We start from the raw sequence: 72,089 nt of genomic DNA on the forward strand, positions 1-72,089 counted from the left end.
GTTATTTATTGATTTGTCTTTTGTGAGCACATTGTAGAGTATGCGTCCTAAGCGTAAGGCGTCAGAGGGTGAGGATAGTTCTTCCTCGAGAGTTGTCGACGAGTTCGGCAAGTTGCTTAAAGAGCAGGACAAAGTCCATAGCGAGCAGATTCAGCAGCTGCTTCGATTGCAAGGAACAGGACAGGGGAGAGGCCAAGTGAGAGGCCAAGTAGCTCAGGCAGTTGGCACTGATGCCGTCTTTTTTGCTTTTAAGAGAATGGATCCACCGGAATTCGTAGGTAGCACTGATCCGTTAGTGGCTGTCGAGTGGGTCAAGGCGCTTGAAGCAATCTTCGACCATCTTCAGTATGAGGATAAAGACAGGATTAGCTGTGCAGTATTCATGTTGATAAAGGCTGCACGTATCTGGTGGAATGCCACTAAGGTTGGTGTCGATGTTTCAGCTTTGAAGTGGCAAGAGTTCACAGACCTGTTCTATGACAAGTACTTTCCCGACGCACTTCGAGCTAGGAAGGTGACTGAGTTTCTAGAGCTTCGACAGGGAGGCATGAACGTTGATGAGTACATTCTCAAGTTCGAGGAGGGTTGTTTATTTGCTCCGTATATTGCTTCAAATGACAAAGATAAAGGTGCTCATTTCATTCGAGGCCTTAGTGCTGAGATCAGGAGAGATATCAACATGTCCAAGGCTGTGACTTTCAAAGAGATTGTGTCTAAGGCGTTATTGGCCGAACAAGACGAGAAGGATATCGCCAGAGAGAGGCAGGAGAGGCATCAAGCTGTTGCTCAGAGAGGCCAGGGCTCGAATCAGAAAGGCAAGGATCGTTTCAAAGGGAAGGGCAAGATGGAATCGAGTCCTAGACCACCGCCAGTTCCAGTTGATCCCGAGAAGCCGATGTGTCCTAAATGCAGCAGACATCATCGAGGAGAGTGCAGATTTGGCACTCATATGTGTTATCGTTGTGGCACGGCTGGCCACATTGCTAAAGATTGTCCAAGGGGAGCGAGCAAGGATAAGGTGCAGGGTCGCATCTTTACGATGACCAAGGAAGGTATAAACCATGATTATTCTGTGATCTCTAGTACTATTTTAATTTCAGGCAGAGTAGCTACCACTTTGATTGATACAGGTGCTACTCATTCTTTTATGTCTGAATTGTTTTTGAGATCTTTGGGTATAGTTCCTTCTGTTCTTCCCCTCCAGTTCAATGTTGTTTTGCCTTCGGGGGATGTGTTGTGCCCGACATCGATTGTGTATGCGTGCTCTGTTCAAATTGATGGGCATTTGGTTTTTGCTGATTTGGTTGTCATCCCGATGGTTGCATTTGATGTTATACTTGGCATGGATTGGCTATCAACCTATCGTGCAGTGATGGATTGCGTTGCTAAGACAGTGACTTTTGCAGATGATGGCAATAGGGAAGGTATGCTCGCCAGTGCAGGTACTTCGCTGGTCCTTCCTTTTATTTCTTGTCTTGAGGCTGAGAAGTTGCTGTGTAGAGGTTGTGATGTGTTTCTGGCTTCGATTGTGGATGTGGATAGAATGATTAAGTTGAATATTGATGATATCGATGTTGTGAGGGAGTTGCTGATGTGTTTGAGGATGATGTGCCGGGTTTGCCGCCGGATAGAGATGTGGAGTTTGTGATTGATCTGGTTCCAGGTACGGTTCCTATTTCTAAGGCTCCGTACAGAATGGCCCCTACCGAGATGAAGGAGTTGAAGACGCAGTTGCAGGATCTTTTAGACAAGGGTTTTATTCGACCGAGTTCTTCGCCTTGGGGAGCTCCGGTCCTTTTTGTCAAGAAGAAAGATGGGTCGTTGCGGCTGTGTATCGACTATAGGGAGCTCAACAAAGTGACTATCAAGAACAAGTATCCGTTGCCACGGATAGATGATTTGTTTGATCAGCTGCAAGGTGCTACTGTATTTTCGAAGATTGATCTTCGGTCTGGCTACAATCAGTTGAAGGTTAGGGAGTCTGATATCCCTAAGACAGCGTTCCGGACCAGGTATGGTCACTATGAGTTTCTTGTGATGTCTTTTGGTCTGACCAATGCTCCTTCAGTTTTCATGGATCTGATGAACCGTGTGTTCAAGCCTTATTTGGATAGCTTCGTCATTGTTTTCATCGATGACATTCTAATCTATTCCAAGACCAGAGAGCTTCATGCAGAACATCTCAGAGTTGTTCTTCAGTTGTTGAGAGAGAAGAGGTTGTTTGCTAAGTTGAAGAAGTGTGAGTTTTGGTTGGAGCAGATTTCTTTTCTAGGCCATGTTGTTTCGAAGGATGGCATAGCTGTTGATCCAGCAAAGATTGAGGCGATTCAGAAGTGGCCTATTCCTACCACTGTCTCAGAGGTACGCAGTTTTCTTGGGTTGGCAGGTTATTATCGTCGTTTCATCTCAGATTTTTCTAAGATTGCCCTGCCGTTAACCAATCTGACGAGGAAGACTGTGAAGTTCGAGTGGTCCAATGATTGCCAGAGTGCATTCCAAGAGTTGAAGGACAAGTTGACGACAGCTCCTGTTCTTGCTTTGCCCAGTGGTTCAGAGGATTTTGTTGTGTATACCGACGCGTCGAAGAAAGGTCTTGGTGCAGTGCTGATGCAACGTGGAAAGGTTATAGCTTATGCTTCTCGCCAGTTGAAGGATTACGAGAAGAATTATCCTACGCACAATTCGGAGCTGGCAGCTGTGGTTTTCGCCTTGAAGATTTGGAGACATTATTTGTATGGCGAAAAATGTGAAATTTTCACGGACCACAAGAGTTTGAAGTATTTGTTCTCTCAGAAAGAGCTCAATATGCGGCAGAGGAGGTGGTTAGAGCTTGTCAAAGATTATGATGTGACGATTAGTTACCACCCAGGGAAAGCGAATGTTGTAGCAGATGCTTTGAGCCGTAAATCGAGTTCTTCTTTGAGTTCGATGATTCAGCAGTCGTTGTTGTTAGACTTGCAGCGAGAGGAGATAGCTTTGGTGGTTCCGGGGACCATTGCTCGCTTTTCAGCGTTGGTCATTCGGGCTACTTTGACGGACAGGATCCGTAGAGAGCAGGCTGTAGATGTTCAGTTGTCAGAGTTGAGAGCCAGGGCTGAGGAGAGAGGTAATTCAGAGTTTGGAGTGAATGGAGACGGTTTGATGACATTCAGAGGTCGTATTTGTGTTCCTACTGGTGATGATATTCGGCGAGACGTCTTGACAGAGGCACATACCGCACCATATTCGATACATCCAGGCAGCACCAAGATGTATCAGGATCTTCGTAGACTCTACTGGTGGCCAGGTATGAAGAAAGACATTGACATGTTTATTTCTCAGTGTGTAACTTGTCAGCAGGTGAAGATTGAGCACCAGAGACCTGCTGGGACATTGCTATCTTTGCCGATTCCTCAGTGGAAATGGGAGCATATTACGATGGATTTCGTGACTGGTCTTCCCAGAACGCAGAAAGGTTTTAACTCTATTTGGGTTATTGTCGATCGATTGACCAAGTCAGCGCATTTTCTCCCAGTCAAGACGACGTATTCCATGAACCAGTATGCCGAGGATTATATAGCAGAGATTGTTAGACTTCACGGTGTCCCTGTGTCGATTGTGTCTGATCGTGACCCTAGATTTACCTCAGAGTTTTGGAAGAGTTTGCACAGAGCTATGGGTTCATGGTTAGCTTTCAGTACAGCATATCACCCTCAGAGCGACGGTCAATCAGAGAGAGTTATTCAGATTCTAGAGGATATGCTCAGAGCTTGCACTATTGATTATTCTGGTAGCTGGGATTCTAAATTGCCTCTTGTGGAGTTCACGTACAATAACAGTTACCAGGCGATGATTGGGATGGCACCGTACGAAGCACTTTATGGAAGGAAGTGTAGATCTCCCTTGTATTGGGATGAGATTGGTGAGAGGAAGATGTTGGGTCCAGAGTTGGTCCAACAGACTGCTGATGTAGTTGCTGTTATTAGAGAGAGGATGAAGACAGCGCAGTCGAGACAGAAGAGCTATGCGGATGTACGTCGTAGACCTTTGCAGTTTGAGGTTGGCGATCACGTGTTTTTGAAGATAGCACCTCTCAAGGGTGTGATGCGGTTTGGCAAGAAGGGCAAGTTGAGTCCGAGATTTATTGGCCCCTGTGAGATTTTGGACAGAGTTGGTGATCGAGCCTACAGGTTAGCCCTACCTCCAGATCTTGACAGAGTCCATAATGTTTTTCACGTATCGATGCCCAGGAAGTATATTGCGAATCCTTCCCATGTTCTTCGCCACGAGCCATTGGATTTGACGCCGAATTTGACGTACCAAGAGATTCCGGTTCAGATACTGGACCGCAAAGTTAAAGTTTTGAGGAACAAAGATATCGGCATCGTTAAAGTTCTTTGGAGGAACCATTTGATCGAAGAGGCCACGTGGGAACCAGAGGATGAGATGAGAGAGAAGTATCCTGAGTTGTTCGTGCAGTGACGTCAATTTCGAGGACGAAATTCCTCTAAGGAGGGGAGATTGTAATAGCCAAGCCTGGTGTATGGTACGGTTTAAGTTTTCATAAGTTTATTGACTACTTGGTCAAGTTTAGGTATAGTTTGGATGTTAAGAGTTTCGATTTATGATTTATAGTATGGTTGGTTATAGATGATGTGTAGTGCTTTTGTAGCGGCGTTACGATTAAATTCATGATAAATTGTATATTGATCCAAATGAGGTGAGGCCTTATCCATTAGAAAGATAAGACATAGAGGTGTAATTTCTTATTTTGAGTTTTGTTCAAATCATTGTGGAAGGTAAGCCAATAGTGCCCCGAAGTGTTTCGTGTGTTTCGACGTTCCTCCAGTGACACATGTTGGGAGAATGGGCATAACGTTTTACTCAGACGTCCAATTGATCTGAAATTTTGAGGGATTCAAGATACGACATAGAGCTACAACTTTGTAGTTTACCAATTTTCCCAATTATGAAGGGAAGAGGCGTTTCAGAAGCAATATTTGGAGTGGCAGTGCGCAGAGTGCGCGCCCGAGCGGGAATAAATGTCCGCCCGGGCGGGCCTTGTTCGAAAATATTGTGTTTTGGCCGTGAGTTCCGCGCCCGAGCGGAAAAATATGTTCGCCCGAGCGGCCAACAATTTTTAAAAAGCGTGTTTTTGGAGTTTTAAGTGCTTATATACAAGAGTTGCTCTATTTTCTCTCATTTCTTCCCTCATTCTCGATTCTTCTCTCAAGGGGTGAGCTAGGGTTCCATTTTCTTTCTTTTGTTCTCTTGATTCTAGCCTCTTGTTGGATTATTGGAGTGAGAGCAAGATTATTTTGGGATCAAGGAAGCTAAGGTAAGCATTTGGTTTGGTTATTTCTTAGTTTTTGGTGTTGGAGATGTTATGGGTTTGTGATGGTGTTGATTCTTTGGCTTTTATGGTATTCTTGTTGGGTTATTGGGTTATTGATGGTGCAAATTATGGTTTATTGTTGTAGGATTGCTACCAAGAGTATAGAATCAAGGTTTCAAGTGGTTGTAAGTGGAATTTCATTCTTGTGCTCACATGATTATATATGTATTGTGTTTCAAAGGTTTTATTGTGTTATTCCCTTCATTTGATTCACTATTATGTATTGATACCTTTGTTGTATATTGTGGAGGCAATTGATGTCTCAACTTTGAGAAGGGAATACAAAAGAGAAAAAATATCAAAGTGTTTGATGAAATGTCCCAAAGAAAGAGTTTAAATGTTTTATGGATTGATAGATACATAGTCAGAGATTGCATGCAATTAGTTGATCAACGACCATAGGCTTATATCCCTCAGAGTTGTCGATTTATATCGATGGGATAAGAGCACCACAGACAGAGTTACTATTGATATCAATCCACCATAGTAAAGAGAAATAACATCTCATTGTTATGCTATTGCTACAATATACATGTTTCAGAGTTGATGGTATTTATGTTTTCAAAGCCATGTTTTACAGATTATTCTATGTATCATTGCTATGTAAGAGTTCCACTTGCTGAGTTGTATACTCATTTCAGTTATTTCATGTGATGCAGATAAGAGCGACGGACCAGGACGTTGATTGTGGCCCGGAGTCATATGCATACGAAGTTGGAAGGAAGATGTTATTTTGCAAGTATTTTTGGATCATAATCATATGAATGATATTTTGTATTTTGTTATATCATTTGAATGATCATTTATTTACTTTTAAACATTTCATGGTGATGTATTTTGAAACCTTCCTTCATTTTATAAGAAAATTTTAAATTCCGCTGCTATTTTTATTGTAAACGGGTCGAGGTGTCACAGCTATTCATTTAGCGAAAAATCCTGTTTATCATGCTAGGACAAAGCATATACAGGTTAGGTACCATTTCATCAGATCAGTGCTAGAAGATGGAGTCTTGATGCTGGAGAAGATTCCTGGAGGTAAAAATCCAGCTGATATGCTCACGAAGACGGTAACCATTGACAAACTGAAGTTGTGTTCAACTTCAGTTGGACTGCAAGTATAAATGGAGATATATAAGCTGCTACAATGATGGTGTGAAGACATGATCGAAATTAAGTCTTCAAGTGGGAGAATTTTTAGGAAAGTTGATATAAATTGGGGCCCACGCTGAATAAACAATTCAGGAAATTGGAATCCCACATCGGGAATTTTTTCAATGTTGGGAAATTTGTTATAAATTGAGCCTTCCTTTTTTGCTTTTAGTATCCCAAAATCAAAAGCTTTTCAGCTTTGATAAAAAGAGAGTGCATAAAAAAAAGAGTGTATTTTTTTCTTGAGTGCGAGAATTCTCTTGTGAATTAGAGAAATTATTTTCTCGGCATACTCGGGTTGAGAGTGAGAAATATTGAGTGTATTAGTGTATACACTTGTTGTAATATTTCGTCCAGTTATAAAAATTGCAGTGCTCCGTGGACGTAGCCTATTTTGGGTGAACCACGTAAATCTTTGTGTTCTTGTTGATTATTTTATTCCATATGTTTGGGTACTATTACCATCGTGATCGGCATCGTTTCGATTTAATTTCCCAACAACATGGGTCAATTGGAGTTTTCATTAATAATATGGTGGATTTGTTTGATATTTGGTCTTGTGAACACGAGCCATTTTTGTAATAACAATGCTAAATTGTCTAGGTTTCTATTGTCTACACTCGATTTTGCATGCTTCACTTTTGAAAATATATCTATATATATGTGTGTGTGTGTGATAAATGAGATTTGCCCCCAAAAAGATTGATAGAATGAATCCCACGTGACATTTGCCCCCAAAAAGATTGATAGAATCAATCCCACGTGAGACCCTACACACACACACATATATATATGTTATGTTAACTAAAGAACTTTTACAATACTGTTATTTTAAAATCAAACGCATTTACCTCATTTTCAGGGTGGTTTTAATCATTTTTAAAATACAATTTTAAACGATCTTATTGAGTATTTATAAATTTTGGTGATGTGTCTCAAATCATAAAATTAGAGTACTTGACTCAGGAGTGCATTCATTGCTACTAAAGCCAATATCAGTCATGTCTCCTGATGATTTTTGCAGCTATTGCATCTCCTCTAGAGTGACTGATGAATTGTCCCAGATTCTGATCACTTCAATCCATTTCTTATTATCAGAAATTAACTTGCTGATGCCCAACCTGTACTCGCTCATTCTTAGTCTAAAGCTTTGCAATCTCTACTTAACATAGAATACTCCATTTGACTGTTCACAGTTATGCTTTGTATCACTGTAATTTGGGCTTGTTTACTTTGCTTGGACTTCCTTAAATGATTGAGAAAGTTTCTTATACTCATTTACTATATCATGAAGTGTAGTGAGGAGATAATTTCATATAAAATTAGTTGAACTAAAATAAAATACCTCTCCACTGGTGGATTCCTGCTCAACATATGCTATGAGTCACTTCACATCTTCTTCATCACTACTGCTGCTGGAACACTCTGGGATGAGTCAGAATCAGAATCAGCCCACTTGAGCTTACTTTCGTCGGCCATTAGAACTTTCTGATCTCTCATCTTCCTAAATGACTTATTGTTATCCTTGAACCTCTTCTTATTGTCATGAGATCGACATTCTTTGTCAATTGGCCTGCTTATCCTTCTTTGGTTTAGTGCAAGCAACTATGAAATGCTCGATTTCCCATAATTGAAACATGCATTGTCCTCATCAGTGGTCTCTTTCTTGTAATGATTGAGTTTACTTAGGCTTTGAAAATTGCCCTGGTTCTTGCTTAGAAACTTGTCAAATTTCTACACATACAAGATATCACATCATTGCATTACTGCTCGACTGACTTTGCTTTGGAGAAATAATGATCATGATGTACCAGCCGGAGCCTTCTTCACTTTGGCAATCGTTTCGTCATCAGCTCTCGATTTAAGTTCAAATTTATATGCCTTAAGGTATGCAAACAGATCATGTAGTTCCAGCTTGTTAGACTTAATTTAATTGTGGTTATGAGAGTCAAAACCAGTAGACCGTAATAGCTAAATCAGAAGACATTATAATAAGCAGAAGCTCTCGTATCGCTTTAACAGAAGCAGTACTTTTCGAGTACTTAACGGCTTAGAAAAACAGAATCAGAACTTAAGAAAGCAGAAGCAGAACTTAGATTAAACAAAAAGAACTTAACGTCTTTTGTTTGATAGTTACAAGTCTTAAATGTTATCGTTACTTTAACTAGTACTAGTATTAATTGCACCATTAATGTTGTACGAAGAAATTTAACGCTCCTTACTAGTTTTGGTATGAAACAAAGACTGATTATTTTGAAGCTTTCTGCAGGACCTTTTTTAGGTATTAAAGCTGATTCTACTCAGAAATCATAGAAGCCGTTTTGTTTATAGACGTTGGATTCAAAATTTTCTATAAATAGGGATCAATCCTATATAGAAAAAGACGATCAATATTATTAAGCAACACATTATCTATCCAACATTATTTTGAGCAAATCAAAGAACTACTCGTTATCTTCAAAGCTCAAAATACAGAAAAGCGGCACATTCGTATAACATTTATCTGATCTTCAGAGATCATATTGTGCTGCTGTTTCGTTATCTCTTCACAAGCTATACACTTTACTACATCTTGTTGAGAAGAGTATCTAATCTGGGAAAGAGTCTTTTCCAGAACTTTGTTGTATTCGTTATACTGTGTTGTGAAGCTAATCATTTCAGTAGGCTAAGAGTAAGTCCTACTGAAGTGGGTGTGTACAAAAGTTGTACTATAATAGCCAAAATCTTTTAGTGATATCTTCTAGAAACAGAAGAATGGGAGACGTAGAAGATTTGACCTTCGAACTTCCAGAATCAACAATTGTCTATTGCCTACTGTTTTATTGTTTTCACCCTCATACCATCAGATCGTTTCCGCACTTATTATTGTGATCTGTTGGATATTTATTCGAACAAGATAAGCTATAATCTCTAACAGAATTCTAGCACCCTTTGCAAAAACGTCTAACAAAGGAACACATTTATTCACCCCCTCTAAACTCTATATCGATCCCCAACAAGTGGTATCAGAGCAGATTTTTCTTGTTTTGAAAATTTACAACAGGAATGGCACACTTCAGCAAAGTCCCTATGTTCTCAAAAGAAGATTTTGATGATTGGAAGATCAGGATGAAAGCCCATCTTGCAGCCCAAGATAATGACATGTGGTTTGTCATCACAGATGGTCCATTAAAAATTCTAAAGCATAATACAGCTATTGTTGTTACTGATGGTGCACCACAAATGCTTGAAAAGCCAAGAAGTGAATGGACAGGCGAGGACAAGAAGAAAGAAAACTTAGACAATGTTGCGCAGGATATTCTCTACAAACACTTGGCAAAAACACCTTCAGTAAAATCAAAATGTGTCCTACAGCCAAAGAGATCTGGGAGAAACTTATCCAGATTTGTGAAGAAAATGAACAGATAAAAGAAAACAAGCTGTCTGTGGCAATGCAAAAGTTTGAAAATATGAAGATGAAAGCTGGAGAAACTCTGAGCGAGTTTGATGAACGTTTCAGCAGCTTAGTAAATGAGCTAGCAGCTTTGGGAAAGAAATATGACAATAGAGAAGTAGCACTCAAAGTGATGAGAGCTTTACCCATAGAATGAGACGTCAAGACAATGGCGATGAGAGTCTCAAAAGATCTGAACAAGTTGGAACTACATGACTTGTTTTCAGACCTGAAAACTTATGAGTTTGAACTGGAAGTAAGAAGCGGAGAAGAGCCCTTGTTGAATCCACCTACCAAGGCTCTTGCAGCTACTGCTACTGCTACTGATGCTGATGCAGTTGTTTCAAATGTTTCACCTGCTGCTGCTATTAAAAGCACATTTGACAAGACTGTTGAACAAATTAGCAATGATGCTATGTCCCTCTTTGTAAAGAAATTTTCCAGATTCATGAAGAAAAATCACCGAGCATACCAAAGCCCTAACCGGAACTTCAAGAAGGAATCACCACCTGGTGATATGGCTTGCTTCAACTGTGGAAAAATCGGACATTTTATTGCTGATTTGCCCGAAACATAAGAAGGATAGCCAGAAGAAAAAGGAGTACAAGCGAAATGATAAGAAGTCCAGAAGAGACCGCAAATCAATGATTGCTGAGGAAATAAATCAAAGTGGGCGGATTCTAGCTCTGAGTCTTCTGACTCAGATAGCCACTCCAGTGGTAGTGATGAAGAAGAAGTCAAATGTCTCATGGCAAACACTGAATCAGCCTCGACATCCGGAGAGGTATTTGATTTCGATTATGATTAATTTACACGAAATGATTTGGTTAAAGCACTGCATGATATGGTAGAAGAGTACGCAAGACTTTCTCAGTCATTCGAGGACGTTAATATTGAAAATCAAAACTTGAATGATCAAATCAGTAAGTTTTCTTGCTTACAGAAAACAGCTGCAGAGATCTAGAAGTTGAGATAAGTAAATTAAGAATCGAAAATGACAGAGTAAATGCAGATTACCATACGATAATGTCTGAAAATCAGAAGCTGTCGATTTTGGTAAATGCATGGAACAAGTTTTCTGTTTCACTAGAGAAGATGCAAGAATTACAGAAGCAATCTGGAGACAGGAGTGGTCTCGGATTCAGTAATGATGAAAGCACTTCTGAAACAAGTACAAAGACAAAATTGGATATGAGAAAAGGCAAATACATTAACTTTGTTAAATCCAGTGTGGTACATGAACCAGTAGTACCAACTGTTCAAGTTGAAAGGTTTGTAGATCAGATGAACAGAAGTAAACATCATGGTCTGGGTTATGTTGAATATAAGAGAAGAGTCCATCAGAGTGCTAGACCCAGTAGAGGATTCAACTCAGGAGGGCAACCCTCTATGAAGGTTAAAAACTACCAGTACTATAACTGCAGATCAGTTCAGAAGAGATACAGATCAGACGATAGAAACAGAAGGAAATACAACATCCTAAAATGCATTCTGTTAGAAATAACAGACCCTCTGTTGCACACACTTCTGGAGATACTCGAAGTATAAGGTCACCTAGAATTGTACAAATGTGGGTTTCTAAAGTACTGATAAGGCTTGGACCCAAATAGATTGGGTACCAGTTACTAAAACTTGTGCTTGCAGAAACATGAGAAGAAAGCCAAGATAAGCAGCTCTACATGGTATCTGGATAGTGGATGTTCCAGACATATGACTGGACAAAAGAGTCTACTTTAAGAAATAATGAGTTGTATTGGACCAAAGATAACTTTTGGGGACAACTCAAAAGGTAAAATCGTGGGTAAGGGTAAGATTATCCATGGTAATATCACTATAAATGATGTGCTCTTGGTTGAAAATCTCTGTTATAATTTAATCAGAGTTAGTCAACTGTGTGATAATGGTTACTCAGTAGCTTTTCAGAAGCACACTTGCACAGTTAAAGATGCCAATGAATCTATAGTCTTAACCGGAAAAAGAGAAGGCAATGCCTACAAAGTATCATGGAACAAAGATCATGTTAATGTTCCTACATGTTTAGTTGCCTCCCTTAGTGATAAACATTGGCTATGGCACAAGAGATTGAATCACCTTAACTTCAAGTCTATCAATAATCTCAAGAAGCATAACATAGTTGATGGTTTACTTGATATTAATTCATTAAGAATCATGTATGTTCTGCATGTCAACTTGGCAAACAAGTAAAATCTAGCTTCAAGGATAAATGTGGTAAATCAACATCAAGATGTTTGGAATTATTGCATATGGACTTGTTTGGTCCAATCCTATCATGAGCTTAAGAGTGATGAAATATACTCTTGTTGTTGTTGATGACTTCTCTAGATTTACTTGGGTTATATTTCTTGCTGGAAAAGATCAAACCAGTAGCCTCCTGATCAAGCTTCTGAAAAAGATTCAAAATGAAAAATCAATTTCTGTCATTAAAATCAGAAGTGATCGGGACATTGAATTTACTAACAAAATTATTGAGTTATATTTGGATGAACATGGTATTCATCATGAATATTCAGCTGCCAGAACGCCTCAACAAAATGGAGTAGCTGAGAGGAGAAACAGAACTCTTAAGGAAGCTGCTAGAACAACGTTAACAGATGCAGACATCTCTCAGCTCTTCTTGGTAGAAGAAATCAACACAGCATGTCATACACAAAACAGAACCATGATCAACAAGAGGCATAATCAGACTCCATATGAGATATGGAAAAAGCGGGAAGCCTAATGTATCATACTTTCATGTGTTTGGTTGCAGATGTTTTGTGCATAATAACGGTAAAAATTATTTGTCTGCATTTGATTCAAAATCAGATGCTGGACTATTTCTTGGATATTCAGCAGTAAGCAAAGCATATAGAATTTTCAATAATAAAACTCTTAATGTTGAAGAATCTATTCATGTTGTCTTTGATTAAGATAACAGTGCTCCTGGAATTTCTAACATTTCAAATATAAGTAACACATTAGGCAGAATTCATCTGGAACTGGATAGTGAAAATAATGCAGAACCAAGTGTCAAAGATGCTCAAAATCCAGAACCAAAATTCCTCTGGTAGAACCAGTTGTTCAGACACAGGATGTACCAGAACCAGCAGCTAACATTCCAGAACCTGCTACTGTTTTAGCTGCACATGATCCAAATCCATTAAATCAGGAAAAAATCCCTCTAAACCCTTTTGTTTGGAGAGAATCTCACCCTCCATCTTTGGTTATTGGAAATCCAGCATCTCCATTAATAACCAGAAGGCAAATGATAAATGAATATATGCATGCTGCTTTTATTTCTCAGGATGAACTAAAGAAGATTGAAGAAGCTCTTCTGGATCCCAGTTGGTCTATGGATTCAAAACTTGAACTTATTGATACCAAGATTGAGTCTCAATCTCAGTCTATTCAAGCTCTTAATGAACGAGTTTTGAGTCAAGCACCTTATCTGGAGATGCTGAATCATGGAATTATCACCCTTACTGGGCGAGTGGATGACTTACTCAATCGAATTCAGGAAAATGATGCCAAAAAAATGGAAGCAGAAGGCAGGACAGAAGAAGGCAGAACTGGAGGACATCACGTAGAATCCTCCTTCAGAAATCAAGATTCTCAGGATGAGGAAACAATATTCATGGATATTGAAACTGATGATTAAACTCTTTTGTTTATTTACTTATTATAATTGCTATCTGCTTTATTTCATAACTGTTTTTCTTCATCGTTACTAACATCTAGGTTTTGGCATCACCACAAAGGGAGAAATTGTTAGACTTAATTTAATTGTGGTAATGAGAGTCAAAACCAGTAGACCGTGATAGCTAAATCAGAAGATAGTACAATAAGCAGAAGCTTGCGTATCGCTTTAACAGAAGCAGTACTTTTCTAGTACTTAACGGCTTAGAAAAGCAGAATCAGAACTTAAAAAAGCAGAAGCAGAACTTAGCTTAAATAAGAAGAACTTAACGTCTTTTGTTTAATAGTTACATGTAATGCCCGAGATTCTTGTTGATATGTCTGAATTGATATATATAGTATGAATCAGAAATGCAAGAACAGACGGGGAGAAACGATGTGCAAACCTTGAGTTTATTTGCAAAGTGCCACCGCCCCCGCACTCCATTTTCTACCGCACCCGCGGTGTATGGACAGTAGGGTATGAGATTTGCTACTGGAGGGTGAGCGCACCCGCGGTGATAGACAGACTGCTCCCGCGGTGTTGTTACAGTGAGGTCAGCGCACCCGCGTTAGAGGACTGAGCGCACCCGCGGTCGAAGCTTTCGGAAAAGTTTATGTATATCATTACACTGAGCGCACCCGCGCTTATGGAATGAGCGCACCAGCGGTGCGACGTGCAGCATGAAAAATAAGCCACGTTTCCTGGTGTTGCATGCAGTATATATATAAGAATTGCACGCCTTTCCCTCACAAAATTCAGAAAAGGGTCGAATCTTTTGAGAGAAAAATCCTTACACCTTTTTAGATTTGTGATTGTGAAAGATCAGCCCGTTAGAATTTTAATCCGATTTCAGTACTGTGTTCCTATCGACACAGGCTACAACTGGACGTAAGTTTTGTTACATTTAGACATGATTTGAATTTATGATATTGTCAGAATTGAATACGAATCAGATATGATGTTTATGCTACAGTAGACATTGTATAATTGAAGTCAGATTAAAGAATAGATTGGTTATGCGCAATTGTTATGATTTTCGAAAGATATTGATTGAGATTTGATATCAGAGTAGTGTTGTTACTGATTTTGAATATACCGATATTGAAATTATGAGTTGTACTGGTATGGATTATGAATTCCGGTACTATATCTGTGATGTTGGGATTGACGGGATTATCGAGATTTCATTGTTATGCCGTTGAAACATCAGTTGATTTAGATTGATCAGATTCAGTAATGATCTCGAGTGTATCGTGATATCGTTTATATGAATTAGATTGTACCTTGTTCAGATATGGATCAGATTATATACTGAATTGAGTATTGATCAGAACAGGTTTTGAATTGAATTATATACTGATATTGTATTTATGCAATTGTCATTGCCAGACTGGTTATGGATAGATTGGAATACAAGACTTCGTCTTCGTCAGACCGGGAAGACAAAGGTATAATTCATGTTTTGTTTTGAGAAGACACAACTCAAATGAGATTCAATTTGAGTTTCCCAACAAAATCACATACTAGAATTGTTGTTTATCTTTTGATATGATTTGATTTGTTTATAGAATTATATTCAAATCTCTTGATATGACGATGCCTTGTTTATAGATTTATATTCAAGCATTTGACATAGGAGAGTCATTGGCAGACTTGCCAAACTAGACGTTCGGTGGTATCGACGCTTCGGATCAGATTCAATCCGATTGTAGACATTCGATACAGACAGGACCGAAGTCTAGGAATAAGACGTACAGTTACCCCGATTGGGAGGGTAGGTGACAGACAGTGACGTCTTATTCACACCAGGATCTCTAGAGTTAGAGTCGAGTCGAGTCAAGATATGAATGGAATTGAGTTAAATGCTTATTTTATTTTGATTTCAGAGATTATGGGATCCATTGTTACTGCATGCTTATTTTGAGTTGGTTTCCTAGACTATGAAACCTATTGTTATTGATTCTATGCATGATAGTATGCTTTATGATTTATATTGTGTACATGCATGTCTACCATGTTTTATACTGGGATTTGTTCTCACCGGAGTATCCAGCTGTTTTCTTGTTTTGTATGTGTGCATGACAACAGGTGGGGCAGGATCGGGGTCAAGAAGATGATGAGAGAAGATGAGTTAGAGTGGTGATTCCGGACTTATTGTAGACTTGGTTTAATACTTGAAATTTAGTAGTTGAACCATAGACTAGTTTGAATAAGTGTTGTACATTATTGTACTTTTATACTGAGATGTATATTAGTTAAATTCCATTACGTTCCGCACTTACATTTTTAAAAAGAAAAATTTTTAGACCCTGTTTATCTTAATTGATAATTAAATCCCAAAGATGATTAAGAAGATGATTAGCGTCCGGGTCCCCACATTACAAGTCTTAAATGTTACCGTTACTTTACCTAGTACTATTATTAATTGCACCATTAATGTTGTACGAAGACATTTAACGCTCCTTGCTAGTTTTGGTATGAAACAAAGACTAATTTTTTTGAAACTTTCTGCAGGACCCTTTTTAGGTATTAAAGCTGATTCTACTTAGAAGTCATAGAAGCTGTTTTGTTTATAGACGTTGGATTCAAAGCTTTCTCTATATAGAGATCAATCCTATATAGAAAAAGATGATAAATTTTATCAAGCAACGAATTATCTATCCAACATTATTTTGAGAAAATCAAAGAACTACTCGTAATCTTCAAAGCTCAACATAAGAAAAAGCAGCACACTCGTTATAGCATTTATCTGATCTTCGAAGATCATATTGTGTTGCTATTTCGTTATCTCTTCACAATCTATACACTTTACTACATCTTGTTGAGAAGAGTCTGTAATCTGGAAAAGAGTCTTTTCCAGAACTTTGTTGTATTCGTTATACTGTGTTCTGAAGCTAAGAGTTTCAGTAGGCTAAGGATAAGTCCTACTGAAGTGGGTGTGTCAAAAGTTGTACTGTAATAGCCAAAGTCTTTTAGTGATACCTTCTGGAAACAGAAGAAGGGGAGACGTAGAAGATTTGATCTTCGAACTTCCAGAAACAACCACTGTCTACTGCCTACTATTTTATTGTTTTTACCCTCATACCATTAGATCAGTTTCCATACTTATTATTGTGATCTGCTGGATATTTATTCGAACAAGATAAGCTATAATCTTTAACAGGATTCTGGCACCCTTTGCAAAAACGTCCAACAAATGAACGAGTTTACTCACCCCTCTAAACTCTATATTGATCCCCAACGCAGCTTGTTAAGGTCTTTAAATTCACACATAACTATAGTTCTGACATCCCAAACTCATGGATTTCCCTCATCACTTTCAAGACTATTTCACGATTATCATACTTTTGTCAAGAGCAGCCAATTTGATTGTGATGTTATGATGTTGCTCACTCTCTCATAAAAGTCCAACGTGGACTCACCAGCTTTCATTTTAATGATGTCAAATTTCTGTTTTGCAACATAAAGTTTGTTTTCATTCCTTTGGTCCTTGCCCTCGCACGAATATGTTTCACGCAGATGTCTTTAGTAGTAGAACACATATTGATTTTGCTGAATATATTTTTTGTTCAATGTATTATATAGAATATCTTTAGTCGCATTGTCTAAGTTGACTTTCTTTTTATCTTCACGTGCCACTCAATTCTCAACTTTTCAATCATTTATGGAGCACCGTTAGTGATGACAATGGCAGTATATGCTTTCATGATTTTTATTGGTCCTTCTGTGATAACATACTACACATCATCGTGTTGTGCAGTTAAATGAGCCCGCATCCTGATTTTCAAATCATCGAAACCAACTTTGGAGAACATGAAATTCTTAAGGAGGTCATTTTGAACTTAGTGTGCAGAGACAATTATTAACCAACTCTGATAACACTTGTTAGGATTGAGAAATTGGTTTAGAGGGAAGTTGAATAAACAATCTTGACAAATTCAACAATTAATCTGGTTGTGTTAGGAACACTGAGTTGAATTTCTCGTTAGATGGATAACAATAAACCAACAGTTATGCACTACACGAAAATAGGTTCACAGAAACATTTTGAATATTAAAAATGGCTAAAGAAGTGAACTGTTGGGATATCAAGCTGAAATGAAAAATAGCACGTAAAGAGCACAAAATTGTTTTTGGATATTCAGAGACTTGAATAACTCTTACGTCACCCCTTCTTCTACACAAGAAAGATCGTACTAAAAGAATTTGATAATTACAAATATTGCAAATATCCACTTAGTAAGACTTACCACTAGCTGACTGAAACTCCTAGTATATTCACAAACTTAAGCAAAGTGACCAGTAAGACTTCTTACTGTTAGTTACATATATTTTTCAAAGAAATATTAAGTACAAAATGATCCTTATATGATTAAATAGAATAAGATATGTGTGTGCTGAATTTTTTCTCGATCTCAAGAACTTGATAATACATGATGATTCAGAAAGTTGACAGAGACTTGAAAGTCCATCCAACTGATCTATTTATATGTTTCGATTCCAACGATCGACATTTTGAATTTGATAGTCTTTCCCAAATCGAGAGGTCGTTGTACCATGCTATTGTCCTTTCCGACCTTTCATTTGGGCACTAATCATTACAGAATGATCTGGAAAGCTTTAGAGGATGTCCACTACAAAGCTTGACTGATTCAGTTAGGTAGGGTCATCAGTTTTACTTTATTAAGTGACCCTTGAATCAACTATCTTCCAACAGCTACACTTGATATCAGTAGTCATAATAAGATCATTCTTGCTTTGATGATCAGTTCAATTCGGGAAACATTAACTCATTAATAACCAGTTTCCTTTTTTAATTTAGTTTAGCTTGACTTTTAATAAATCTTCTTTAATCAGTAGCCTAATGATAAATCATCGAAACTAAATTATCCAACAAAAAATTTGATTACAATTTAGAGAGTTTTTCTGAGTATATATCTTGTGAGAGGGTCTCACAGATCTATATTCGTGAGACGAGTCGACTAAATCCATATTTTCACTGAAAATTAATATTTTTGATATAAAAAAGAATAATATTTTTTCATGTGTCGAATCGGATCGAAGATTCGCCTCATAAAATTGACCCGTAAAATAATCTCATATGAGTTTTTGTGAATTTTATGTAATATTATATAATTTGTATCGTATACGTGACTGGAAAATATAAATCTTATAGTGACATAGTAATAATACAATGAACTGAAAGTTATAAATAGTGATTTCCAATCAAATAATTAAGTAATTCAACTAATTATGTTAATATATATCTAAGTTAATCAACAATCTTTGATATATTTTCTTTAGCATACATAAATATGTCACATACATCAACCAAATCTTATACAAATAAAAATAGTATAACGTCCCGAAAATTCATGTTTGAAAATTTGCGGGAAATTTAAAATTTTTCTTTTAAAATAAATGGAGTGCCTCATTCATACCAAAAACTGATAAAATGTTTAACGTTCAAAATAGCAGCGGAAGAAATTATTACTTGCCAAAATAACAAGTTAAAGTATTCAACAACTAATAAAATATTTGAGCATCAAAAATAAAATGGCAAGTGCTGAAACTGAGGTCCTCGGGTGCCACTACTGCCGACCCAAGCTAGCTCACTGGTCCCCGCTCTCGATCCCGACATCATCAGTACCTACAACAATCAAGTCTAGTGAGTCTAAAGACTCAACATGCATATATCGTAAATAACAAGTAAATATAGTAAAATTTCATGGGAGTACAAATATCATGTCATGAGGCATAATGTAAAGTATCGTGTCAAGATTAATTATAAAACGTGCATAGCTGAACTGAAAATCATAGTGAAACTGTTTGCTCCTTAGAGCCCTGTACTGAAATAGCTTGTAATAATTTTCTGGTGAGATTATGGTCCACGCAAGTGGTCCCTGAACTGAACTGAACTGAACTGAGCTGACCGATACTGGGGATCGGATTTACGTCTGATCAGACTACTGCCACAGTACTGGGTGAAACAACTGAACTAACCGGTAACTGGTGACCGGACCGATACTGGGGACCGGATTTAATACTGATAGTAAAGTGACCACAAGCAATATCGCATAAATCTCAAAATTTGTATTTTATGCACGTAATATAATGAAATAACTGAATTAAATATCCTGTACCCATTTTACTGATTGGATTGGATCGCTCCAAGGCTCGTTGCAACCTAAATATGCCATGAAAAATATGCAATAGATTTATGGGACCAAACTATGCAATAACCTTAAAAAATGTGACAATTACGCCTACCGACTTCGTATTTAATCACGACTCCGAACCAACCCGAACCAACACTGAATCATCATGTAGTCATGATTAAAATACGCCTAAAATGATAAAATAATGCTCCTAAAATGGTGAAGGCCGAAATCTAGGTGAATGGAGGCCAAAACATGAAACGCTATTTCGAGAGTCAATTTGGCACATCGCACCGTAAATTCTCGTACGACCTCAAAAATGATCCGAATGACAAACGGTCAAAAACATGACCTTTCCAACTCAATGTGGCACTGTCCAGTCTAAGGCCATAGGCTAAAAGCCAACCGAGAACTCGAACGAGCCACCGCACCGACGCAGCAAGCTGCTGTCCAGAAATTCCAGCAGCTGCGCTTGGGTTGCTTGTGTCGTTTGCGAGGCTAATGGTCATTGGGGATTGAACCACCGACCAGAACCTCTTACCAACATCCTAAGGAATGATTTGAACCATGACTATGGGCTCTAGGCCGGCCACAATTCAAACCACACCAGCAAACAACCGAACGTTCCAACCGAGAACAAATTCTTCACGTAGGATGCATTACTTTTGTTTGGATGTCACGAATCGTTCCAATGGCCATTTGATTGACCATGACACGATCTAGACATCTAGGGGTATGGTATGAACCATGGCTAAGGGCCATAGGCCAACCAAGATCCACACCATTCCACCATTTTCGAAACACACATGCTGTACAAAGGAAGAAGCCGAAGGGGAAGGGGCTGTTCTTGTTGTTTCATTTGAAAACCGATTCACCATGGACCAAGCCACCAAAAGGGCGACTTAGTCACGTCTTAGACATGCTAGGGAAGTGATCTAACCATGGCTATAGGCCTTGTGGCAGCCATGATCAGATTCATTTCCCAAATGACAGAAACTGAATTTTCGAAAAGCTCAATTGGACAAGAGGTGGAGTTGCTGTCGTTTTCGTGTTTTCCAGAGTGCATGGGGTTATATGAATGGACCAACATGGTCCTAATGCATCCTATTACATGTCTGGATGTCGCCTTAGGAGCCTGGAATCGAACCAATACCTGAAACCATGGAAACAAAAGAAACCGTGAAGCTTGTCATGGAACCGAAAATTCTGCATGTTAAATTTTCTGAAAATTGTTGGTACATTTCGGTTTTAGCATGAAAGTGATGATCATGAAATGTAAAAATAATGATAATAAGACTTGATTGAAGAGTCAAGGAAGAATATATGCATGCCTGGTTTCGTTTGAAAAAAAAACGAAAGAATAAGACGATTCGGCGCGGAGGAGATGGAGCGTTTTCTTTTCTTGCTTGCTACTCGATTTCCTCTCCTACTTCTTGCTATGAGGCTCACGAAATTTCTACTCTAAAATGCTCTGAATTTCGTTCATGGGTGAGGGGAGGTGATGGTTAGGAGAGTGAGGGAGATCCACTAATAAAGGAATTCAAATGGTATGACCAAGTCTCTTCTCTTTTTGAAATTTGAATTGGTTGATATCAAATGGCTTCTTGGATGGATCTAGAATGAGTGGCCGATTCTCTCATGCAAATCTAGACTAGGATAAAGCTTAATAATTAATTAATTAAGGTTGATTAATAATTAAAAGGTTAGCATGCTAAAATAACAAAGAATGGGTCAAAGGGTGAGTTGGCATATCAATGCTTAATCAATTAAGGGTGGCCGAATTTACACAATAAAAATGAAGGGGAAAATGTTGTTTAGTTGATAAATTTTAATACCTTAAGAGCCTTACCTATCCCTTAATTAATTTAGTGAACTAACCCCTTAATTAAGGAACTTAAATGAATTTATTTTCTACTCACCTCAAGTAACTTAAATAATTCCTTGAACTTCTTTATTAACTTAAATTAACTTACTTGCTAGCTAAAATAAATTCTGGAAATGTTTTCTAAATCTTAAATTTTATCTCTAAACTCCAACTCCAGTCCGGCCTCACTGAATTAACTGAAATGATAAAAATCAAACTACTGCATAAAATAATCAACTTAAGGAAAAGCATTTAAATACTCATGAAATAAAAATCATTTTAATTTAAATACTAGAATTATGCATATGACTTATACATAGTCTAAGTTACGAATTCTACAAACAGAGTAAATTTTTATGAAATGAGTTAATTTGATTTATATATATAATAAAAAATAATATTTTTAACATAAAATTTTTAATCCCAAAACCGTTTCACAAGTTTAAATACCCGATTTCTACTAACCAGATACAGTCAATGTATTTAGCAACCTACATCACTACTTGCAGATTTCAAGGGATGTTTTGCAATTTTGTTTTTGTTCGTGAATCTTTGAAGTAAAATCACGGGTTGTCTGTAACTGTGCTATGATTGTGTATATACGTGCACATGTGCGCCGATACGGCTACATTTCTCTTCGTTTTGTATGCATTTTGGTTGCAGTGGGAGGAAGGATCCAGACCCAGAAAGAAAAAGAATTTTAGCAATGATAAGTGAGCTTCCTGAATCTTGATGGACCTTTTCGCTTTCGATTTGGCTGTCTTTATTAATGGGTTGATTTTTTGGCTTAGTTTTTTTTTTATAAAAAAATGTGTTGATTGTTTATTTTTAATGTTTTGGTGGCGAGTTCTGCAAACGCAGTCCATTTTCTAAAGGTTGAAACTTTTATTGGGTTACTGCAATTGAAATGCCTGTTCTTGATTTTGATTTTGCTCACCTTAGGTGGGATTGTTATTTTTAAATATTTTTGCTTTACTCAGGTTAGCAAATCAAAGGGATGGTGTAAATATGCTGTGTATGTGTAGTCTACTTCATTAAATCATTGTGTTGATTATTATTATTATTTTTTGGTGGCTAGTTCTGTAAATGCAGCCCATTTTCTAAAGTTCGAACTTTTACTGGGTTACTACAATTGAATTGCCTGTTCTTGATTTTGATCATCTTTGTTGGGATTTTTTTTAAAAGAATTTTGCTTTAATCAATTTAGCAAATAAAAAATTAGCTTACCAAGTAGCTGATTGTGGTATAATATATAATCCTTTCCTAGACGCATCCCTCCATATATTTCTCTGTATTAGATTTGTGATTTGCATTTCTTTGCATGCTGCAAACTTGATGTGTTATTTTCTTTCTAATTTTCCATCAACTTAGTTGCATCCACCGAGCCTTATTTTCGGCCTGACCGGGAATATTTATCTGAATAATGTACTTGCAAATAACATCATATCACATGGACACAGCTTACACGCATTTCATTAAACCAACTCAAGAAGTTACAGGGAAAGAGTTAGAGCAATGCGATGAGCTTTCCTCTCGAGTAAAAAGGCGCCAGATGCTACAGTTTGAATCTAAAGGTTTGGATGCACCATTGTGCAGTGAGGCATTTTTAAGATCCAAGGAGGATGCTAAATTATATTTTTCTCTTGAAAATTTGTTCTATTTCATCCTCCTAATACTTGAAAGAAGTAGAATGTCATTCACATGGTCTTTTGAGTTTAAATCTTATGTGTTTTGACTTTTGGATGTGATATATAATTTCTCGTATAGTTTTCGCATCCAATTTGGCAAGAGATAATGTTTAAGACAATTGTAATACTTGAACCAAGTTTTGCTTAAAAATTTAAAGCATTCATCTACTTTTTCTCTTCACGCATGTACCAAATATTGAAGCTCTTTTGTTTCAAAGATCAGGCTTATAGAGTTCGATTAGAAACCAATTTTCTCAAAAGTTAAGTCATGAGAGCTGTCCAAAATAGCAATTTATTATTTAACTTGCACTCTCGAGGATTCTATGTGAGAGATGCAGAGTGGGTTGCTGGATTTGCAGGTTTGTTTCTTGCAAAGTATATTTTGTTTATATATAGTGACATACAGAATGATCAAAATTGATGACTGGATATTGAATGATGTCTCTTATATATTCAGAACGCATATCGGCATCCAGTAGTGATTCGGACCCATCATCTGAAGGTTGGATCACTGATTGCTTTAACGACGTTGATATGAGTTTCAACATGGAAGATATGTATGTTTCCTTGAACTTAACTTTTTGTTTAGGCAAAATAATGCTTATGACTAGTTTCTTGATGTGAACTAACAGTAGTGCATCTGGAACGACTGATATTCAAATAGACATTATAGGTACATAAAAATATTGTTACTGACAGTAGTCAATCATCTACTTGCATTTGCAATAATTTCTTCATTGTTAACATTAGTTTCCTGTCATTTCATCGCTGTGTTCAAACATTTATCATTTGTTACTGCAGATATTTTCAACAGCCCCCTGAATATGATGCTAATGCTGTCAAAAAGCATCTGTTTCACCCTCGTGGAAATGTTGTTTTCAAAGGTAATGGTACCTTCTGTATTCATTTTCCTGGATTCAACACCCATTTAGATCTTTTCGGTCATAAGTGTTGAGCAACGATGGTCCCTACTGCTATCTATGTGACGTAGTTATTGCAACGTGGCTTGTTTAATATATTTGAGTGCATCATTGTTGCTAGCTATGATTTTAGCATAACATAGACAGCTAGATCCTACAATGAGAAAATATTTCGATTTGCCATCACGGATGAAAATATTCTCTAAGTTTGTAGACCTTGTTTTGGTTGTCACAAACCTACCTATTTTTCCTTTTTCCTCACAGGTAGAAAATCATTAATGCGTATGCCTCCTAAACAAGCCTCTTCTGTTGTCAAACCATTTGCCTTCATCAAAACATGTGGTATACACGGAGACATAACTCTAAAGGATATAAACCAGAAGATTCATACTCTTCCAAAATTGCTAGCAGAACAATGAAGATCTTTCAGACTCTTGTCTCACATCAGCATTCTCTGGGAAACCTGTTGGGAGAACTAAAATTCACACAGAAGGCAGAAAAGGGAGCATAACAATTATGAGAACAAAAGGTTAGCAAGAGTTGCTGCATTTTCATAGCATAATCGGAAAGAATCACCAAAGAAGTTAACTGTGACCTCATTTTGGTTCACGAGGTTTATAATCACCAGAAATAATCTTAATCTGAAATGGGGTTGTTTACAAGGCGCTAGGATGCTGTGGGGACCCGGACGCTAATTCATTCCTTAATCGTCTTTAGGAATAATTCAAACAATTGTAATAAATAGGGTCTAATTTTTTTTTAAAATACAAAGCGGAAACGTAATGTAATTCAATTCAAATTACATATTAAACATAAATATACAAATCTTGTATTATCTACAAGAATTCAACTAGGTTCAACTATATCTCAGTGCTGAATCTTAAGTTGCTTCGAAGCCCGGATCTCCACGCTATCTAGTCCAGCCTCTCTCTCTTCTTGACCCTGATCCTATCCCACCTGTTGTCATGCACACATACAAACAAGACAACAGCCGGATAACTCCGATGAGAATTACATTCTCAGTATAAATATGTATACATGCAATCATAAAAACAATATAAAAACATATAACAGATATGTCTAACATGTATTCAGATCAGAATATAAATCCATATCAAGAATAAATCCTATTCTAAACATGTACCATCATCAGGAACATAAATCAATATGAATCAATATAACTGTAAATTAGACTCATGACTTCACATTTAAGACTAGACTCAATCCTAGTCTAGGGATCCCGGTTTCCAGAAGTTAGCATTCCCATATCGACCAACAGTAATAGAAAAAACTCCAGTTCTATCCACGTCGATAGGGTATCGATCACCAGTAATAGAAGAAATACCAATTCTATCCACATCGATATGGTATCGATCACCAGTAATAGAAGAAGCTCGTATTTTATCCACATCGGTATAGTATCGATCACCAGTAATAGAAAGAACTCCGATTCTATCCACATCGATATAATATCGATCACCAGTAATAGAAGAAATACCAATTCTATCCACATCGATATGGTATCGATCACCAGTAATAGAAGAAGCTCCGATTCTATCCACATCGATATAATATCGATCATCAGTAATAGAAGAAGTTATAATTCTATCCACATCGATAGCCAAAAATCCGGTGACAGACTTTGGCACAATCGCCAATACACTATCTTGTGACATTGTGCAATGTGCCCGTGACGATCCCACCACTATCGGACACTTCTGTCACAAGATTCTCATCTAATACCTGCTATCTATCAATCAAGAAAACAAGTATATCAATCAAATCAATACAATAAGGTAAAGTATGTGATTTAGGAAAACTCGAGCCAAACCTCACTCGAGTTGTGCAATCCCAACTCAACATTAATTTATACCTTTATCTTCTCGGTCCGATGAAGACGAAGTATCGAAGTCAACTCTGTCCATACCCAAATCTGATAATGACAATCGAATAGATACAATATCAGTATATAACTCAGTTCAAAACCTGTTCTGATCAATACTCAAATCAAAACATAATCGGATCAATGCCAATCGACATATGATACCACGATACCATCTCAACCAATACCGAGTCTGATCAATATCAATCGACTGATGTTTCGACGGCATAACAATATAGTCTCGATAACCCCGTCAATTCCAACACCATAGATATAATACCAGAACTCATAATCACTATCGATATAACTCATAATTTCAACGATAATATAAATCTGATATCGATTCTCAATCAAATCGACTCCAAAATTCATAACAATTCCATAATCAGTCCGTTTCTTAATCTGACTTCGATTCTATGATGTCTAACATGTCAAGAACATCATATATGAATTCCATTCAATTATGGCAATATCATAATTTCAAGACATATCAAAACGTAGTAAAACTTACGTCCAGTTGTAGCCTACGTCGTTAGGAACTCGGTGCCATACTCAGATTATGAATCGGACGGACGGATTTTTGCGTAACCCTCAAATTTCACACGAAAGGAACTTGGAGTTTTCTTCCCTCGGTTCTTTCTCGTTTTTCTCCACTGAATCAATTTGTGTAATGTATATATATATATATACACACGTTGCACTCCAAGAGACCAAATGTCGATTTTTCGTGATGCATGCCTGGCGCATATGCGCGCCCAAGTCCCGCGCATATGCGCCGAACGTTCTGTCCGAACTTACAGCAAGTCGCGCATATGCGCGACGTCCTTCCGCGCATGTGCGCGACATTCTCTGGACTCGAGTCTTACCGACACACCTCATCGCGCATATGCGCGCCCTATCTCGCGCATATGCGCGAGGTCCTCTGCCTTCGCCATGAGCTGCTCGCGCATATGCGCGTCTTTCTTCGCGCATGTGCGCGCAAGGTTCTGTCTACCTCGCGCATGTGCGCCCATCACGTCGTGCATGTGCGCGAGGACTCTTTCTTGCTCCTCATTTTGATTTTCTTTCGTCTTTCCCGGTCTGATCCGTTCCGTCTATAATCATATCAATTATCACCAATAGATTATAATAATTATCGCCAAATCCTTTTAGATTAACCGGATAAATTTCTCGGGCCTTACATTTCTCCCCCTCTAAGATATGATTTCGTCCTCGAAATCACAGGCAATCAAATCAGATAAAGAAGGAATGTATAATAGAGGTTACTTCAGCAAATTCATTCTATTAAACCATTCTGATAAAATTACTTGCAAATACTGGCTATACAACATCCGTATATACCAATCAACAGCTCATACCAAATCCATATTATCAGCTGTTGTCAAATCTGTTTATCCCAGTCAAAGATTTACTCAATCTTCGGCTTCAAATACCAATTGTCACCATCCGACGTCGGCATATTAAGTCGGTTCATTCGAAGCTGGTGTTCATCCTTTTCTGAATCAGCTTCCTTTTCTTTATAAGATTTCTGCTTTTATCAACTTCAATCTCAGATATCACCGTAATATCATTCTCATTCAGAGGAAATCCGCAGTAGTCACTGTACAATACCTCGACTAGAGCTATCTCGATAATCATCTAATAGCTATCATTATACAATAATTCATAAAGTGACAAGACATCAGGTCACTAGTGCTAAAATCCAGCACTACAGTTCCTGGATATCCTCCAGTATCTAGATAGTTCACTCCAACTATCCGTCAATCTATAAACCATAGATATAAGATCATGTTATACATTCTGCCAAAAGTACAAAATCAAACAAAATCACGGTATGATATAATTAACTCACGTACTACTGTGTGCATCTGACAATACCTGTCATTTCAAATTCGAAATATCTGGCACAAACAAATCAGCTAATTATATAAAATAATGCATTACCTACCTGGTATTCTGATTGATATACTGTTCTGACTATCGAAATCAAGTTCTGAACAATTTGATCACGGTCTCAACTGTGCTACAATCAATCAGTGTACTATCTTCAGATATCACAGACTCTGAATACAATCTGTTGCAATCTGGATTCATAGCCGAACAATTCTGTATACAACAATTTCAGTTCCCAGAATATTCAATACAAATTTCAACTCTTCGATTCAATCAATCATACGCTGCGAATATATCAAAATATCATAGATAAAACGAGCATAAAGTCATCAGAACACTTCGGAACACAGGATTTATCAACCCATACACAGAACTGAAGTATTTCCCAGAGAAACACATAATCAGATGTAACTCTAACTCTCAGGCAGTAAATCTTCTAACTGACATTTCAATTCTTTCAAGATCATTCTGTACAGAAGTCTAAAATGAAATCTATACCTGATATCAAATCAAGGCTGAAGTCACTCTCCCTGATATAAGACAAACCCGGATTTCATCTGGAACGACTATAGCAACTCTCCTGCTACTGACAAATCATTTCCAGATAGGCTCAACTTCAGTAATCAACTGAATACATAAGGAATTACTTCATTCTTTTCGATAATCATCGAATCATACATAATACGGATATCAAGGAATTCAAAATCGAAAATCCTTACCGTATATCAGTCGTTCATCGGCCATTTCAGGTCCGAATCTTACCATCTCCTGGCAAGAATCTATAACAACTCTGTACTTGTTCGATATATCAATATCAATCATGTAGTCAGAATCAGACAACACAAGTACAATACAATCTAATTCAATCTCATTCTCTTTTTACTGGAGTACACAATATATCACAGAATTCACTGATATCAATTCCTCTCCCCAAAAGGGACAAAGATCCATACTACAGTAATACAGACCCAGCAGGTACAACATATATCAATACAACTCAGTCAAAGATAATCGTAGGGAATGCATTAGTATATATCAATACATATGCAACATAATCATAAAAGATTATTACCTGCCACTATATCATCATGTGTGTCCTGGGTCTGTTCCTCTATCACTACCACCAAATGATTCTGCTCCCTGAAATCTTCGGGAACCTTTCTGTGGACAGATTCTAGCAAAGTGTCCCTGCTGTTTACAGATATTGCACCTACCAGTCACTCTCTGGCTCTGTTCCATGGGATGTCTCCCTCCGCAAGTCCTGCAATAAACTCCAGTATCACTCAGGCTAGAACAACCGGAGCTAGATGAACCGCTTCCTAACTTCTTGAACTGTTTCTTTCGAGCTTTCAGCAAATCTTGCTTCCCACTCGTACTGCCACTATCCAATCGGAGAGGGGATTGTTGGGTCTGGGGTTGCATTGCACACACCCTTTCTTGTTGTCTAATCAGACTCGCCTCAGCTCTTTTTGCTTTATTCAAAGTATCAACAAAATGGTAAGGTCGCTGCATATTTATCAATGCAACTATCTCTGAATTCAATCCTTTGATGACTGCTCAGTTACAGCTTCATCATTCCCAGCTATCTGAGGAACAAAACGCAGTAGAGTAGAGAATTTAGCAACATATTCTTCAATATTCAGTTGGCCTTGTCTCATTCTCAAATTCTGCTCTTTTGTCCTCTCGGTACGATCCTGAGAAGAATCTTCGATAAAATTCAGCTTTAAAGACTTTCCACGTAATCACCGTACCCCGCTGTTCTAATACCCTTTTGGTTGTAATCCACCAACTCCTAGCGACCTCGTGTAACTGATTGGGCACCAATTTAATTCTCTGTTCGATTGGATAATCAAGTGAATCAAACAGTATCTCTATATCATCTAACCAATTCTCACATTCCACTGGTGTCTCATTACCCTTCAGAATCGGCTGTTGAAACGACTGAAATTTCTTCAACTGTGTTTCCATCAGAGTTTCTGTCTCATCCATCTGATCAATCGAAGTATTACCCAATTCTCTAATTCTTCTGGGAGGGATATCTGGTTACCACAAGGGTTAGTACCACATGAGATAAATCAATCTCAGTTCCTTCCTGATCAGCTTACCTTCTGATCAAGAATTGGTTCTGATTCATTTTCAAATCAGACATATTACCAAATCAACTCAGGATATTCAGGTAACATGTATTTAAAAGCAGTAAACATAATATCATGCTAGCATACACAATGTAATTCCACATTATAAGTAATTCACATGCTAGCAATCACATGCAGAAAAGAAAACTCAATCTACCCCGCTCATTCTCTTCTATCTCAATCTCAAGAACCTACAGTTCTAGAACCTACTGTTCTGGAACCTAATGCTCTGATACCACCTGTTGTGGGGACCCGGACGCTAATTCATTCCTTAATCGTCTTTAGGAATAATTCAAACAATTGTAATAAACAGGGTCTAAATTTTTTTTTAAATACAAAGCGGAAACGTAATGTAATTCAATTCAAATTACATATTAAACATAAATATACAAATCTTGTATTATCTACAAGAATTCAACTAGGTTCAACTATATCTCAGTGCTGAATCCTAAGTTGTTTCGAAGCCCGGATCTCCACGCTATCTAGTCCAGCCTCTCTCTCTTCTTGACCCTGATCCTATCCCACCTGTTGCCATGCACACATACAAACAAGACAACAGCTTACATTCTCAGTATAAATTATGTATACATGCAATCATAAAAACAATATCAAAGCATATAACAGATATGTCTAACATGTATTCAGATCAGAATATAAATCCATATCAAGAATAAATCCTATTCTAAACATGTACCATCATCAGGAACATAAATAAATATGAATCAATATAACTGTCAATTAGACTCATGACTTCACATTTAAGACTAGACTCAATCCTAGTCTAGGGATCCCGGTTTCCAGAAGTTAGCATTCTCATATCGACCAACAGTAATAGAAAAGACTCCAGTTCTATCCACGTCGATAGGGTATCGATCACCAGTAATAGAAGAAATACCAATCCTATCCACATCGATATGGTATCGATCACCAATAATAGAAGAAGCCCCGATTCTATCCACATCGATATAATATCGATCATCAGTAATAGAAGAAGTTATAATTCTATCCACATCGATAGCCAAAAATCCGGTGACAGACTTTGGCACAATCGCCAATACACTATCTTGTGACATTGTGCAATGTGCCCGTGACGATCCCACCACTATCGGACACTTCTGTCACAAGATTCTCATCTAATACCTGCTATCTATCAATCAAGAAAACAAGTATATCAATCAAATCAATACAATAAGGTAAAGTATGTGATTTAGGGAAACTCGAGCCAAACCTCACTCGAGTTGTGCAATCCCAACTCAACATTAATTTATACCTTTATCTTCTCGGTCCGATGAAGACGAAGTATCGAAGTCAACTCTGTCCATACCCAAATCTGATAATGACAATCGAATAGATACAATATCAGTATATAACTCAGTTCAAAACCTGTTCTGATCAATACTCAAATCAAAACATAATCGGATCAATGCCAATCGACATATGATACCACGATACCATCTCAACCAATACCGATTCTGATCAATATCAATCGACTGATGTTTCGACGGCATAACAATATAGTCTCGATAACCCCGTCAATTCCAACACCATAGATATAATACCAGAACTCATAATCACTATCGATATAACTCATAATTTCAACGATAATATAAATCTGATATCGATTCTCAATCAAATCGACTCCAAAATTCATAACAATTCCATAATCAGTCCGTTTCTTAATCTGACTTCGATTCTATGATGTCTAACATGTCAAGAACATCATATATGAATTCCATTCAATTCTGGCAATATCATAATTTCAAGACATATCAAAACGTAGTAAAACTTACGTCCAGTTGTAGCCTACGTCGTTAGGAACTCGGTGCCGTACTCAGATTATGAATCGGACGGAGGGATTTTTGCGTAACCCTCAAATTTCACACGAAAGGAACTTGGATTTTTCTTCCCTCGGTTCTTTCTCGTTTTTCTCCACTGAATCAATTTGTGTAATGTATATATATATATATATATATATATACACACGTTGCACTCCAAGAGACCAAATGTCGATTTTTCGTGATGCATGCCTGGCGCATATGCGCGCCCAAGTCCCGCGCATATGCGCCGAACGTTCTGTCCGAACTTACAGCAAGTCGCGCATATGCGCGACGTCCTTCCGCGCATGTGCGCGACATTCTCTGGACTCGAGTCTTACCGACACACCACCTCGCGCATATGCGCGCCCTATCTCGCGCATATGCGCGAGGTCCTCTGCCTTCGCCATGAGCTGCTCGCGCATATGTGCGTCTTTCTTCGCGCATGTGCGCGCAAGGTTCTGTCTACCTCGCGCATGTGCGCCCATCACGTCGCGCATGTGCGCGAGGACTCTTTCTTGCTCCTCATTTTGATTTTCTTTCGTCTTTCCCGGTCTGATCTGTTCCGTCTATAATCATATCAATTATCACCAATAGATTATAATAATTATCGCCAAATCCTTTTAGATTAGCCGGATAAATTTCTCGGGCCTTACAGATGTTATGCAGTATTTAAGGATCTTGACCTCTTATTGATCCTATGTTCTCTTTCGTCGTCTGTTGAAAAAGAACTTCATTTGTTGTTCAAATGTACAAATCTTGTATTAATTTTGTATTTCTTGTAGAAACTAGAATATGATTTGAGATAAGTTAATTCCAATATTGCATTTGGGGGTGCCTTTTAAAAGGACAACTGATTGTTACTATAATTATCTTGTGGATTATTTAACACGATCAACGATATCAGTCATCTCTTATGGAAATTTCAATTTTTTGTCATGTACACGAAATTTGTATTTCGCTATGGGAAAACGTATTAAAACTACATTTACGAGGGCGCAAGTTCCACTTATCGTTTTCAATATTTTTGCTGCCAAAATTAATACAAAAACTCATGTAGCTCCAAGTTCATAATCTTAACATAGTCTTAGAGTCCAGATCTATCGTTATTGTTGAACTTCTCTTATGAGCCACATGCCAAATTATTGTAAATTTTACCCTCCAATTGTTTATTCTTGGTCGTAAAGAGATTGTTAAATATCTCACCTCGGTTGGATGACGTTCTTGGGAGTTATATATATGATGGACTTGGACAAACCTTGTAAAGCCTCCTTGGGTGAATTTCGGCCTAGGCAGGATCCGTGGGTGAACTTTGGCCCATGGACTCATGGGTGAACTTCGGCCCATGAAACTTTACTCATAGAACTCTCCACATCAAGTTGGTGGAGTCATGCTTCCCCAAGTCTCGAACCTAAGACCTCCTGTCATAAGTACTTAGTTTCAAAGAGACTTGATACCAATTGAGCTAGCGCATGTGGAAAGCCCGTGATGGAAAATACCTAAGAGGAAACCCAAAATCGGGATAGCCCATTATCATTACAATAAAATACACTTTTTATTGTAAAGCCCTCACTAGGTGAACTTCGACCCAGGCAGGATCCTTGGGTGAACTTCGGCCCAAGAACTCACTAGGTGAACTTCGGCCCATGAAACTGTATGGAGAATTTTATGAGTAATGTTTTATGGGCCGAACTTCACCAATGAGCTCTTGGGCCAAAGTTCACCCAGGGGGGCTTTACATACCTCTACCTTAAGCAAACTTTTGGTGTAGAGTTAGACACAAATACATAATTTTGAAATGAAGAAATATTGGGTAATAAATGTTTATTTAATTGAAAAATATTATTATTTACGAAAAAATATATTGTTTAATATATGTTAATTTGAGTGAAAAATGCTACTTTCAATGTTGGAATATATAAGTTTTGGTGAATGTGAGAATGTAAGAAATTAAGTCAAGATTATTAAAATTCAGCACTATGATAAAATCAGTAGGTAGGTAGTAGCCAACCATTTGCTAAATGTTCAGATACTACCAAATTAAATGGGCAAGCATTTCTGAACATTCTCAAACTATCGAAAGTTTTCAACTATAATTTATGAACATTGAAATTATTATCCTATTTATTAAGAGCATATAATCAACATAACAAACACTCAAAGAATGTCAAGTATTCTAGTAAAGGAGCATTTTTTCTGACTGATTTGACCATATGTGTCAAGAATTTATTGTCGTATTTTATTTTTAGAACATGTCGTATGACACGTGACATTATCATACAAATGCATTTATGATCTAGATACGATCAATTTATAGCCATTCAAATCCGAACGTCTGAAGATAATATATATAAGATCGATCCATATTGCAGCAAAGGAGAAACAAACAATCTACGCGATCAATTCTTACAACTTAGAATATTGCTGAAAATATCATAAGCGCACTTTCAAGTTGTATAAAATATTTCTAGAGTCATCTTGTGCAACTTATTTAGTGTAATATTGTAGCGCCTTTACCCGAGCCACTACTAAACAAACTAATAAACATGCAACATTAAACTTAATAACAACAATTAAATAGCGAAAACCAAATACTTGATCATCTTACAACCCAAACGAAAACAGAACAATAACAGCAGTCTTAAACATTAATACAATTATATCGAAAACATAATTCTGAACGAGAAAATGATAAACCACATTAAACCTCCACTGTATCACCACCGAAAACCCAACTGCTCTAGCCACTGTGTTGGCTGTCCGAACCGTCCAACCTAAGACCGACCCCGTGTAATGGGGTGCCCAAGACTAAAACAAGGACATGAGCGACAATCGCCCAATACGAGAATGTATGAGTATACAAACTAATATGATGCATTTGAAATGCAATATGCTCGGATATCAAGGATCAAGTCAAAAATCTCATGCTCAGTCTAGAGGCGCCTGAGTGTGTAGTCTCTGATCTGCCCTAGGCATGTTTTGGCTCCCACACTCATCATCAAGAAGTTGACCTACAATGTCCAATCATCAGAGCCCACGGGTCCCGTCGGACACTTTATCTCTCGATGTCCCATCATCCACAATACAGGATAGGGCTGAGCAACCCCAACAAACGAGGTATATCTCAAAAGATATCAGACTCAACATGATATATCATGCATAATATGCCAAAGCAGTAAAACATGTATCATGCAACAGATAAATATGCAACATATAAGTGTGTATACTACGCTTGGATATCTCAGTCAGTACATCACGTACCTCACTAAAACAATCTGACAGAAAGCTCTGAACCTAGACAATACCAACATAATGAAATCACTATCAAACCAGATCCTGAATTACGAAACATGTTACAGAGTTCTTCATAATGATCCTTAAATCACTATTTAAGGCTTTGGAATTATACCTGCGTCCGTCGTCAACCCGTTGGTGATGTCTCAATCTTAGTTCACCGACCCCTCCTTGAGTCAACACTAGCTCCAAAACTTCCTGACACCAAAGTTCCCAAGAAACTTGCTAGAAAACCTAAGGTATATGGCTAGAACTCTCTCTAAAGAATGCGGTGTAGGAAACAAAAGAAATCAGCTTCCATTTATAAGCTGAATCCGGACTAGTTCAGAAAATCCGAATCAATCTTATCTGCCACGTGTCAGAATCTCATTTGTCTAGTTGGATTTTTCTCGAGATAATGTAATCTGAAGTAGATCGGGTTCATGTCCATTTTATATTCAGTGGTCACAACAGCTTGATCCCGAATTATCAACTTCTTAATAATATTTAATTATCAACTCTTTAATTATCTCTTAATTTGTACTTCATTCAAAATAAAGATTCAGGTCATTACATCCTCCCCTCCTCACAAGATTTCGTCCTCGAAATCAGAATTGAAGTACAATATAACTGAATAAAATACAACCCATGACTACAAAGGTACAACTCAAAACAAATGTGGATATTTTGAACGCATATGACTCTCTAATTCCCAAGTCGCCTCTGCAGTACCTCGGCGTTGGCATTGCACTAGAACAAGTGGAATGGTCTTGTTTCTGAGATTTTTCTCTTTCCTACACAGGATTAAAAGCGGGTGCTCGACATAAGTCAAGTCTTCTTCAAGTTGAACATCTATTGGACATGCAATTCATCTCCTACATACCGTCGTAGTAACGATACATGAAAGACATTATGAATGCTGGACAGATACGACGGTAAAGCCAATTGATACGCCAAATTTCCAACACATTCCAAGATCTCGAAAAGGTTCGATGAATCTTGGGGCTAATTTTCCCTTGAGTCCAAATCTCATCACCCTGTGGAATGGTGAAACTTTAAGGAAAACTTTTTCCTCTGACTGAAACTGTAGAGGTATACGCTTGGTATTTGCGTAACTCGATTGACGATCTTGTGCAGTTTTAATTCTCTTCTTAATCAATTCCACTTGGTCAATCGCTTGTTGTAATAATTCAGGTCTTTGCACTTGTTGTTCCCCTACTTCGTCCCAAAACAATGGAGTACGACAACGTATACCATATAATGCTTCGAACGGAGCCATACCAATGCTGCTGTGGTAGCTATTGTTATATGCAAACTCCACAAGCGGCAGATGATCGTGCCACGCTGGTCCAAAATCCAGAGCACAAGCACACAACATCTCCTCTAGCTCTGAATAGTCCTCTCAGACTGACTATCATTCTCTGGATGATAGGCAGTACTGAAACTCAATGTCGTTCCCAAGGTTTTTTGAAAACTTCCCCAGAATCTTGAGGTAAAGCGTGGATCTCTGTCACTGACTATACTTGTTGGCACACCATGATATTTAAGAATCTCTTGGATGTATAGTCTTGCCATGCGATCGAAACTATATTCCTGACTATACGGAATGAAATGTGCTGACTTAGTCAGTCGGTCCAAAACAACCCAAATGGCATCACAATTCTTAGAAGACAACGGCAAGTGGGTGACAATCCATCGTCACATGCTCCCACTTCCACTCAGGGATAGGAAGATTCTGAAGTAATCCTCCTGGTCGTCAATGTTCAGCTTTCACTTGCTGACAAACCAAACACTTGGCTACAAATCGGTAAACACTTTTCTTCATACATTTCCACCAAAACCTAGTCTTCAAATCCTTGTACATTTTCATGCTTCTAGGGTGGATACTCGAATTACTCCTATGGGCTTGAGATAAAATCTCGTAATTTAGAATTTTTGGGAACTACGATTCTTCCTGACAGACACATGTTCCATCTGTTTAGAACGCAAAGCCTGATGTGTTGTCTCCGTTAGCTAACCTTGTTAACTTTTTCACTTTCGGGTCAGAAAACCGAGCTTCTCTAATTTTGGCATTCAACGTCGGTTCAGATAAAATTCTTGTTACTCGAATGTGTTCCATTCCTTTCTTATGACGGAAGTGAAATCCCAGAGAACAACAATCTTGGATTACACTTGATATGAAACTTGTCTGAAATGCAGATAATCTCACCTTGCGACTAAGAGCATCAGTTGTAAGATTCGCTGATCCTGAATGATACTTTATTTCGCATTCATAATCCTTTAACAAATCCATCCATCTTCTTTGGCGCATATTCAACTCTGCTTGAGTGAAAATATACTTCAAACTCTTGTGATCTGTAAAAATCTCAAATCTCTCTCCTTAGAGATAATGTCGCTAGATCTTCAAAGCAAACACAATCACTGCCAATTCCAGATCATGAACTGGATAATTCTCTTCATGCTTCTTCAACTATCTGGATGCATATGCAATCACATGACCATTCTGGGTTAAAACACACCAAGTCCTTGAAATGATGCATAAGTGTACACAATGTACCCTCCTTGATCCAGATGGCAGAGCTAAAACTGGTGCAGTTGTCAAAATTTGATGCAGTTCGTTGAAACTATTTTACAATCATGTGTCCATTCGAACTGCACATTCTTACACGTCAGATGTGTCAATGGTTTGGAAATCTGAGAAAATCCCGAGACGAATCTCCGGTAATAACCTGCCAAACCTAGAAAACTTCGTATCTCTTGAGCTGATTCCGGTCGTGCCCAACTCAACATTGCTTCGATCTTACTAGAATCCACTGATATCCCATCTTTGGATATAATATGTCCAAAGAAGACAACTCTGTCGAGCCAAAACTCGCACTTGTTCAACTTAGCATACAGTTGGTGATTCCTTAAGGTTAGCAACACAATTCTTAAATTTTGTGTGTGCTTTTTAAGGCTACTAGACTATAGCAGTATGTCATCAATAAAGAGAATGACAAACTTGTCAAGATACTCCTGGAATACTCGGTTCATCAAATCCATAAATACTGCTGGAGCATTCGTCAAACCAAACGACATCACTAGAAACTTCGTAATGCCCATACCTTGTTCGAAATACAGTCTTAGGGATATCACGTTGATGAACTCGAAGTTGATGATATCCAGACCGTAAATCGATCTTCGAGTACACTGAAGTCCCTTGCAATTGATCAAACAAATCATCGATCCGTGGTAACGGATATTTATTTTTGACTGCTACTCGGTTCAACTGTCGATAATCTATGGAAAGTCGCATAGACCCATCATTCTTTTTAACGAACAACAACGGTTGTAGAGCCCAAAATCAGTACACGTAAATCTCATGCATTTATTTAATTGTTAAAGCATTTATTTAATTTTAAAACGAGTCTTAATGGTGCATAAATTATTTAAATGCATTATTTTAATTATTTATGTTTATGTGATACACTTTAAAATGTGCTTCGAGTTTTATGTTTCAGGCGATTATTCGAGGCGGGATCGAGGAATAGAAACCGGTGACGATTTTTTGGGTAATTTTAAAATGCGGTATTTTATTTTAAATTGGAAATGGGCATTTTAAATGATTTATTAGTTTTAAGCATTTTAATAGCCTAATTAAATTATTAGGTAATTATATGATTTCAAACTTTTAAAGTTGTAGCACTTGTGCATTTTATTTAAATTTAAGAAAAATCTAGTGGGGTTATTATGGAATTAACTTTAAATTATCATGTTAAATAATTGGTAGATATATTTTAATCATATTAATTAGCCCTAATTTCCCCATTAATATGCACACACACGTTTCAATTGTTTTTTTATCACAACACACACACCTACACGTATAACAAACACACACATCTCTCTTGTTACCATTCCATGTTTTTAAAAGAAAATTTTAGGGTTCTTGGCACTATAGAGCAGCCGCCCCTCCCCTTCAGGTTCCAGCAAGGTTTTGTTGAATTTTCTTCAAAGAAAATCGAGCCACAATCGTCCCGGATCAATCCTCGTGTCATCTCAGCTTCGGTATCGTCGGTTCGGTAAACTTTAACATCATAAGGCACGTATATTCTATGTTTTCTGCGTCGATCAAGTCATAATATGTTGCGTTGTTTTTATGCGTAAAAATACATGAATGATGTGTAAAGTTTGAGCGGAAATTGTTTAGATCGCATTTTGAACGTTTCTTTCTCGTTTTTGCTGTTCTTTTAAAAACTGCGATTTTTCGGTCGCGATTGAGAAAACTTTCGACATAAAAATCATAGAACTTTTTGATACCTTCGATTTGATATAAAATTCGAAATATTTGGATAAAAATTGAGTGAGTTATGGTGATTTTCGTTGGACTGATCAAACTATGTTTTCTGAAAAATATATTATTGATGTGTTCTTGAATTTTATTTGTTGCAGGCTTCGTTCGGAAACCGTCGGGCGATCGCTGCTGTGTTTAGGTATATGGAGTATGAGTTTGGGATGAGTTTGATGCTTTGTTTCGTGTCGTTAGTCGTTGGTTGCATTAGAAATCGTAGGAATCAATTGGTGTCAAAATTTGAGTTTACGGATTTTATTGCTTGTTCGGTGTGCGTCGTCGTTTGGGATGTTTTGTGGAGTCGAGTCAGTGCCATAGCGTCCTAGGATGAGTCTCGAGGCGTTGTTCACTGTCTATGTAATCGAAATTGGAGAGTATAAGTTTCTGAGTCGCGGAGTCCAGAAGACACGGCGCCTGAGCGGTAATATTTTACCACCCGAGCGCCGCTCTTTCTGTCTGAGGGTAGACATCCAGAAGATCTGGCGCTCGAGCGGCGAAGTTTTACCGCCCGAGCGCGGCCTCATCTGTAAAAATGTTTGGTTTGCTTCTTCTTTTCAAGTTCAATAGTGAGTTCATGTCTTTTATTTTTGGGGAATGTTCGCACATCATTTTAGAGATTGTTCGGGGTTCGATGTCTTGGGTTAGTACGATGATTTAACGAGGTCAAGTCCCGAGTGATCTAGAATGTCGTAAACTATTTAATTACTTCGGTGGTGAGCACGAGTACCTACGTCTAAGCTATGAAAGTTAAGTGCATGTAATCACATTAGTATGTGCAGCAGCGACCCCAAGCGAGATCCAACGAATCTCTCAACGCCAAGTAAGTAAGTATGTTTGACGTGCAAAGAAAATATTTTTAAGTTTGTGAGGTATGCTAAATGTCTTGTGACCAATTCATGAATGAGTTTGGAAGTCGGTGAACGTGGCCGAGGACCTCTCCACCCCGTTAAAGCATGAATGGTTTTAGATCAGGATTGGAAAGCGTTAAAGCATGAACGGGGACCAATCCATCCGTTAAAGAATGAACGGGGATCTCATGTATGTGGCAGTGGATTCTTCCCTTTCAGCCCAGTACTGTGGTTTAGTCTGATCAGACGTAATTATGTATGGGTCACTTGCTTTGAAACATGCCTCTACGCAAAATGATGAAGTTTAAGTATGTTCAAGTATTTACAAGTATGCAAGCACGTTTAAGAAAAGTTTTATGTTATGGCACGTCAATGTATGTATGTACGTATGTTCAAGTATATTTATGCAAATTGAAGTTCCAGTATGTATGTTCTATTTTAAAGCTGCATGTGATTTTATTACGTATTACTCGTTACTTTCAGTTTATACTGTGTTGAGTCTTTAGACTCATTAGACTTGATCAATGTAGGTGAGGATGATTTAGAGGAGACTAGGGGCTGGGGACCAAGGAGCTGGCTTGGACTGAGCAGGAGGCTAGACCCAAGGACCGCCCAAGTTTTTAAGTTTTTATGAAATGTCAGACACTCTGATTTCACGCTACTGGTTATGAGATTTTAAACAAATATATTTGTCAAACTTTATTTTTTTGATCTTTTGTTGCATCTACTTTTGAGGCGTAGGTTTATTGTAAATCGAAATCAAGAGTTATTTATAATTTATAAAAATTTTATTTTTCCGCAAATTTTAAGTAGTAAAAAGTACGGTACGTTACAGTTGGTATCAGAGCGGTGTTCTTGTAAAGGGTTATGCCTACTGCGAGTTGCGAGAATTTCACGAAGTCATACCTCAAGTCTGTAAGTTTTAAAGTTTTGAATTATGTTATGTATTAAGCATTAAGTCATGATTTCAGCATGTCCATGTTTTAAGTTCAGATTACGTGCATCTTATGCTATTGATAGTATGTTCATGCATACGAGGTTTACGTGTTGGGTAATTATTGAAACAGTATGCCTCCTAGACGCATGATTAACCGGGAAGGTAGGGATGAAGACAGAGAGGCCCGAGAGGAGGGGAGAAATGCAGGCACAGATGCTTGCAGGTATGAATCAGTTCTTTGCACAGTTTGCGGGGAACCAGGCTGCTACAAATACAGAAGCGAGGCCCAGACTAGAAGCAGTATACGAGAGGTTCAGACGGATGAGCCCAAAGGAGTTCTCGGGGACCACTGACCCGATGTTAGCCGAGGGATGAATTAAATCCATCGAGGTGATTTTTGCCTTTATGGAGTTGCAAGATACAGATAGGGTCAGGTGTGCCACATTTCTACTGACCGGGGATGCCAGACTATGGTGGGAGAGCGCGTCAGTGGCAGCGAACTTGCAGACCCTTTCTTGGGATGGTTTTAAGGAGCTATTCTACTCCAAGTACTTCACTGAAGAAGTACGATCCAGACTGACCAGGGAATTCATGACACCGCGATAGGGAGACAGCAGTGTTGCAGAATTTGTGAGGAAGTTTGAGAGGGGGTGTCATTTTGTGCCCCTGATAGCTAATGATGCCCAGGGGAAGTTGAGGCATTTTATGGATTGGTTGCGGCCGATCTTGTGCCGTGATGTTCGAGTTGCTGGTCCTACGACTTATGCAGTTGCCGTGTCTAGAGCTTTGGCGGCAGAACAGGATCAGAGAGATATTGAGGCTGACAGGCAGGGAAAGAGGCACTATCAGGCTCCACAGCAGTAGCAGCAGCAGCGACCTCAGTTTAAGAGGCCGCTTCCAGGGGCAGCCAGGAAAGAAGCCTTATCAGGGACCGCCAAAGGGCAAGGGTCCTATGCCACAGCAGAAGACGCCCCAGAGGCCGGGTGAGCACCCGGTGTGCCCGAAGTGCAACCGCCAGCACCCAGGGCCATATTTATACGGGTCAAGCAAGTGTTTCAAATGCGGGGCAAGTGACCACATGTTGAAGGAGTGCCCATAGTGGAGGCAGCCGACCCAGGGCAGAGTGTTCGCCATGCATGCGCAGGAGGCGAACCCAGACATGACATTACTGACCGGTAAACTTTTCTACCTAAGCTCAGTATTATTTTGCCTTGCATGTTGAAATTTTAAATGGGATTATTAGTGTGCTAGTAATATTTTTGAGTCACTTGGGATATTAATTTCTGCGATGCTTGAGGTTAACGTAGAAGTTTGAGGATATAAGTTTTGTGTTGTGCTGACGTCTCTCAGGAAATATATTCATAAAGAGATTAGCCACGAAGGTCTTGATAGACTCAGGAGCCACCCACTCATTTATTTCGGAGACATTTGCTAGTCACCTGGACTTCAAGTCTATTGGACTCGATTTGAGCTATTCAGTGACAGTCCCATCAGGGGAAGAATTGTCAGCTACTAGCGTGGTCAGGGACATCGATCTCGAGCTGCAAGGCCACCTAGTGTATGCCGATTTGATTGTGTTGCCGATGCCAGAGTTTGATATCATTTTGGGGATGGATTGGCTGAGGAAGAACAAAGTTCTTATCGATTTCCAGAAAAGGTCGGTGTTGGTAAGACCTTTAGGTATAGAGCGATTTCTCTTCGAACCAGCTAGATAGAGGAATTTTCCTCGCATGATCTCTTGCATGCAGGCGCGGAGACTTATGCACAAGGGTAGTCAGGCTTTCTTGGCCAGTATTGTTTCTGCACCTGATGTACCCACTCCGTCTATATCTGATGTACCAATAGTAAGAGAGTTTCCTGACGTCTTTCCAGATGGCGTCGCAGGCCTCCCACCAGAGAGAGAGGTGGAGTTCGCCATTGATCTTATGCCAGGCATAGTGCCAATATCTAAGGCACCGTACCGTTTAGCTCCAGCTGAGATGCTAGAACTCAAACAGCAGATTCAGGAGCTCCTTGACAAGGAATTTATTCGCCCTAGTTTCTCACCATGGGGCGCACCAGTGCTTTTTGTGAAGAAGAAAGACAGGGAGCTTGAGGTTGTGTATCGATTACCGAGAACTGAACATGGTAACGATTAAGAATAAATACCCACTCCCAATGATCGAGGACTTGCTCGATCACTTGCAGGGAGCCACACTGTTCTCTAAGATAGATATTCGATCGGGGTATCACCAGCTGAAGGTGAAAGATGCAGATGTTCATAAGACGGCCTTCAAAACCAGATATGGGTATTACGAGTTCTTAGTAATGCCGTTTGGACAGACGAATGCCCCAGCAATTTTCATGGTCCTCATGAACCGAGTATTTCAGCCTTACCTTGATCAGTTCGTCATAGTATTTATTGACGACATTCTCATTTACTCGAAGAGCCTTGAGGAGCATAGACAGCATTTGAGGAGAGTTTTGCAGGTTTTGCAGAGTCGCAAGTTGTTTGCGAAGTTCAGTAAGTGTGAATTCTGGTTGGAGAAGGTAGCGTTTTTGAGTCACATAATATCTAGCTGCGGTATTGAGGTGGATCCAGCTAAGGTAGCAGCGGTTAAGGATTGGGTTGAACCGAAGAATGCTTTAGAGATCCGCAGCTTTCTGGGTTTAGCCGGTTACTACCGTAAGTTTATTCAGGGATTTTCGTCGATAGCAGTGCCGCTCACTTCACTGACCAAGAAGAATCCTAAATTCGTGTGGAGTGATGAATGTCAGAAGAGCTTTGATACGTTGAAGCAAGCTTTTATTTCAGCGCCAGTGTTAGCCATGCCATCGGGGCAAGGATATTTTGTACTATACACTGATGCATCTAAGCTCGGGTTAGGCGCAGTGTTGATGCAGCAAGGTCGGGTTATAGCTTATGCTTCCAGGCAATTGAAGGTGCATGAGAAGAACTACCCGACTCATGATCTTGAGTTAGCCGCCGTTGTCTTTGCCTTGATGATTTGGAGATACTACTTGTACGGCGAGAAATGCCAGATATTTACTGATCACAAGAGTCTCAAGTATTTATTCACGCAGAAAGAGCAGAATATGAGACAGAGACGGTGGTTAGAATTGGTGAAGGACTACGATTGTGAAATTAGCTATCATCCGGAGAAAACTAATGTGGTGGCAGATGCCTTGAGCAGGAAAGTGGCAGTCGTAGCTCAGTTGTCAGTACAGAGACCTCTTCAGTCTGAGATTCAGAGGTTTCGGTTAGAGGTTTATCCCAAAGGCAGAGCCCCCAGACTATCTAATCTGACATTCAAATCCGATTTACTAGACCGAATTCGTAGAGGACAGCCTTCAGATGAGCAGTTGCAGAAATGGAGGCTGAAAGACGAAGCCAAGGGCAGTGTACTCTACGCAGTGTCTGATGGTATTGTGAGATACAGAGGTAGAATGTGGGTGCCTAGTATTGATTCGATCAGAGAGGATATTCTGACAGAGGCACACACAACTCCGTACTCTATTCATCCAGGAGGTACCAAGATGTACAAAGATTTGCAGATTCTGTATTGGTGGCCAGGTATGAAGCGAGATATTCGTCGATTTGTGTCTGAATGTCTAACTTGTCAGTAGGTGAAGGCAGAGCATCAGAGGCCAGCAGGAATAGGTTAAGCCACTCCCTATCCCCGAGTGGAAATGGGAGAATATCACTATGAACTTCGTTGTTGGCTTGCCGAAGTCAATCAGAGGTTTTAATGCCATTTGGGTCATAGTGGATCGACTTACCAAGTCGGCACACTTCTTGCCAGTAAAGACGACTTTCTCCATGACGCAGTATGCATAGCTCTATATCAGGGAGATAGTCCGATTGCACGGAATCCCAGTGTCTATGTGTCCGACAGGGAACCGAGGTTTACATCGTCCTTTTGGAAGAGTTTGCATGCAGCCATGGGGACGAAGTTGCTATTCAGTACAGCTTTTCACCCTCAGACAGATGGCCAGTCTGAGCGAGTGATTTAGATTTTGGAGGATTTATTGCGAGCCTATATGATCGATTTCCAGGGGACTTGGGAATCGAGGCTACCTCTAGTGGAGTTTACCTACAACAACAGTTTTCAAGCATCTATAGGTATGGCTCCCTACGAGGCATTGTAAAGGAGGAAGTGCAGATCACCAATTCATTGGGATGAGGTTGGTGAGAGAGCAGAACTTGGTCCAGAGATAGTTCAGCAGACTGCAGATGTTGTGGTCAAAATTCGAAACAGAATAAAGACCGCCCAGAGTCGTAAGAAGAGTTTTGCTGACAAGAGAAGAAGGGATCTAGAGTTTGCCGTAGGTGATCACGTTTTCGTGAAGATAGCACCCATGAAGGGTGTTATGAGATTTGGGAAAAGAGGCAAGCTGAGTCCGAGGTTTATTGGGCCGTTTGAGATTCTTGACATAGGTTGGGACACTAGCTTATCGTGTTGCCCTTCCGCCGAATCTGGCCGGGGTACACAATGTGTTCCATGTCTCGATGTTGAGGAAGTACCTAGCAAACCCTTTGCACGTGTTGAGTTAAGAGTCGTTGCAGCTTGCTCCAGATCTGTCATATGAGGAAAGACCCATCCAAATCCTAGATAGACAGGAGCGTAGACTTCGGAACAAAGTGACCAAGTTGGTCAAAGTCCGGTGGTTGAATCAATCAGTGGAGAAAGCCACTTGGGAAACCGAAGAAGATGTGAGGATTCGCTACCCGGAGTTGTTTGGTAAGATTTAATTTCGAGGACGAAATTTATTTAAGTGGGGGAGGAACATGTAGAGCCCAAAATCAGTACACGTAAATCTCATGCATTTATTTAATTGTTAAAGCATTTATTTAATTTTAAAATGAGTCTTAGTGGTGCATAAATTATTTAAATGCATTATTTTAAATTATTTATGTTTATGTGATGCATGTTAAAATGTGTTTCGAGTTTCATGTATCAGGCGATTATTCGAGGCGGGATCGAGGAATAAAGACCGGTGACGATTTTTTTTGGGTAGTTTTAAAATGCGGTATTTTATTTTAAATTGGAAAGGGGCATTTTAATGATTTATTAGTTTTAAACATTTTAATAGCCTAATTAAATTATTAGGTAATTATATGATTTCAAACTTTTAAAGTTGTAGCACTTGTGCATTTTATTTAAATTTAAGAAAAATCTAGTGGGGTTATTATGGAATTAACTTTAAATTAGCATGTTAAATAATTGGTATATATATTATAATCATATTAATTAGTCCTAATTTCCCCATAATATAACACACACACACATATCTCTTGTTACGTTGTTTTTTCCTGCGTCGATCATGTCATAGTATGTGTTGCGTTGTTTTTATGCATAAAAATACATGGGTGATGTGTAAAGTTTGAGCGGAAATTGTTTAGATCGCATTTTAAACGTTTCTGGATCTGAAAATCTCGTTTTTGCTGTTCTTTTAAAAACTGCGATTTTTCGATCGCGATTTTTAGAAAACTTTCAACATGAAAATCGTAGAATTTTTGATACCTTCGATTTGATATAAAATTCGAAATATTTGGATAAAAATTGAGTGATTTATGGTGATTTTCGTGGGACTGCTCAAACTTCGTTTTCTAAAAAATATATTATTGATGTGTTCTTGAAGTTTATTTGTTGCATGCTTCGTTGGGAACCGTCGGGCGATCGCTGCTATGTTTAGGTATATGGAGTATGAGTTTGGGATGAGTTTGAAGCTTCGCTTCGTGTCGTTAGTCGTTGGTTGCATTAGAAATCGTAGGAATCAATTGGTGTCAAAATTTGAGTTTACGGATTTTGTTGCTTGTTCGATGTGCGGCGTCGTTTGGGACGTTTTGTGGTGTCTGTTAGGATCGGTTAGGGGGATCACCGTTGAGCTACAATAGCTCGGTTCTTGAAATATTGTACACCGATGAATTAAATCGAGTTTGGTTAAAAACCAAGCGGAAGATATTCGAAATAATCCTTCGTAGAAATCTATTAAATATTTTGTAAACCATTTAAAATATATGCAAGTTGAATGAGTAAAAATATTCAGTTGAAGCATTTTATCAAACATTTGGTATACAATATTTTGATATTTGAAGAACACATAAAATGCTTCAACAATGCATCTTTAAAAATAGTGAAAATGATAAGCAACTGCAATAAACAAATAGACACGAATTTGTTTATGGATGTTCGGAGATTTCAAACACTTCTACGTCACCCCTTCTTCCCCTTGGGAAGGATCCACTAGAAGACTTTGATTTATACAACTACTTGTACAAACCCATTCCGGAGGGGCATCACCCAACTAGAACGCCTATCACTCAAGATTGTAGGCAGCACCTCACAATTCAGCATATTGTTTAATGTCTCATATGCAAAGACTACATACACAAGTTTATTGTCTTTGTGCAAGACTCACTCAACTAATATTTGAAGTTCAACTCTCTTGTATATGTGTGAGTGATTGTGTGTGAGGAATTTATCATTTACAGTGTATATCTCAAATGTATCCTCACACAAGGGCTTGTGCTCTCAACTAGCTGATATCTTCATGCTAACTGCCCATGCTTTGAATCCATTTCAAAAGCTTTTATTTGATCTTCAATATGTTGTATTTATAGGCTCCAACACTGATATATTCGTTAGACACAGGAATATGACAGTTGGAAAGTTTCTGTACTGTTTCTGGAATTGCAACAGGTCAAATTCGTCTTGCTGGACATTTTCTCGACTGGTCAACTCTGGTCAACTGGTCAACTCAACTGGTCAATCAGTTCAACTGGTTCAGTTGGTCTGGTTCAGTTGGACTGGTTCAATTGATCTTCAGCTGGTCTGGTTCAGTTCAGCTGGTCTGGTTCAACTGGTTTTCCGCTGGTCTGGTTCAGTTTCAGTTGGTCAGCTGCTGGTTCAGTTTAGTTGGTTGGTCAGCTGGTCAGCAGTTGGTTCAGTTTCAGCTGGTGTGCTGAAATCAACCTAGCTGATTTCAGTTTGTGCAGAATCAGTAACTTCATCGTCATTTATCAGCATCTTAAGCTTTGATTCAGACTTTGACTTCTGAAGATGATTTGTAGATCATCGTCTTATCTTTCCAACGCATACTGAATCGCTTCATTTCGATAATCGAGCTGAGAGATATGACCAAAATACCGCAGCTGCTCAAACTAAACTGATTGTTGTTTTTGTGTGATCAGTTCGGTAATTGAGCGATCAGTTAGACCATGATAACATCCGATTTTGCCCAACTGACGTGAAATACGATTTGTTCCAAATTGAGTTTTCTAATCAGTCTAGTTGGCGTATTGTCATTTGAATAATCCAGTTGAGAGATATCATCAAAATACCGAAGCTCGCCAGAAATTCAGTTTGTGCAAAATTCAGTTTCAGCTTGCTTCTTGTGTTTGCAACTTCACACTTGAGTAAATATGTTAGAAACACAATAACAAGTTTTGTTAACATCAAAATCAAGATTGCGAACTTGAAAAGTTCCAACAGAGTCGAGTCAGTGCCATAGCGTCCTAGGATGAGTCTCGAGGCATTGTTCACTGTCTGTGTAATCGAAATTGGAGAGTATAAGTTTCTGAGTCGCGGAGTCCAGAAGACACGGCGCCCGAGCGGTAATATTTTACCTGCCCGAGCGCCGCTCTTTCCGTCCGAGGGTAGACGTCCAGAAGATCTGGCGCTCGAGCGGTAATTTGTTACTGTCCGAACGCGGACTCTGGCGCTCGAGCGGCGAAGTTTTACCGCCCCTAGCGCGGCCCCATCTGTAAAAATTTTTGGTTTCCTTCTTCTTTTCAAGTTCAATAGTGAGTTCATGTCTTTTATTTTTGGGGAATGTTCGCACATCATTTTAGAGATTGTTCGGGGTTCGATGTCATGGGTTAGTACGATGATTTAACGAGGTCAAGTCCCGAGTGATCTAGAATGTCGTAAACTATTTAATTACTTTGGTGGTGAGCATGAGTACCTACGTCTAAGCTATGAAAGTTAAGTGAATGTAATCACGTTAGTATGTGCAGCAGCGACCTCAAGCGAGATCTAACGAATCCCTCAACGCCAAGTAAGTATGTTTGACGTGCAAAGAAAATATTTTTAAGTTTTTGAGGTATGCTAAATGTCTTGTGACCAATTTATGAATGGGTTTGGAAGTCGGTGAACGTGGCAGAGGACCTCTCCACCCCGTTAAATCATGAACGGGTTTAGATCTGGATTGGAAAGCGTTAAAGCATGAACGGGGACCAATCCACCCGGTAAAGCATGAATGGGGATCTCATGTATGTGGCAGTGGATTCTTCCCTTTCAGCCCAGTACTGTGGTTTAGTCTGATCAGGCGTAATTGTGTATGAGTCACTTGCTTTGAAACATGCCTCTACGCAAAATGATGAAGTTTAAGTATGTTCAAGTATGTACAAGTATGCAAGCACGTTTAAGAAATTTTTCATGTTATGGCAAGTCGATGTATGTATGTAGGTATGTTCAAGTTTATTTATGCAAGTTCAAGTTCCAGTATGTATGTTCTATTTTAAAGCTGCATGTGATTTTATTACGTATTACTCGTTACTTCCAGTTAATACGTGTTGAGTCTTTAGATTCACTAGACTTGATCGATGCAGGTGAGGATGATTTCGAGGAGACTAGGGTGGGGACCAAGGAGTTGGCTTGGACTGAGCAGGAGGCTAGACCTGAGGACCGTCCAAGTTTTTAAGTTTTTATGAAATGTCAAACATTCTGATTTCACGCTACTGGTTATGTGATTTTAAACAAATACATTTGTCAAACTTTATTTTTTTGGTCTTTTGTTGCACATACTTTTGAGGCGTACGGTTTATTGTAAATCGAAATCGAGAGTTATTTTATAATTTAGAAAATTTTTAATTTTTTCCGCAAATTTTAAGTAGTAAAAAGTACGGTACGTTACACCGGTGCTCCCCAAGGAGATACACTGGGTCTAATGTACCCCTTGTCAAGAAGCTCTTGTAACTGTTGTTACAAATCTTTCATCTCCATTAGTGCCAATCTATAGGCACTCTGGAGATAGGTGCGGTTCCTAGTACCAACTCTATCTCCGCTTCCACTTCCCTCTCCCGAGGAAATCCAGGAATTTCATCCAGGCAAAACATCAGGAAATTCATCGAAAACTGGAATGTTCTTCACGTTGATTACATCCTTCGATATGTCAACAACATAAATGAGGTATCCTTTTCCTCCTTTCGCTAAAGCCCAGTTGTGCCTTTACAGCATAAACTACTGGTATTGGAGGTCGAGCTCCCTCACCAAAGAAGAACCAATTCTCGTCTCCTTCTGGACGAAACTGAACAAGATGTTGATAACAATCTAAAATCGCTCTATACTTAGTTAATATGTCGATTTCCATAATACAATCGAAATCTTCCATAGCCAATATCATCAAATTGGTAGACAAGTATTTTCCAACAAATTCTAACAAACACTCTACTACAAGTCTTTTAGCTAAAACCTCATTCCCATAGGTGTAGACACCGACATCAAAAAATCTAATTACACGTAGGGTAGTTTATGCTTCTTAACAAACATTGATGCTATGAATGAATGCGATGCCCCAATGTCAATTAATACATATGCATGAATACCACATAAATGAAAATTACCTGCAATGACTCTCTTGTTTTGCTCCTCAGCTTGTTCTTAGTTTAGGGCAAACACTTGTCCCTGAACTCATGGGCGTTGTTGAGATCCTTGTGATATTCCACCACGACGAGAGCCTTGAGCAGGAAAACCTTTCTGTTGCATAGTGGCCTCAGACTGTTTTCCATTGTAAGACCCTGTCATAGAACCTCCACCTCCACTCTGATTCTCTAAATTAGAGCAATCCCTCTTCATGTGACCAAAACCACCACAATTGAAACAAGCACATGTTACTCTTCGAAAATTCTCCATCTGGTGATTGCCTCCGCAGTGGCCACATTGCAGATTTTTCCTACCAAAGCTCTGCATCCCTCCAGAACCGGAAGAAGAAGAAGATACCGACTTCTTGAAAGACTTACCCCTCGGTCCCAAGGAACTAGAACTTTTGCTAGCTTGCATAGCCTTCCTCCTAGAAATACTGATCTCATCTTGACGACAACGATTCACTAATCCTTCGTACGAAGTAGGATCGTCACAAACAGAACCCCAATAAAAATCTCCTGGTTCAAACCATTAAAAAAGTGAGATTATTTTGCTGCAGAATTCTCACTGACGTGAGGAGCGTATGACAACAGATCCATAAAACGCTTTTGGTAATCTTCAATGCTCGAATATCCTTGCTTAATGGTCAACAGTTCCATCTCCTTTGCCTGATGAAGAGCTGGCGGAAAGTGATGATTGATGAAGGCCTGGCGGAAACGTTCCCAAAAGAATTCGCCTATGCTGCTGAACTAGAATTGCAGAAACAGGTTTCCACAATTTCTGATCTTTTCCTTGGATCACGAAATCTGTAACACCTCTATGACCCGTTTTAGTAAAATAACAGCGGAATTTAAATAAACATTTCTTTGAAGGGAGGAAGGATTTAAAAATTTTCTTGACAACCACATAAATTCACTTTTTACAAACAAAAGTATATACATAATCAATCAAATGATGAAACCAAAATACAAAATATCATTTGTATGATCATGTCCAAAGAGCTATCAAAATATCTTCTTCCTTCCATCTATGATATGCATATGACCCCGGCTCCAGTCAACGTCCTGGTCCATCGCTCTTATCTGCATCACATGAAATAACTGAAATGAGTATAAAACTCAGCAAGTGGAACTCTTACATAACAATGGATACATAGCATACTCTGTAAAACATGGCTTTGAAAACATTAAATACCATCAACTCTGAAACATGAATATTCTGAAACATGAATATCATAGCAATAATAACAATAACGATGGTATTTCTCTTTAATCTGGTTGGATTGATATCTAAATAGTATCTCTGTCTCTGTACCTATATCCCATCGATATAAATCGATAACTCTGAGGGATATAAGCCTATGGTCGTTGATAAACTAATTGCATGCAATCTCTGACTATGTATCTATCAATCCATAAAACATTTGAACTCTCTCTTGGGCATTTTATCAAACACTTTGCATACTCTTTCTCTTGTATTCCTTTTTTCACAATTGAGACATAAAATGCCTCCAATATATATAACAAGTGTATCAATACATAATCATGAATCAAATGAAGGGAATAGCACATTAAAACCATTGAAATACCATACATATATTATCATGTGAGCACAAGAATGAAATTCCACTTACAACCCTTGGAGCAATTGATTCTAATCTATTGGTACAAAACCTACAACAATAAACCATGAATAACACCATCAACAACTCAATAATCCAACAACAATACCATAAAGCCATAAAACCAACACCATCAACAACCCATATAATCTCCAACACCAAAAACTAAGAATAAACTAGACCAAAAGCTTACCTTAGCTTCCTTGAACCCAAAACTATCTTGATCTCACTTCAATAATCCAACAAAATGCTTGAATCAAAGGAAGGAAATGAAAGGAAAAGGAACCCTAGCTTCCTTGCTTTGAAGAAACCGAGAGAATGGGAAAGAAATGAGAGAAAAGTGAAGTCTCCACCTATTTTATACCTTAAAACACCAAAAACACGACTTTACTGTTCACAGACCGCGGGTGCGCTAGCCCATGCACCGCGGGTGCGCTATGCCTTCGGCAACTCATCCAAAAATTTGAAACAGTAGACCGCGGGTGCGGTCATCTTTTAGAGCGCGGGTGCGCTCTCCACTTTGCGCACAGCTTCTCCAAAGATTTCCTCCGAAACGCCTCTTCCTGTCATAATTTGGAAAAATGGTAAACTACAAAGTTGTAGCTCTATGTCTTTTCTTGAACCTCTCAAAATTTCAGATCATTTGGAGGTCTGAGTAAAAGGTTATACTAAATCTCCCAACATGTGTCACTGGAGGAACGTCGAAACACACGACACACTTCGGGGCACTTTTGGCTTACCTTCCACAATGATCTGAACAAAACTCAAAATAAGAAAGTTACACCTCTATGTCTTTTCTAACCACTCCAATTGGCCTCATGCCAATTGGCTCAACATACGAATTATCATGAATTTAATCGTAATGACGCTACAATCAAACTACACAACATCTATCATCAACAATACTATAAATCATAAATTGCCATCCTTAACATCAAAACTATACTTAAACTTACCCAAATAGCCAATAATCATACGAAATCTTAAACCATACCGTTCACCAGGCTTGGCTATTACAATCTCCCCTCCTTAGAGGAATTTCGTCCTCGAAATTGACGTCACTGCGCAAACAATTCAGGGTACTTCTCTTTCATCTCGTCCTCTGGTTCCCACGTGGCCTCTTCAATCAAATGATTCCGCCAAAGGACTTTAACAATGCCGATTGCTTTGTTTCTCAATACTTTAACTTTGCGATCCAGAATCTGGACCGGAATCTCTTGGTAAGTCAAATTCGGCGTCAAATCCAATGGCTCGTGGTGAAGAACATGGGAAGGATTCGCAATATATTTCCTGAGCATAGATACATGAAAAACATTGTGAACTCTGTCAAGATCTGGCGGTAGGGCTAACCTATAAGCTCGATCACCAACTCTATCCAAGATCTCAAATGGACCAATAAATCTCGGACTCAACTTTCCCTTCTTGCCAAAACGCATCACACCCTTGAGATGTGCAATCTCCAAGAACACATGGTCGCCAACCTCAAACTGCAACGGCCTACGATGCACATCAGCATAACTCTTCTGTCTCAACTGCGCTGTCTTCATCCTCTCCCGAATAACAGCAACAACATCAGCTGTCTGTTGGACCAACTCTGGACCCAACATCTTCCTCTCACCAATCTCATCCCAATACAAGGGAGATCTACATTTTCGGCAATAAAGCGCTTCATATGGTGCCATGCCGATCGTCGCTTGGTAACTGTTATTGTACGTGAACTCAACTAAAGGCAATTTGGAATCCCAACTACCTGGATAGTCTATAGTACCAGCTCTGAGCATATCCTCTAAAATCTGAATCACTCTCTCTGATTGACCGTCGCTCTGGGGATGATATGCTGTACTAACTGCTAACCATGTACCCAAGGCTCTGTGCAAACTCTTCCAAAAGTCTGAAGTAAATCTAGGGTCACGATCAGACACAATCGACACAGGAACACCATGAAGTCTAACAATCTCTGCTATATACTCTTCGGCATACTGGTTCATGGAATACGTTGTCTTAACTGGGAGAAAATGCGCTGAATTGGTTAACCGATCAACAATAACCCAAATAGAGTTAAAACCTTTCAGCGTTCTGGGAAGACCAGTCACGAAGTCCATCGTAATGTGCTCCCATTTCCATTGAGGAATTGGCAATGACTGCAATGTCCCAGCAGGTCTCTGATGTTCAATTTTCACCTGCTGACAAGTTAGGCACTGAGAAATAAACATGGCAATATCCTTCTTCATACCTGGCCACCAATAGAGTCTACGAAGATCCTAATACATCTTGGTACTACCTAGATGTATCGAATATGGCGCGGTATGTGCCTCTGTCAAAACATTTCGCCAAATATCATCCCCAATAGGAATGCATATACGACCTCTGAATGTCAACAAACCATCTCTATTCATCCCAAACTCTGAATTACATCTCTCCTCTGCTCTAGCTCTCATCTCTGTCAATTGTACATCATTGGCTTGCTCTCTACGGATCCTGTCTGTCAATGTAGCCCGAATGACCAACGCTGAAAAGCGAGCAATGGTTCCCGGTACTACTAAAGCTATCTCTTCTCTTTGCAAGTCTAACAACAACGGCTTCTGAATCAAAGAACTCAAAGAAAAACTTGACTTACGGCTCAAAGCATCTGCTACAACATTCGCTCTCCCTGGGTGGTAACTAATCGTCACATCATAATCTTTGACAAGCTCTAACCACCTCCTCTGTCGCATATTGAGTTCTTTCTGAGAAAACAAATACTTCAAACTCTTGTGGTCCGTTAAAATTTCACACTTTTCGCCATATAAATAATGTCTCCAGATTTTCAAGGCGAAAACCACTGCTGCTAGCTCCAAATCATGCGTAGGATAATTTTTCTCGTATTCCTTCAACTGGCGAGAAGCATAAGCTATAACTTTCCCACGCTGCATCAGCACTGCACCAAGACCCTTCTTCGACACATCGGTATAAACAACAAAGTCCTCTGAACCACTGGGCAAAGAAAGTACAGGAGCTGACGTCAACTTATCTTTCAACTCTTGGAATGAACTTTGGCAATCATTGGACCACTCAAACTTCACAGTCTTCCTCGTCAGATTGGTTAACGGCAGGGCAATCTTGGAAAAATCTGAAATAAAGCGACGATAATAACCCGCCAAACCAAGAAAACTGCGTACCTCTGATACAGTGGTAGGAATAGGCCACTTCTGTATTGCCTCAATCTTTACTGGATCAACCGCTATACCATCCTTCGAAACAACATGGCCTAAGAAAGAAATCTGCTCCAACCAGAACTCACACTTCTTCAACTTAGCATACAACCTCTTCTCTCTCAACAACTGAAGAACAACTTTGAGGTGTTCTGAGTGAAGCTCTCTGGTCTTGGAATAGATCAATATGTCATCAATAAAAACAATGACAAAACTATCCAAATACGGCTTGAACACCCGGTTCATAAGATCCATGAAGACTGAAGGAGCATTAGTCAGACCAAACGACATAACCAGAAATTCGTAATGACCATACTTGGTCCGAAATGCCGTCTTAGGTATATCAGATTCCCTAACTTTCAACTGATAATAACCAGATCATAGATCAATCTTTGAAAACACTGTAGCCTTTGCAATTGGTCAAAAAGATCGTCTATCCGTGGCAACGGATACTTATTTTTAATCGTCAATTTGTTGATTTCTCTATAATCAATGCATAACCGCAAAGACCCATCTTTCTTTTTAACAAAAAGAACCGGAGCTCCCCAAGGCGAAGAACTCAGCCGAATGAAACCTTTATCCAAAAGATCCTGCAACTGCGCCTTCAACTCTTTCATCTCTGTAGGGGCCATTCTATACGGAGCCTTAGAAATAGGAACCGTACCTGGAACTAGATCAATCACAAATTCTACATCTCTGTCCGGCGGTAAACCCTGCACATCATCCTCAAAAACATCAGGGAACTCTCTCACAACATCAATATCATCAATATTCAACTTCACAATTCCATCCATATCAACAATCGAAGCCAAAAACCCATCACAACCTCTAAACAACAACTTCTTAGCCTCAAGACACGGAATAAAAGGAAAAACCAGTGAAGTACCTGTACTGGCAAGCATACCTTCCTTATTTGCATCATCTGCACATTTGACTGTCTTGGCAAAGCAATCAATCACTGCACGTTAAGTTGATAACCAATCCATGCCAAGTACAATATCAAACGCAACCATCGGAATAACAATCAAATCGGCATAAACCACTCGCTCATCAATTTGAACAGAACACGCATACATAATAGACGTCGGGACATAACACATCACCAGAAGGCAATACAACATTAAACTGAAGCGGAAGAACAGAAGAAACTAAACCCAAAGATCTCAAAAATAGTTTAGACATAAAAGAATGAGTAGCACCTCTATCAATCAATGTCGTAGCTACTCTGCCTGAAATTAAGATATTGCTAGGGATCACAGAAGAATCCTGATTAATACCTTCCTTCGTCATGGTGAAGATGCGACCCTGCACCATTCTCTTTACTCGATCCTCTCGGACAATCCTTGACAACATGGCCTGCAGTGCCACATCGACAGCAAGTATAAGAATCAAACCTGCACTCTCCCCTGTGATGCCTACTGCACTTGGGACACAAGGGCTTCTCTGGATCAAATGGAACTGCTGGTGGTTTAGGACTCGACTCAAACTTGCCTTTTCCTTTGAAACGATCATTTCCTCTTTGATTCGAACCTTGGCCTCTTTGAGCAATGGCCTGCTGTCTCGCCTGTCTCTCTCTTGCAATATCTTTCTCATCTTGCTCGGCCAACAAAGCCTTAGCCACAATCTCTTTGAATGTCACAGCTTTCGACATGTTGATATCCCTCCGGATCTCTGCTCGAAGGCCTCTAATGAAATGAGCACCTTTATCCTTGTCGTTGGAAGCAATATACTGGGCAAACAGACAGCCCTCCTCGAACTTCAGAATGTACTCACCAACATTCAAATCTCCTTGGCGAAGCTCTAAAAATTCAGTCACCTTCCTAGCTCGAAGTGCATCTGGAAAGTACTTGTCATAGAAGAGATCAGTGAACTCTTGCCACTTTATTGCCGGAACATCAACACCTACTTTGGTAGCATTCCACCATATACGTGCAGCCTTGACTAGCATAAACACTGCACAACCAACTCTGTCCTTGTCTTCATAGTTGAGATGATCAAAGATCGCCTCAAGTGCTTTGATCCACTCTATAGCCACCAATGGATCAGTGCTTCCTGCAAACTCAGGCGGATCCATTCTCTTGAAAGCAGTAAATACCCCATCGGTTCCAACTGTTTGAACCACTTGGTTTCTTCCTTGGCCTCTACCTTGACCTGTACCTTGCATGCGGAGTAACTGTTGGATCTGCTCACTATGGACCTTGGCTTGCTCTTTCAATAACTTGCCGAACTCGTCGACAACTCTAGATGAAGAACTATCCTCACCCTCTGAAGCCTTTCTCTTAGGAGGCATAACTCCTACAATGTGCTCACATAATACATATCAATCGATAACAATAAATAGATGCAAGAAAAGACATACTCGGACCGTTGAAAGTAGACGAATTCATATGCATTGGTCCAAAGAACGGTGCTCTGATACCACTAAATGTAACGCTCTATGACCCGTTTTAGTAAAATAACAGCGGAATTTAAATAAACATTTCTTTGAAGGGAGGAAGGATTTAAAAATTTTCTTGACAACCACATAAATTCACTTTTTACAAACAAAAGTATATACATGATCAATCAAATGATGAAACCAAAATACAAAATATCATTTGTATGATCATGTCCAAAGAGCTATCAAAATATCTTCTTCCGTCCATCTATGATATGCATATGACCCCGGCTCCAGTCAACGTCCTGGTCCATCGCTCTTATCTGCATCACATGAAATAACTGAAATGAGTATAAAACTCAGCAAGTGGAACTCTTACATAACAATGGATACATAGCATACTCTGTAAAACATGGCTTTGAAAACATTAAATACCATCAACTCTGAAACATGAATATTCTGAAACATGAATATCATAGCAATAATAACAATAACGATGGTATTTCTCTTTAATTTGGTTGGATTGATATCTAAATAGTATCTCTGTCTCTGTACCTATATCCCATCGATATAAATCGATAACTCTGAGGGATATAAGCCTATGGTCGTTGATCAACTAATTGCATGCAATCTCTGACTATGTATCTATCAGTCCATAAAACATTTGAACTCTCTCTTGGGCATTTTATCAAACACTTTGCATACTCTTTCTCTTGTATTCCCTTTTTCACAATTGAGACATAAAATGCCTCCAATATATATAACAAGTGTATCAATACATAATCATGAACAAATGAAGGGAATAGCACATTAAAACCATTGAAATACCATACATATATTATCATGTGAGCACAAGAATGAAATTCCACTTACAACCCTTGGAGCAATTGATTATAATATCTTGGTACAAAACCTACAACAATAAACCATGAATAACACCATCAACAACTCAATAATCCAACAACAATACCATAAAGCCATAAAACCAACACCATCAACAACCCATATAATCTCCAACACCAAAAACTAAGAATAAACTAGACCAAAAGCTTACCTTAGCTTCCTTGAACCCAAAACTATCTTGATCTCACTTCAATAATCCAACAAAATGCTTGAATCAAAGGAAGGAAATGAAAGGAAAAGGAACCCTAGCTTCCTTGCTTTGAAGAAACCGAGAGAATGGGAAAGAAATGAGAGAAAAGTGAAGTCTCCACCTATTTTATACCTTAAAACACCAAAAACACGACTTTACTGTTCACAGACCGCGGGTGCGCTAGCCCATGCACCGCGGGTGCGCTATGCCTTCGGCAACTCATCCAAAAATTTGAAACAGTAGACCGCGGGTGCGGTCATCTTTTAGAGCGCGGGTGCGCTCTCCACTCTGCGCACAGCTTCTCCAAAGATTCGCCTCCGAAACGCCTCTTCCCGTCATAATTTGGAAAAATGGTAAACTACAAAGTTGTAGCTCTATGTATTTTCTTGAACCTCTCAAAATTGCAGATCATTTGGAGGTCTGAGTAAAAAGTTATACTAAATCTCCCAACATGTGTCACTGGAGGAACAGTCGAAACACACGACACACTCCGGGGCACTTTTGGCTTACCTTTCACAATGATTTGAACAAAACTCAAAATAAGAAAGTTACACCTCTATGTCTTTTCTAACCAATCCAATTGGCCTCATGCCAATTGGCTCAACATACGAATTATCATGAATTTAATCGTAATGACGCTACAATCAAACTACACAACATCTATCATCAACAATACTATAAATCATAAATTGCCATCCTTAACATCAAAACTATACTTAAACTTACCCAAAGAGCTAATAATCATACGAAATCTTAAACCATACCGTTCACCAGGCTTGGCTATTACAAAATCGGCTACCAACATCATCTCATCCTCATCATAGTGCAGCACTCGAAAACACTGCTCCATGATATCGACCCAAGCTTCAGCAATATCAGCATTCTCATCTCCGGTCAACGGTGGAGGTCCAATTTTCATGAAATTCATAATGTTGACACGGTTCTTATGTCTCTTTTCATCATGATCTCGGTGACGCCTTCAGTCACGATCTCTACGACAATGTTCTCGGTGAGCTTCATCGTCGCCATAACGGCCATGTCCCACACTTCCATGACTGCTTCCATCTCCTGAGATCTGAAAGAAAACCAAAATCAACCTCTAAATCCTCAAAAACAGAACAATAATAGCATTCTTAAACATTAATACAACCATATCAAAAACATAATTCTGAACGAGAATATGATAAACCACATAAAACCTCCACTGGATCACCACCGAAAACCCAACTGCTCTAGCCACTGTCCTGGCCGTCCGAACCATCCAACCTAAGTCGGCCCCGTTGAATGGAGTGCCCAGGATGAAAACAACGATGTGAGCGACAATCGCCCAATATAAGAATGTACGAGTATACAAACTGATATGATGCATGAGAAATGCAATATGCTCTGATATCAAGGATCAAGTCAAGAATCTCATTCTCAGTCTAGAGACGCTTGAGTGTGTAGTTTCTGATTTTCCCTAGGCATGTTTTGGCTTTCCACACTTATCATCAAGACATGGACCTACAATGTCCAATCATCAGAGCCCGCGGGTCCCATCGGACACTTTATCTCTCGATGCCCCATCATCCACAATAAAGAATAGGGCTGAGCGACCCCAAAAAACGAGGTATATCTCTAAAGATATCATGCTCAACATGATATGTCATGCATAATATTCCAAAACAGTAAAACATGTATCATGCAACAGATAAATATGCAGCATATAAGTGTGTATATTACGCTTGGATATCTCAGTCAGTACATCACGTATCTCACTAAAACAATATGACAGAAAGCTCTGAACCTAGACAATACCAACATAATGAAATCACAATCAAACCAGATCCTGAATTACCAAACATGCTACATAGTTCTCCCCAATGATTCTTAAATCACAAGGCTTTAGGATGATATCTGAGTCCGTCGTCAGCCCGCTGATGATGTCTCGTTCTTAGTTCACCGACTCCTCCTCGATTCGACACTAGCTCTGAAACTTCCCGACCCCAAAGTTCACTAGAAACTGGCTAGAAAACCTAAGATATATGGCTAGAACTCTCTCTGAAGAATGCGGTGTAGGAAACAAAAGAAATCAGCTTCCATTTATAGGCTGCATCCGGACTAGTTCAAAAAATCCAAATCAATCTTATCTGCCACGTGTCAGAATATCATTTGTCTAGTTGGATTTTCTCGGGATAATGTAATCTGAAGTAGATCAGGTTGTCCATTTTAAATTCAATGGATCCCAACAGCTTGATCCCAAATTATCAACTTGTTAATAATACTTAATTAACAACTCTTTAATTATCTCTTAATTTGTATTTCATTCAAAATAAAGATTCGAGTCATTACAAATATTATTTTTGTTCTTTCATTTGAATAAGTCTTTGTAACTGATATAAAAAATCTTTATGTTCAGAAGTATGTTTTTATTTACGAAGAAGCTATTACTAAGAGTTTCAGTAGGCAGTGTTAAAGTCCTACTGAAGTAGGTGTTTACAAAAGCTGTAAACTTCAAAGTCTTTTAGTTAATTCTTTTTGGAAACAGAAGAAGATGAGACATAAAAAAATTTTATCCTTCAAAATTCCAGAAACATTCATTGTGTCTTATAATTACTGCTATCATTGTTCACAAAGTTCGGGAGACTCATTCCGCGTTAGATATGAATTGAATAATGATCTTTGAAGTTCGATATCAGACTTCTACTACTAACACATGTGGATGTCATCTATGTTTTGTAAAAGAATAAAATGTCGAGTACTTTATTCATCCTACTCTATATCATTTCCATCGATTTTATGGTCTCAGAGCGGGTTTTCTCAACCTATGAACCTACATATTCAGAAGCGATGATATCTTTTATCAAAATCCTCATGTTCTCTAAAGAAGAGTTTTATGGCCGGAAAATTGTAATGCATGCTCATCTAGCAGCACAGAACCATGACATGTGGTATGTCATTACTAACGAACAAATCAAAATCATGAAAATAAACACCGCAGTAGCCATTACAGATGGTACATCACAAACGCTAGAAAAGCCACGATTATAATAAAATACTCATATAAAAAAGAAGGCAGACCTGGATAACGTGGCAAAAGATATATTATACAAGATTCTTGCCAAAAAGCACATTCAGTAAGATCAAGATGTGTGCCATTGCGAAAGAGATATGATACAAGCTGATTCAGCTCTGCGAAGAAAATGATTAGACAAAAGAAAACAAACTCACAACAGCCATACTAAAATTCAGTGGAATCAAAATGAAGTCCATAGAATCTCTGAATGACTTTGATGAGAGATTCAATAGCATCATAATCGAGTTGACAGCTCTTGGGAAAAAGTAGATCAACAGGGAAATCACATTGAAAGTTATGAGAGCCTTTCCAATGGAATGAGATGTGAAAACAATTTCCATGAGAGAATTGAAAGATCTAAATAAATTGGAATTACATGATTTGTTTGCTGATATAAAAGCATACGAGTTTGAGTTGAAACCAGAAGTGGGGAAGAATCTACCTCAAATCATCCAACCAAAGCCCTTGTTTTCACCACTGCTGAACCCGTCCAGGAGAAGACTGATGAACAACTAATCAATGATAGTATATCATTATTTGTTAAGAAGTTCTCCAAATTCATGAGAAAAAATCACAGGACTTACCAGTATCCCAACCAAAACTACAAGGAGTCACCATCTAGTGACATAGCATGCTTCAACTGTGGGAAGACTGATCACTTCATTGCTGATTGCACAAAGCCGAATAAAGATGATCATAAGAAGAAATGACACAAGAAAAATGTTTAAAAAGTCTCGCAAGGACCATAAGGCGATAGTTGCTGAAGAAAGAAAAATTAAGTAGGCAGACTTCACCTCTAAATCCTCTGATTCAGAAAGCCAATCTAGTGTAAGTAATGCTAAACACGTTCAATGTCTCATGGTCAATGCTGATCCAGACACAACACTCATGAAGAAAGCAAGAGCATTATTTATAGTGGTTGCTCTAGAAATATGACTGGTCAAGAAGCACTAAGTTCGGAAGTCATTAGTTATAGCGGACCAACACATAATTTTTGTGATAAATCAAAAGGTAAAACCACGAGTAAATTTAAGATTACCCACAGAAATATTGTTATAAACGATGTGCTACTAATTGAAAACATATGCTACAAGCTGATGAGTATTATTCAGTAATGCGATAATGGATATCAAGTAGAATTTCAAAAGAAAACATTCACAATTAAGAGTGCAGGTTCTAATGATATGATTCAAGGTATCAGAAGCGAAAACATTTACAGAATAAATTGGGAATATGCTCAACCAGATATCTACACATTGCTTTGTTGCATCCTCTTTTGATAAATAATGGTAGTGGCATAAACGTCTTAATTATTTTAATTTCATATCAATTAACAACCTGCATAAAATGTATTTGGTGATTGGATTGCCTGATATAGAGTTTGTTGAGAAATATGTATCTTCAACATACCAACTAAGAAAATGAATAAGATCTAGCTTTAAAAATAAAGGCAGAAAACTGACATCTTGATGCTTAGAATCTTTACTCATGGATTTATTTGGGGCAAACACCCGCAATGGCTTTAGTGGGAATGAAGTATACACTGGTCATTGTTGATGATTTTCTAGATTTACATGATTAATATTTCTGAGTGGTAAGGATCATATATTGTTGGAATAAAACATTTATATTTTGATGTTAACAAATAATTAAGGTAAAATTGATTTAAGCTGAATTGAATTCCAATCAAAACAGAACTGACTATGTCTATTTTAACGTCCGAAAAACCAACCTACGTAAACCATATGCATAGCAAATTATTTGAATTGCTTAATTATTTTATTTAATTGATTTTAAATGCTTACTTGATGCATATTATATGATTAAAGGTAGGACTGCATAATTAAATGATTAATTGCATAATTTTACAAGAATCCATGAAACTAAGGATTTTATGTCCGGATATTCGAAGTCAGACCGGGGGACGGAGATCAGAGGCGATTAAGGTGCAAAAAGTTGAATGTTATATTTATTTTAAGCCAATAAAATTAGTAATTTAAAGGATTTACGAATTTTAGTATTTTGAGATCTAATTTAATTATTAGGCAATTTATAAATTTTAAGCTTTTTAAAATATTAATTTTTGAAAAGTAAGAATTTAATTCTTGAAATTATTGTGAAATATTTATGATGATTTTTAGGCCTTAATCAATTTATTAATTAGTATTTAAGTGAAATCTAAGATTTTTTTATGGTAAATTTTGAAGATAGAAATATCAATCTTTTAAATTTGAGTTTCTTGATCTTGGTATTTAATTTTTAAATAAAACTTGGGGGTCAACTTAATTATCTAGTTAATGTTTAAATTATTTATTAGAGTTTGTTTAAACCTAAATTATGTTTAGATATTTATTAGTTGGCAACTCACACACCCAAACTGGATCCACGTGAAGGAAACCTAAAACACACACTAATTATGTAGAGCTCAAAATCAGTACACGTAAAACCCATGTATTTATTTAAATTGTTACTTATTTATTTAATTTTAAAATGATTTTTAGCGACGTATGATTTATGAAATTGCATTATTTTGAATTATTACAAGTTTATGTGATGCGCGTTAAAATGTTTTCTTAGTTTTATGTTTTAGGCGATTATTCGGTGCGAGATCGGGGAAAATAGACCGGCGACAATTTAGATTATTTTAAAATGTGTATTTTATTTCAAGTCAAGAAAGTGGTATTTTAAAATGATTTATTAAGTTTTTAGCATTTTTAAAGCCTAATTTAATTTATTAAGTGATTTTAAGATTTTAAACTTTTAAGATTTAACACATGTGTATTTTAATTCAAATTTAGGGATGCTATTATTTTATTGGGAAATTAGTATTTTATTTAATATACTAATTGATTATTAGTATTTTAATATCATAATTAAACCCTTTAGTGCCCTCCCCACTAAGCCACTAACCCACTAACACACACACATACAAACGTTACTCTCACTCACACACACATGCACTATATATACAAACACACTTGGCCTATGCAGACACACACACATCTCTTGTACCATTTCATTTCTTTTTGGAAAGAATTGGTAGCATTCTTAGTTCTTTGTCCAGCAGCCACCCTCCCCTTTAAATTATTTCAGCAATCACACGTTGATTTTAGCAGCAAAATCGTGCATCAAGTCGCCCAGATCGCTTCCCGCACAGCTTCGTTTCGTTATTCTCTGTATCATGAGTTTTAAAGATCAAATGCATGTATATTCTTTCGTTTTTGCATCGATCTCGTCATATTATTTGTTTTGATGTTTCTTGTGTGCCAAAATTCTTGTGTGATATGCAAAATTTGAGAAAAATATGGTTAGATTGAATTTTAAAAAGATTTTTAGATCTCAAAAACCGAGTTTGCTGTCATTTTTATTACTGTTGTTGCAAATAGTGATCAACATACAGTAGGCAGCTCAACTTAGAAGATGCGGTCAACAAAAGAAGTCAGTAGTGGATGGTTTATTGTCAACGGAAGAAAAGTCTTGGAGATATATATATATATATCAAGCTTGTATCTGTAAATCGTATTCTTCTGGTTTTCATTTTGTATTGATCATTATCTTCTGAAAAGCTTAATAAAGATTTTTGCTCTGAGTTCCCAAAGTGGACGTAGGCGAAGAAAGCCGAACCACTATAAATCTTGTGTCTCGTGTTCTTGTCAAATTCTTCTTGTTGATTTCTGTGCAAAGTGTTGGGTTGAACACAGTGATTGTGTGTACGTGTATGTGCTTACTGGGAAGAGAAGTCTTGATCTTAAACGGGAGAAGGAATAGCTGGGATTATTCACAACAAACTGGTATCAGAGCTAGGTTTTCAGGAAGTCCGATAAAACTTAAGAATGGGAGTTCCCAGAGTCGAGATTGAACGATTCGATGGAAAAACCGACTTCTCAATTTGGAGGAAAAGGATGAAGGCAATTCTGGTTCAAATGAAGGTTGCCAAGTCCTTGAAGGAGAGAAGAGTCTACCATCGATGATGAGTTCCGACGAGAAAGCGGATATTCTCGAGCAAGCATATAGCACTATTATTCTTCATCTTAGTGACAGAGTATTACGAGAGTTGATCAAGAATCTACAGTAGCTGGAGTTTGGTTAAAATTGGAGCAGCTGTATATGACAAACACACTTTACAATCGAATACACCTTAAGGGCAAACTGTTTGGATTCAAGATATTTGAAGATAAATCCATAGATGACAATCTTGATGAGTTCAATAAAATCATCATTGCTTTGGACAATCTTGAAATAAAGATCGACAACGAAGACAAGACAATTCTGATCTTGAACTCTCTGCCTAAATCATATTCAATCTTCGTTGATACAATCAAGTTTGCCCGTGAAACATTGACACTAGATGAAGTCCAAACAGCCTTAAAGGCCTGAGATTTTCAAGATAGGCTAGTGCAAGATGAGGGAGATGGGGAAGGTTTATTCATGAGGGGCAGAACAGAAAGGAAGGAGCAACATAATATTAAGCGTAAAGGAAGAAGTCGATATAAATCGAGGACCAAGTTCAAGTGCTTCTTCTGCCATAAAGAAGGACACTTCAAAAGGGACTGTCCGAATTTGAAAAAGAAGATAACGAACAAAGAACATGAATCTACGAACCAAGCCATGATTTCAGATGGATATGAAAGCTCTGAAGTACTTTCTGTGTCCACTGAAAGGAAAAAGACTGAGTGGATACTAGATTCAGGGTGTTCATATCAGATGACACCAAATCGAGAATGGTTTGAAACCTTTAAAGAAGAGGACGGTGGCAGAGTGATCATGGGAAATAACACCGAATGCAAAGTGTTGGGCATAGGGTCCATAAAACTTACCATGGATGGTGGAATTAGTAGGAGTTTGACAGAAGTTCGGTATGTCCCAGGCCTCAAAAGAAACCTAATTTCACTTGGATCTTTGGATAATAAAGGCTACACATACAAAGCTGAAGGAGGAGTCCTAAGAGTAAGTTCTTGTGCTCTGGTCATTATGAAGGGAATCAAGAAAGAAGGCCTGTATGTGTTGCAAGGAAACACATTCACCCCCATTGAAAGCTTAGTCACAGAACAGTAAAAAGATATGACGAAGATGTGGCATCTTAGGCTTGGACACATTAGTCAAAGAGGAATAGATGAGCTAAAGAAACAAGGGGTCTTTGGTTCTGATTTCGTTCACAAAATAGACTTTTGTGAACATTGTGTTTTCGGCAAACAAACTAGAGTAAAATTTAGGCATGTCGCAGCATATCATAAAGGGAACCTTGGATTATGTTCATTTGATATTTGGGGACCAGCTAAGGCTAACACTCTAGGGGGGGCAAGATATTTCATAACCTTTATTGATGATTTCTCTAGAAAGGTTTGGGTCTACATGTTAAAGCACAAGAACGAGGCATTTAAAAGCTTCAAACAATGGAAAGCCTTGGTAGAAAACCAAACTGGGAAGAAGATTAAGAGACTAAGAACAGACAATGGACTTGAATATCTTGCAATGAATTTACAGAATTTTGTAAGGATCAAGGGATAGCAAGACACAAGACGGTGAGATACACCCCCCAACAAAATGGCGTCGCAGAACGCATGAATCGAACAATACTGGAAAGGGTGCGATGTATGCTTAACCATGCAAACTTGGGCAAGAAATTCTGGGGTGAAGCTGTGTCTACTGCCGTTCACATAATTAATAGAAGTCCTTCTACAGCATTGGAATTTAAGGTACCTGAAGAAATATGGTCTGGAAAACCAGTGAATTACTCAAACTTAAGAATCTTCGGATGCCAAGCATATGTCCACACTAATGAAGGAAAACTTGAGCCTAGATGAAAAAGGTGCATTTTCTTGGGATATTTTGATGGAGTGAAGGGATTTAGATGTTGGTCTGACGAAGAAAACAACTCTAAAGTAATCACCAGTAGGGATGTCATTTTCAACGAGTAGGAGATACTAAAACTCGACAAGCATAGCCAAGATAACAGTGGGATACAATCTGTCCAACTAGAACAAGAAAGAAACTATCAGACTAAGGTGGAGTGTGAACCTGAAACTATTAAGAATGAAATTCAAGAAGAAGAAGTAAAGGTCACTACTGATCAAACTGATTTGAGTCAGTACCAGCTTGCCGGAGATAGGAAAAGAAGGGACATTAGACCACCGAACAGACTTGGTTTTGCTGAACACACTGCCTATGCTCTTGCTGCTGGCCAAAACATAATGGATGAAGAACCAAGAACATATGAGGAAGCTACTAACTGTAACAGGGCCCATTTGTGGAGACAAGCAGTGGATGAAGAAATGATATCCTTAAAGAAAAATCATACGTGGACACTAGTAGACAACCCGGAAATGAATATCCTTAAAGAAAAATCATACATGTAACTAGAGAACCTTGGATTATGTTCATTCTGATATTTGGGGACCAGCTAAGGCTAACACTCTAGGGGGGGCAAGATATTTCATAACCTTTATTGATGATTTCTCTAGAAAGGTTTGGGTCTACATTTTAAAGCACAAGAACGAGGCAGGCATTTAAAAGCTTCAAACAATGGAAAGCCTTGGTAGAAAACAAAACTGGGAAGAAGATTAAGAGACTAAGAACAAACAATGGACTTGAATATCTTGCAAATGAATTTACAGAATTTTGTAAGGATCAAGGGATAGCAAGACACAAGACGGTGAGATACACCCCCCAACAAAATGGCGTCGCAGAACGCATGAATCGAACAATACTGGAAAGGGTGCGATGTATGCTTAACCATGCAAACTTGGGCAAGAAATTCTGGGGTGAAGCTGTGTCTACTGCCGTTCACATAATTAATAGAAGTCCTTCTACAGCATTGGAATTTAAGGTACCTGAAGAAATATGGTCTGGAAAACCAGTGAATTACTCAAACTTAAGAATCTTCGGATGCCAAGCATATGTCCACACTAATGAAGGAAAACTTGAGCCTAGATGAAAAAGGTGCATTTTCTTGGGATATTTTGATGGAGTGAAGGGATTTAGATGTTGGTCTGACGAAGAAAACAACTCTAAAGTAATCACCAGTAGGGATGTCATTTTCAACGAGTAGGAGATACTAAAACTCGACAAGCATAGCCAAGATAACAGTGGGATACAATCTGTCCAACTAGAACAAGAAAGAAACTATCAGACTAAGGTGGAGTGTGAACCTGAAACTATTAAGAATGAAATTCAAGAAGAAGAAGTAAAGGTCACTACTGATCAAACTGATTTGAGTCAGTACCAGCTTGCCGGAGATAGGAAAAGAAGGGACATTAGACCACCGAACAGACTTGGTTTTGCTGAACACACTGCCTATGCTCTTGCTGCTGGCCAAAACATAATGGATGAAGAACCAAGAACATATGAGGAAGCTACTAACTGTAACAGGGCCCATTTGTGGAGACAAGCAATGGATGAAGAAATGATATCCTTAAAGAAAAATCATACGTGGACACTAGTAGACAACCCGGAAATGAATATCCTTAAAGAAAAATCATACATGTAACTAGAGAACCTTGGATTATGTTCATTCTGATATTTGGGGACCAGCTAAGGCTAACACTCTAGGGGGGGCAAGATATTTCATAACCTTTATTGATGATTTCTCTAGATAGGTTTGGGTCTACATGTTAAAGCACAAGAACGAGGCAGGCATTTAAAAGCTTCAAACAATGGAAAGCCTTGGTAGAAAACAAAACTGGGAAGAAGATTAAGAGACTAAGAACAAACAATGGACTTGAATATCTTGCAAATGAATTTACAGAATTTTGTAAGGATCAAGGGAAAGCAAGACACAAGACGGTGAGATACACCCCCCAACAAAATGGCGTCGCAGAACGCATGAATCGAACAATACTGGAAAGGGTGCGATGTATGCTTAACCATGCAAACTTGGGCAAGAAATTCTGGGAGGAAGCTGTGTCTACTGCCGTTCATGTAATTAATAGAAGTCTTTCTACAGCATTGGAATTTAAGGTACCTGAAGAAATATGGTCTGGAAAACCTGTGAATTACTCAAACTTAAGAATCTTTGGATGCCAAGCATATGTCCACACTAATGAAGGAAAACTTGAGCCTAGATGAAAAAGGTGCATTTTCTTGGGATATTCTGATGGAGTGAAGGGATTTAGATGTTGGTCTGACGAAGAAAACAACTCTAAAGTAATCACCAGTAGGGATGTCATTTTCAACGAGCAGGAGATACTAAAACTCGACAAGAATAGCCAAGATAACAGTGGGATACAATCTGTCCAACTAGAACAAGAAAGACACTATCAGACTAAGGTGGAGTGTGAACCTGAAACTATTAAGAATGAAATTCAAGAAGAAGAAGTAAAGGTCACTACTGATCAAACTGATTTGAGTCAGTACCAGCTTGCCGGAGATAGGAAAAGAAGGGACATTAGACCACCGAACAGACTTGGTTTTGCTGAACTCACTGCCTATGCTCTTGCTGCTGGCCAAAACATAATGGATGAAGAACCAAGAACATATGAGAAAGCTACTAACTGTAACAGGGCCCATTTGTGGAGACAAGCAATGGATGAAGAAATGATATCCTTAAAGAAAAATCATACATGGACACTAGTAGACAACCCGAAAAAACAAAAGGTTATAGGTTGCAAATGGATTTATAAGTTCAAGGAAGAAGTTCCAGGTGTTATGGAAGCAAAGTATAAAGCAAGGTATGTGGCAAAGGGCTATTCTCAGCGGGAAGGAATATACTACAATGAGATCTTCTCACCAGTAGTAAAATACACCTCCATAAGAATACGTCTATCCTTAGTGACTTATTATAATATGAAATTAGAGCAAATGGAAGTTAAGACGGCGTTCCTACATGGGGAGTTGGAAGAAACCATTTAAATGGCACAATCGGAAGGCTATGTATTAGCCGGTGAGGAACACAAAGTTTGTCTCTTGGAAAAGTCTCTATATGGCCTGAAGCAATCACCCCGCCAGTGGTACCTGAGTTTTGATACGTTTATGACCTGAAATGGCTATCAAAGAAGAAACTATGATTGATGTTTCTACTTTAAGAATCTGGAAAAAGGCAGCAGGTTGTTTTTGATATTATATGTGGATGATATGCTCATTGCAAGCCCAGAAATCAAGGAAGTTAACAAATTGAAGCAGCTGCTGGGAACAGAGTTCGAAATGAAACAAATGGGGCAAGCATCAAGAATCTTAGGTATGGATATAATAAGGGACAGGTCTCTGGGCCACTTACATGTCACACAACAAGCATACTTGAGTAAAATACTCACAAGGTTCAATATGCAACAAGCAAAGACTGTGACAACACCTGAGACGTCCTGCTCTTTTTATTGCTTTAAAAGTACTAGAAATTTTTTTTTTTCGAAAATTCTGAATATATACATGTATGACTTCAAGCTTTTCATGCACACATACTTTAAACAATAATATGATGTAATGGATGAGAAAAGGGAGATTAAGGTGTGCCTTTGCGTAGTATACGCTCGAATAATCGTTGACGACGAAGAACGGAGGGACGACTACGGTTTGCTCTTGATAGACCTTCGAAAACCCCTTCCTAATTGCAAGTGTGTGCTGCCGTGTGTGTGTGGGTGTGGGGAGGGAAGAGTTTTCAGAGTGAGGCGTGAGTTTTCTTTTGCAAAGTGTAGGGTTTTTGATACAATTAACACTTTAAATACTAATTCATTAACTAAGTAGGCTTTAGGCCTATTAAGCCACCAAATTCAAGCCCATTAGCTTTAATTAGGATTAATAAAATTTTAACCAAAGTT

The 72,089-nt window shown here is 38.5% G+C and overlaps 1 protein-coding gene and 1 long non-coding RNA gene across 3 annotated transcripts; one reads left to right on the forward strand and one right to left on the reverse strand.

Moving 5' to 3' along the window:
* Positions 1–19,029: 19,029 nt before the first annotated feature.
* LOC142550476 (uncharacterized) lies at positions 19,030–20,040 on the reverse strand. The gene is made up of 2 exons (XR_012821383.1): positions 19,779–20,040; positions 19,030–19,285 (listed from the first exon to the last, which is right to left on the reverse strand). It is a non-coding gene; the product is annotated as an uncharacterized LOC142550476 (long non-coding RNA).
* Positions 20,041–23,407: 3,367 nt separating this feature from the next.
* On the forward strand, positions 23,408–41,135 carry LOC142551077 (protein XRI1-like). 2 transcript variants are annotated; one of them, XM_075660121.1, is made up of 6 exons: positions 23,408–23,704; positions 23,803–23,902; positions 23,978–24,018; positions 24,147–24,229; positions 24,677–24,794; positions 40,971–41,135. In XM_075660121.1, exons 1-6 carry the CDS (start codon positions 23,614–23,616, stop codon positions 41,072–41,074), a joined length of 537 nt encoding a protein of 178 aa, XP_075516236.1. In that variant the 5' UTR covers positions 23,408–23,613; the 3' UTR covers positions 41,075–41,135. The 2 variants fall into 2 exon arrangements, with proteins under 2 accessions (XP_075516236.1, XP_075516237.1); XM_075660122.1 differs by lacking the exon at positions 40,971–41,135 and having other exon boundaries at positions 24,530–24,677.
* The last annotated feature ends 30,954 nt before the right edge of the window (positions 41,136–72,089 follow it).

This window comes from Primulina tabacum, chromosome 7, assembly GCF_025594145.1.
Source record: "Primulina tabacum isolate GXHZ01 chromosome 7, ASM2559414v2, whole genome shotgun sequence".
NCBI classification, from domain to species: domain Eukaryota; kingdom Viridiplantae; phylum Streptophyta; class Magnoliopsida; order Lamiales; family Gesneriaceae; genus Primulina; species Primulina tabacum.

What these genes read in the sequence shown, in the direction of transcription:
- LOC142551077 (XM_075660121.1), top strand. Translation starts at nt 23,614, where the DNA reads ATGAGAGCTGTCCAAAATAGCAATTTATTATTTAACTTGCACTCTCGA. An exon ending in GTGGGTTGCTGGATTTGCAG is followed by an intron (nt 23,705 to 23,802) that starts GTTTGTTTCTTG and finishes TTATATATTCAG; the next exon opens with AACGCATATCGGCATCCAGT. An exon ending in TGGAAATGTTGTTTTCAAAG is followed by an intron (nt 24,230 to 24,676) that starts GTAATGGTACCT and finishes AATTGCTAGCAG; the next exon opens with AACAATGAAGATCTTTCAGA.